This window comes from Chinchilla lanigera, unplaced genomic scaffold, assembly GCF_000276665.1.
Source record: "Chinchilla lanigera isolate Chin_1 unplaced genomic scaffold, ChiLan1.0 scaffold00009, whole genome shotgun sequence".
Lineage (NCBI taxonomy): Eukaryota > Metazoa > Chordata > Mammalia > Rodentia > Chinchillidae > Chinchilla > Chinchilla lanigera.
Genome location: NW_004955410.1, coordinates 1132728 through 1204816, shown reverse-complemented (window position 1 = coordinate 1204816; position 72089 = coordinate 1132728). Strand labels below are relative to the sequence as shown.

At 40.6% G+C, this 72089-nt stretch overlaps 1 long non-coding RNA gene across 3 annotated transcripts; it reads left to right on the top strand.

The window, feature by feature from the left end:
* Window positions 1–41853: 41853 nt before the first annotated feature.
* On the top strand, window positions 41854–70767 carry LOC106147799. Of its 3 annotated transcripts, XR_001232766.1 has the most exons (6): window positions 41854–42035; window positions 61368–61476; window positions 62331–62502; window positions 63908–64010; window positions 64334–64393; window positions 65563–70767. It is a non-coding gene; the product is annotated as an uncharacterized LOC106147799 (long non-coding RNA). The 3 variants fall into 3 exon arrangements; XR_001232765.1 differs by having other exon boundaries at window positions 61368–62502; XR_001232767.1 differs by lacking the exon at window positions 63908–64010 and having other exon boundaries at window positions 61368–62502.
* Window positions 70768–72089: the final 1322 nt, after the last annotated feature.

The following is a 72089-nucleotide window of genomic DNA, read 5'->3' as shown; positions in this document are numbered from 1 at the left end:
AGACCTGCCCTTCCTTCTGTGCCAGCTGCTGGACAGGTGTGTCTCCATCACAGCCGCTGCTCCTCGGGCCACCACCCAGGTTCCTGGGGTGACAGGAGTCCCCTGGAGTATTTCCTAGCGTGGTGTAAGTCATCAGAAATAATAAGAAGAAATGGTAGTCACGCTTGTTGTGAAAATTTCAGATTTTAACCTTGAGATCGAAGCCCTTTTGTAATCTAAGTATGTATATATCCTTCAAATAAAATACTAGAATAACGAGGAGTACTTAAAAATAATTGGCCTGAGGTAAGGGACTGAGGTGTAGGCTTCAGTCTAATGGTAAAAACACCTTCTGCAACCAGGTAGGTGGTCACGTCCCTGAACTAAACAAATGGATGGATGCTAAGACTTTCACCTCCAAAACCTCATAATCCATGAAATAAGCTCCAGCATATCTCCTTAAAGGAATGAAAATAGAGGAAAGCAAATAAACAGTACACTTTGGAGACTAATATTTCAAACTGAACTCTATGAACAGCAAAGAATTTCAAACTAATGGAGAAAGAAACTCATATTACCCTATTTCACTGTCAACTTAGGTTGTAGCAGTCAACTTAGGTTGTTAGAAAATGGAAACTTATATTTAAAAATACAATTATAGGACTACTGTAATGTATGTGTGTGTTTCTCTTGGCTGTATCACCTATGATGTATCCATCGTCTCTGTTTCTTGGGTGTGTCACTCTGGCTTTCAGGGATTAGGAAGGTAAAATACCAGCTCTACTGGGGAAGATTTAAGGACCTTCTCATGCGTGCAGTGTGGGTGCCCAAACTGGCATAATCTTCAGCAGTTTGGCTATATTTATTCATAACACTGGCTATTAGTAGTCTTCAAGTAGAAATGAAAATTCTACTTATAGAAAATTTCACAGAGGGGGCCGGGGACATAGCTCAGTGGCACAAGCACCTGCTTTGCAAGCTCAAGGTCCTGAGTTCTATTCCTGGTACCAAAAAAAAAGAGAAAATTTCACAGAATTATATCCTAGGACAGGGTTAATAATCAGAAATAGTGTATGCTTTTAAAGGAGCCAAGGCAGACAGATGACACCCAGGGTTTCTTGGGGCAGGAATCTTGGTGGTGTTAGACAGTTGCCCTAGGCTCTCTGTCATGTAGGGTTCACTGGCTTGCAATTTCCTGATCCAAGCGCTTGGAAGTTACAGTGTGGGTGACAGTGCCGACAGTGTCTGAGCAGGACCACAGGCTCCCAGGGCACTGCGCCTCCGAGGGCTCCTGCGCCTGGCGCGGGCCGGGCTGCGGCCACGGCTGGGGCAGCTCTGATGCGTCAGGGCCTGGCGTTCCGACCCTCAGACATTTTGAATTCAATGTTTGCCTGCGGATGCGGTAAGTCCCCAATTCAGTTCTAGTGACGCAAACGGTCGCATTTCAAGCGGCCTGTGCCTCGTGATTCCCATAACCAGACTTGAAAGGTGGAGAAGCGGGCACACGGGGTGCAGAGGGACAGTCAACCTCAAGGGCGTTGGGTGAGTTGATGGTGCGTCCCTGGGGCACCCGTGGCAAATTTCGCTTAATGCGATGGCTGCAAAGATGCAGTGGCTGCACAGCATTCCGGCTTCATTCTGGCCCCTCCCGCTGTCCCGCAGGATGGACTCTGCGTCCGCCCTTAGGCAAGGCCGGGCCTTAGCGACCCCTGGCTGGCACAGCACAGGGACACTGGCGCTGGCGCGGCGACAGTATGTGCCCTACGTGCTTGCCCGGGAAACTGTTTCCCTTTGTCCCTCCCTCCGGCCTTCCGGGCCTCATTCCTTCCTTTGTTTTCCTGTTTCGCTTTGTTTTGTCTTTGATTTGTCTTTGATTTTTGCAGTGCAAGGATATAAACTCAGGTCTTCTCATGTGCTACTAAGTGCTCTCCCCTGAGCTGCCCTCCAAGGCGGGGCACTCACTTCTTCGCGCCCAGCACGCGGTGAGGAAGCCCACACTGGCAGAGTCTGACGCCCGTGTAAGGAACATGTGACGACCCGTTTAGCTCGAGAAGTTAGCTGGTGTCCACGTGCCGAGCATGTGCATTGTCCATCACCCAACAAGAGCCTTTACGGATTTGGTGGTACCGGGGATTGGACTCAGGCCTCTGCGCTAAGCTACACTCACAGGGTGCTTTTACTTCTTTTATTTTGAGACAGGGCCCCACTAAGTTGCCTGAGCTGGGCTCAACCTTGTGATCTACCTCAGCCAGCCAGAGGCCTGGGAAATAAGATCTCTTGCACCTCAGAGCCCAGCAAGTGAGGACACAGGAAGGGGTGACGACTGCACAACCACGGACACACGCAGTGCATGGGACGCGCTTGCTGTCAGCCACACATTCTACTGCGCTCCACACAGGACAGCGGTGCTGGTCCAGGGCCTCGCTTGGCTCAATAAAAACAATCAGGAATATGCTGCTACATCAGAAAATGCAGCAGATTATCCAGCCAAACCAAATAAGTACAAATGTGACTGTCTGAAAGTAGAAAAATCCTATTCTGTAGAAAAACCTTATTCTACTTATGAGCAAAGGGCACATGAAAAACAGTCTCTCCATTGCTATAATCCTTGGCTGTTTATTTGCACACAAAAGAGCTGTAAGTGCTAGCATAGTTGTCTGACGTTTAATCTCGAGCACTTCCAAAGCCTTCATGGCATCTTTCTCTTTGAGAGTCATAACTTTCTTTTCCCAAAACAGATAAAATATTTTGTAGGCCAATTCATACTCTAAAGTTATATTTCCTGCAAGCATCTGAGAACCGCAGCAGAAAATGAGAGTCACATTCCCAGAACTTTATGAAGCTGAGGGCTTATCAGGCTGCGAATCATAAAACGTACTTGTCAAGGAAATCACTGCTGTGTCAACATCGTTCACATCTGAGTCCGCGTGAGCCGTGCAAGCACGCCGTGACCTCTGGTGACGGCCAAAGCCTTCCTCCTGCTGCAGGGACTGTCTGGCAGCATTGTTATCCTGTCCCCCTGAGCCAGGAGAGTGGGTAATTAGGGGGGCAGACACTGAGTCAGACTCACTGGCTGGAACCCTGTCCTGACATCCACGTGATCTCTGACGCCTCACTTCCTGTCTTCCTGCTGCAGTTCCTTTATCAGTAATGTGAAAATTAGAGCTGGGTTTAACAAACCCAGAGGATGTTGGGTGGTTGATGGGATTAAACACGTAGGTAGAAGCCGGCATGGTGGCACACACCAGTAATCCCAGCACTTGGGAGGCTGAGGCAGGAGGATGGCTGTGAGTTCGAGACCAGCCTGGGATGCAAAGTGAGCTCAAGGCCAGCCTGAACTACATAGTGAGACCCTGTCTCCAAATACATATATAGATAGATAGGTAGATAGATATGATTAGACACACCTAGAACTGAACTACACGCATGGAACTTCAGTGAGCAGAGATTCCCAACCCCTTCTCCATAAGCTGATTTTACTGTGAATCTTGGCAATCCAAACATTCGTCCTGAGGCTTTGCTACATTTAGGGGTGTCCACTAGGCTACAGGATGCTGCAGGAAGTCACTTTCCTAGTTACTGGGCTGGCTGGGTCTCTACTGAGGCTTTCTCTTCCCTCTCATCAATCTGCAAGCTGCCCCCTAGTGAACGCTGCAGCAGGAGTAGGCTGAGACAGTGCCACAATCCTCAGCCCTAACAGCAGAAAGGCACTGAGCCGACCACAGCAAAAACTTCCGAGTTAAAAGAACCAAGTCATGATTTGTCAGACACGTGGCCAGTTTGTCCCCGCACACATACTGGTGGAACAGCTGTAGGAACAGTATTTGTTTCTGAAATATTTGAAGTTGAAGTATTTTAATGGCAGACATGTGTACATGCTTTCCACCAAATTCTTAGACCTATTAAAATGGGTTTTGCTGTATCATTTCAAATGTGAGAAGCAGAGGGGTTAAGGACATTGCACAAAAGACTGAAGTTGTGCAGTTATTAACTTGGGAAATAGATATCAAAGCTAAATGTGCCTGATTTTACCAAGCTCTTGGCAATTATAGTATTCAGCTGTGCTATAAACCTGGGCTTGATGGAGGTTTTGAGAAAGAGGACATCTGAAATGACTTTTTAAGCTTAAATAGAAAAGTGCTCAGCAATTAAGGGAAGAAGAGACATTTTAGTTGAATTATTTTGTAGGTATCTATGTTGATCAAATTGATTGCCATTTGCTCAACTTTTAATTTCTCTTTGTCCAGAGTAAAACAGGGTGGGGGCTTATTTAACTTCTCAGTTGTACATTCAGTCATTGTGGGAGAAGCTGACGGTCTGCATCTCAAGGCTCTCTCTGCTGCATTTGTGAGTGGGTTAGTGGTTGGAACCCACTTCCTCCTCTGTGTCCACCCACCACTGTTGTGACAGCCGAGTGTCACGCCGAGGTCGGGCAGCCTAGGAGGAGACACTGCGCTCCCAGCTTGGCTTTTATGCTTTCAGTAAAAATAGATTTAGATTGATTCCATAGTAACAGATCCTATTTCCATCATTGTTCTTGTCAACCATGCTACTTTGTTGTTCGAATGTGGCCACGGGGAGCATACCTTTCAGAGAATAAAACCTTTCTAGAAGTGGTCTGAAACTTGAAGAGATCTGTAAACATTTATGCAGGAATCATGACCACAACCCAGCATAAACAAACATAGGAAGCCAAGGGGTGACTGTTGAAGTTTAAAACAATAATAAATATGATCGTTTTGCTACCAGGAGATAAAGTAATAACAACACTGACTGCACAACTAAATATGATGTTGTCTCCACATGGCAATTTCTCCCCGGAAACACACTTAACCCCTTTGTTGTTGAGATGTCGGAACATTTTTGAAGCTAAAAGGAAAGGACATTGTGAAAGTGAAAATGATATTAAATATAAACATCAGACCCAGTGATCCTGGGCAATATAGGTGATTTAATGACCTTCACCAATACAGTAATTTTCCTTTCAAAGATTTAAGACTTGATGCAGTCCAAATATACAGAGGAAAATAAAAGTGCAAAAAATAACATATTTCTGCTTACTTTGTGTGTTTTCCATATTTCTTTTACACTTCATTCCAAAGTACTTCCATGAGCCCTTCTCTTACAGTGAGAGTGTGGAACTGCAAAGGTACAATCAGAATTCATACTTTCTAGTAGACAATTTGCAAGCTGTGAAAAATGAAGTATAACAATTAGGAAATGTGATCTATGGTAATGTGCTATTAAATATCCTAAAATAATACAAATGACAGCTGCAAGGCTTCAATAAATGAAGAGTTCCATGAGAGAGAGGAAGGAGAGAATGGTGGATGATGCAGAGAGGAGTAATAATTCAAGGTAGGATTGAATTCTGCCTTATTTTTAGGAAGATGGACACTTCCAGTTTGGGAGACCAACTTCTGAGCACCTCCAGTTCTTCTGTCTGCTCTGTGGTCCCCAGTCTGGGTCAGCATCTGTGTTAGAAGATTGATTCTCGTAGGCCTGGGCTGCCCCTGTGAAAGGTCTGCTTGCAGGTTCACCCAGCTGGGAATTGGCCTTAAAAAGCTGGACTCAATGATGCTGAGTTGCTGAGACGCTGAAGTGGTCACTGAATGTTCACTTTCCTCCTTGGAGATGGGACTTCATTCACTCTTGTTGATCCTTTGTGCCTGCCTGGCCTTCCTCCAGAAACACCTTGAGCATGGGTCTGGGCTCTGTCTCTGCGGGCAGGGCAGGGCAGGGGCATTGCTTCTTCACATGTTCTTCATTCTCTGCTCACCGCTGAGCTTGGCATGACCTCTCCTTCAGGAGAGCACAGGTGGACTGCTGTGACCTTGTGTCTTCCCCCTCTGGGATCCTTCTGTGTGTGGCTACTCCAGGTGGCTACTCCGAGCATTCTTGTGATCTCCCTGAGACTTCAGATCACTTTCAGCTTCATTTTTTCACAGGTTCTGCTTCCTAGAATGGATCTGCAGCCAAGTCATTTCACCATGACCCATGTACCCATCTGAAATGAGATCAAGGGTTATGTCCATGTCCTACTTAAAATGACACTTTCCACACTCTGACTCTAGCAGTACCTTCCAGGTGCCATACATACATCTGTCCATTCTATCATATGCCGTAGGCACACTCATCACTTCCTAGTTTCCCAAAAACAAGTTCATTTTTTAAATTGGAGTTTGTTTATGCAATTAATTCTGAAAATTTATTTAAAGACTCCTTTTCTCCAACTCTCCACCATACCAATATCTAAATGTGTGGAACATTTTTATCCCTGAAGTCTTAGTATAAATTTAATCTTATGGAAGAGTGCCTGTTGTTTTATTGTTTGTTTGTTTATTAGTTTGCTTCTTTTTGGCTACCTGACGTTCTACAGCATGTTCTTCTCACTTCTATTTCTTTTTATCACACTCTGTTGATTTTTCTTGTTATTTATCTGGCAGTAATTACATGCAAGTGTATTATATTTCCCTTTTTGGTTTGTCTTTGAAATCAGTTTGTAAGTTCCATAAGACAGGGGCCAGCAAAACACAGGGACAGAGACAAAATCACTTAAATAACAGAAGTAGCAAATGCTGGAACTGGACATACAAAACCAAAAATTACTAAAGGCAAGGCACCATCCTACTAAGGAAACCCATAGAACCACACACTCTCCTCTCTCCTTATCTCTCTAGTCCCCAACTGGAAGTATCCCCAATATGGGAGAAGAAGAGAGAGGGGGCCTCATATAATTTAGAGAGAGAGAGAGAGAGAGAGAGAGAGAGAAGGAGCTTCAAGTAAGAAAATGGGCAAACAAGGAAATTGAAGATGTCAGAACCCCTTTCCTTCTCCTTCAAGGAACAGCAAGGCGTCACTGAGGGAGAAGAAAACAAATACCAGGCATCAGAAATCTATGAAATGTTCTTAGAAGGGATGAAGAAAGGGATTTAAAGAGGAAGTGAATCAAAAGTTTATGGCAATGACACTCAATATTCCCATGGTGAAATTGAAGGAAAAAGGTAAAAAACACTGGAGGAGCTAACCAAAACAGGTCAAGACTTGAACAACAAATTCAACAAGGGTATGGAATCCTCTAAAAGGTGCCAGATGAAAATATCTGAAATGAAAGCCAGCATAGAATTCATGCATTCTAGAAATGACCAGTGTGATGACAGAATATATGATACTGAGTACAAATTAGTGGATTACAATAAAAAGCTTGAGAAGCTAAAAATAAAATAAAAGAACAAGAGAAGACTGTGCAGCAGCTACTAGACAACAGTAAAAAAAAGTAACCTAAGGTTACTCAGAGTTAAAGAAAAGCTAGAAGACTGCACAGATGGGTTCATCAATATACAGAAATTATCAAAGAAAAATTCCCAAGTATTACAAAAGATTTTGAAGTGTAAGTTAACATTCTCTATAGAACACCAGATAATTATAATGGAAGAAGTTCACCAACATATACCCACATTAACTTTGCAGATATTCAGAAAAAGAAACCCAGAATTTTAAAGACAGAGAACAGAAAGTCACATGTAAAGACAAACTGATGAAAATCACAATAGACCTCTCAGCACAAACCCTGAAGGCCAGAAGATCTTGGAGTAAAGTATTTCAAACCCTAAGAGCAAACAACTTCCAACCCAGATTAATTTGTTCAGCAAAGCTACACTTCAACACAGAGGGAGAAATAAGGCATTTCCATGAAAAAGACCAGCTCAGAAGATATAAGTGCTAAACCTGCTGTAGAGACAATACTCCAGAACATTCCTGACAAAAACAACAACTGGACATACCTAAAAACAGAGGAAACTAGTGAAGTCAATGGATAAACATAACAGAAAACATCAGGAAAATTTAAACAAACAATAAACCAACAGATAAAAAAGACAATGATAATAAATAACCAACATATCTCCATGGTATCTCCCAATGTTAAAGGCCTCTATTCTTCAATCAAAAGATACAGACTGGCAGACTAGATCAAGAAACAGAATCCAACAATCAGTTGCCTTCAAGAAACCCATCTAATTCCAAAAGATGTGCATAGACTTCAAATTAAAGGATAGAAAACAATATTTCATGCAAAAACAAGCCAGAGTAGCAACTCTAATATCAAACATGGTAAACTTCAAATTAGAACTGATTAGAAGGGACAAAGAAGGTCACTATATATTAGTTAAGGGAAAAATCCAACAAGAAGAGATAACATTGATAAGCATAAATGTAACAAATACTGGAGTACTTACCTACATAAAAAGACTGCTGCAGTTAAAATATCAAATAAACACCATCACAATTATAGTAGGAGATTTCAACACTCCACTTTCACAAAGAGACAGATCAACTAAAGAAAAAGCCAATAAACAAATTTCAGAGCTGAACCACACCTGTGAACAGAAAGACTTTAGAAAATATTCACCCCTCTACAATACAGCACACATTCTTTTAGGTAATACATGGTACTTTTTCCAATATAGATCACATACTAGTCCACAAAGCCTGCTTAAGTAAATATAAAATAATTGAAATTACCCATTCATATTATCCAACCTCTGTGCAATGAAAATAGAAATCAATGACAGAAGAAAACTTGGAAAAAGCAAAAGCTCCTGGAAAATTAGCAACATACTGCTGAACAACAAATGAGTCGCAGAAGAAAACAAAGAAGAAATTAAAATTTTTTTGAAGTTAATGACAATGAGTGCATACTCGATGAAAGTTTTGGGACACTTTGAAAGCAATTCTAAGAGGAAAATTTATTGTAATCAACGCTCATACTGGGAAAACAGAGCAAACCTATGCCACATAAATAACCTTATGAAAAATCTTAAGATACTTGAGAAACTACAGCAAATCAGCCCCAAAGTGCAACTAAGGAGGGAAAGTATAAAGATGAAAGTGAAATTAATGGAATGAGACTAAAAAGCCTGTAAAACAAATCAACAAAGCAAAGAGTTGGTTCTTCAAAAGAATAAATAAAATAGGCAAGCTCTTATCAATACTAAGAGAAAGAGAGAAAAGACTCCCATAAATGCAATTAGAAATCACAAAGGTTAAATCACAACAGACACTGATGCAACCCAGAAGATATCTGGTAACTACTTTGAAAAATAATATTCCAAAAAATGAGCAAATTTTGAAGAAATTGACAGATTCCAAGGCATTTGAAAATTACACAACTAACAAAGGAAGACATAAACACACATAGCAACACAATCACAAGCAAGGAAATTGAGTCACTAATAAAGAATCTACCAACTAAAAAAAGCCCAGGACCTGATGAAGTCACAGCTAAATTCTACAAAACCTTTAAGGATGTTATAACACCAATAGTCTTCAAGCTGTTCGAAGAAACTGAACGAGATGGAATGCTCTCAAATCAACTTACGGAAGCTAGTATCACTCTGATCCCAATACCAGCTAAAGACTGTCCTAACAAAGAGAACTATAGGCCAATCTCTTTAATGAACATAAAAGCAAAATCCTGAAAAAGATACTAGCAAACAGAGTTCAGTACATTATCAAAAAGCTGATACACTACGGTCAAGTAGATTTAAGGATACAAGGGTGATTTCCCATCTGTCCAGAGACACAAGGGTGATTTGACATAGGTATGTCTATATATGTAACATACCACATAAAAAGGAGCAAGGTAAAAATCCACACGGTCATGTCACTACATGCAGAAAAGGCTTTAGACAAAAACAAACACCTCTTCATGATAGAAAGCATGAAGAAAACAGGTCTGGGAGGATCATACTTGAATATGATAAAGGCTGTCTATGATAAACCAGCATTCTAAATGGGGAAAACTAAAAGCATTCCCCCCAAAAGTGGGAACAAGACAAGAACATCCACTATCACTTCTGCTATTAAACATAATACTTGAAATATTAGCCCAACAATAAGGCAAGAGGAAAAAATTAAAGGGAAACACAGGAAAGGAAGAACTCAACTTATCAGTTTTTAGATGAAATGATACTTTACATGGAAGGCTCAAAGAACTCTACCAAAAAGCTCTTAGAATTCATAACCAAATTCAGCAAAACAGCAGGGTGCAAGATCAACACACAAAAATCATTAACATTTGCATATACCAAAAATAGGATGAGAAGGAAATTATGAAAATAATACCATTCCCTGTTGCTTCAAGAAAAATTAACATTTGGCAATTAGCCTAACCAAAGAAATGAAAGACCTCTACATAAAAACTTCAGTACCTGGAAGAAGAAAATTAATCTCTTGCTCCTGAATAGGGAGAACCAGTATTGTCAAAATGGGTATAATATCAAGTTGTTATACAGATTCCATGTATTCCAATCAAAATACCAACAACATACTTTATAAATTTAAAGAAAAAAATCCTAAAATTCATGTGGAAGCAGAAGAGAACATGAATAGTAAAAGTAATTTGGGGCAATAAGAGAAGAGCAGGTAGCATAGCAATACATGACTTCAAACTATTCTATAAAGGAGTAGGGTTAAAAATGACATTGTACTGGAACAAAAACAAACCCATGGATCATTGGAACGGAGCTGAGGATACAGAAACATCCCAGACACAGTCAGCTATTTGATCTTTGACAAAAGTTCTAAAAGCATATGTTGGAGGAAAGATCGCCTATTCAATAAGTGATGATGAGAAAATTGCTTGTCCATTTGTAAAAAAATGAAATTGGACTCTTATTTCTCACCATATATTAAATTAAAATCAAAATGGCTCAAGGATCTAAACATTAACACAGAAACTTTAAAACTTTCTGAGAGAAAAAATAGGTAAAATACTTGAAGACATAGGAGTAGGAAAGATTTTCTAAACTGAACCTCAGTTGCACAGAAAATAGCAGCAGGAATCAACAAATGGTATTATATCAGACTAAAATACTTCTGTGCAGTAAAAGATTCAGTTAACAGAATGAAGACATAACCTACAGAATGGGAAAAAAATTGGCAGCTATTCCTCAGAGGACTAATATTTGTAATACACAAAGAATCAAAAAAATTAAACAACCTAAGATTAAAGACCAAGTCAGGAAATGGGCTAGAGACATAAACAGATGCTTCACAGAAGAAGAAATACAAATGGCCAACAAACACATGAAAATCTGCCCAACATCTCTGGCCATTAGAGAATGAAAATTAAAACAACACGAAGATTCCATCTTACTCCTAAAGAATGGCCATCATTAGGAAACCGAACAATTACAAATGCTGGTGTGGCTGTGGGGAAAGAGGAACCCTCCTGCACTGTTGGTGGGAATGCAAGCTAGCACAGCCATCATGGAAATTAGTATGGAGACTTCTCAAAGAGCTGAAATGAGAAATTCCATTTGACACACCAATCGATCCCCTACTAGGTATCTTCCCCAAAGAGCTTGGGACATCGTACGACAGCAATACATTCGTACCGATGTTTGTAGCAGCACAACTCATAATAGCTGAATCCTGGTAGCAGCCTGTAAACCCATCAACAGATGCTTGGATACAGAAAATGTGGTACCCATATATAACAGGATGCTACTCAGCTACAAAGAGTGACGAACTTCAGGCATTTGTGGGAAAATGGATGCACCTGGAAAGCACCATGTTGAGTGAATGAATCAGACATATAAGAGCTGTATCATTTGAACGAGGCAAATTACAAACAAAGGAAACAGTAAAAGATGGACAGAAAGGGGAGAGGGGACAGATTCTGCCCTATAGGGAAAGGGTCTGAGGGAAGAAGGAGGGGTGGGGGGAGATGAGAGAATAACAATGTGCCGTACCCAGGACCCTAATAACCCCCATCTGTGTAAACTATATAAGCCGCAACATGTGCTAAGCAAACAGTGTCCACAGGTGTGGAAGAGGTGGAGGAGGAAGCAGAGGAGGAGGTGAGCAGGAGGGGAGCAGGATTAAAAGAGAAAAAGCAAGCTGTGATAGGCACATGTGGCCACTCCCTTAGACAGCTGTGAGCTGCATGACTTGCAGACATGCATTCAGAAAAAAGAAAAAAGAAAGCAGCAAAGAAAGAAAGGAAGGGGCCAGTTTAATTTGTTAACCAACGTATGTTTATTCCCTTATCCAGTAGCCTAGCATTGAAAAGCCACTTGAGAGGCAATCATTAAAGACGTTCATTGAAATGTAGAAACTAGGGAATATACTCAAAGCATAAGCTTGCAGGAAGGAGAGTACACTGAGCAGAGCTTGAGTTTCAAGACAGTGTGTGAAAATATTTGTTAAATGCTTGTTCTGGCAATTTTGGAATAACATCAGTTTTACTCTCAAATAGAATTTGCAGATCTGTAGGGTATTCTTTTGTTAAATAAATGATACTTTGGGAGTTTTAGTTTTAAAATCCCAAACTACAGGAAATCTCAACGTGAGCTCCAACGGTGTGATGGAACGGTCTTCCCTGCCGCAGTGTGAGAGTACACGCGGGCCGTCCTGGAGCAGCTGTCACTGGCATGCGCAGGTGTGTCTAAGAGACCGGGATTTCACCCACACGCAAATTTCCCTCTGGACTCAGTTTAAATGTCCCTTTCAGGAAATATCTACACAATCTAATTTAAAAAGTACAAGCAAGGATGTGGAGAAAAGGAATCCCCTGCACCCTACTGGTTGGGTTTTAAATTAACATCAGGTACAGGAAACAGTAGGGAAGTTCCCCAAAATAATTACAAATCGAGCTAGGACATGCATGATGCAGGAATCCCTCCACTTGGTGCCCACGCAGGGGAAGGGGCATCGGCTGGTCGAGGGCCAGCTGCGCTTCATGCTCGCTGCAGAGTGGCGCAGAAAGGGACAGTGCTGGTCAGCTGACGGACGGTAGCGAGAGTGCCGTATCTGCACCACAGAAGCCCTGTCGCCGGTGAGCGTGTGGATGTGACCGGAGATTGCTGCTACGTAAAAGTAGCCAAGCGCATAGTGCCTGCACTCCTGCGGGGCCCGAGTGCCGCTCTCCGGAGTGACAGAGGAAGGGCAGGTGCGGAGGCGGGAGAGGGGACTGCAGACACAGGGCGCTGCGTTCTAGCGGGCACTGGGATGGCAGCGGTGGGCGTCCACCCTCAAAAGTTGAAGAAAGAATCCTGAAAGTTTTCACCATAAAGAAAGGAGAAATATTTGAAGAGATAGATACACTGCACTTGATTTAAACACTGTACAATGTATACTACTATGGAAGCAGCATGTGTTACCCATTAATAGGTATAATTTTTATGTACCAGTTAAAAATAAATTCAATTAAAAGTAAATGTTTTATATTTTATGACAAAACAAACAAATAAAAAAAAAAACAAAACAAAACAAGAATTGACTCATTTATCATATCCCAGAAAAACTTGAAAATCAGTTGATATTTGTTTATGGACTTATGCAAACCTCTACCTAACGCTATGTGTTTCACTTTTAACTGTTGGTCCCGAGTTGTGTATGAGCAACTTTATCTGCAAGTCATTCCCCACAAAAACAAATTTCAGAAACGCTTATGTCTGTAGAAAATTTGAATCTGGGAAACATTTTGAATTTTAAAAACTTCAATATTTATATAAAGTTATAATAAAGTTTTGAAAAGAATTTTTGAGTTTGTTTTATTTTGATAGCAACTGTTACCAAAATATTTCTAAATATATATAATCCACCCATGTACATTTTTCTAAAATATATTCAATGACCAACATTATAAGGCCCCAAAGTTCAGGTATTATGAACAGTCAAATTTAGCAACCTTGATTCACTTTGCTGGTTTTTAGCCAAGGAAAAATAAGGAACTACATCAAGCCAATATCCAGAAAACTTTGTTTAAATATTTTGTTTAAAACAGTTGGTTTTGTGAGGCATACCAGCTTTATCAGAAGATCTGCCTTGAAAAATACTTTTAAGGAGTTGGAAGCAAGTTGTATCCTTGCTTTGAAAAGAATAATATTTATAAAGTATGTGCCATATATATATTATATGATTCACTAGACACAAAGTAGGCAATCAAATACTTGCTGATCATTTAACTTATTTAACAAGACTAAAAATATATTTAGGAGGATGAATTATTCCCTTTTTAAGGGAATGGAAAGTTGCTACTTTTGTGTTTGATGTTAAAAAAAAAATCAGATCAGAATTCCAAGATATTTTATGTTTATGCTGAGAAATTTATTCTGTTATCTTCATGATAATGCCTTCTGATGAATTCCATGTCAGTTATTTATTTAAGTGAAACTATCACTTCTATTCATTGTAAACTAATTGTACATTCAGTTGAAGAAAAGTGCGTGAGACAGATTGTTGTTTCCCCCTTATTTCAAAGGAAACAAGAGGGAACCCAGAGCCAGGGAGTCACAAGTTGATTTCTCTGTGTAGGCTCAGCAGGGAGGCCTGCATCTGAGCCGTGGCCGCCAGTCTGAGCAATCTTCCAGCTAGAATTCAGGTGCCTGCCTGGGGCACGGAGTTCAGGGCCGAGCTCCTAGTTTCTTCTTCTGCCCCTTTGGAAAATTCCACATGCGTCAAAATCCTTTCCTGAGAACTAAACCAGGCAGAACGGGTGACCGCCTGGTAATGAGCACAGAATTGGGCAGTAGACAAAAGTCAGCTCCTGTCTCTCAGTTCAACGTAAGTCACTGAGTTAGGGAGATTGCACAAGCTCAACCTTGACTGTGAAATGAGCACCACTGGCCAGAGCTCAGCTCCATCTACTTCCTTTCTTTGCATTTTTTGTTTCTTCCTTTTAATAAAAATGATTACAGTATCAATTTCAAACGAGGAGGGGATGACATGTTCTCCCTACCATGAGGGCAACTCTGTGAGGTGATGCTGGTATCGATTTGCGTGTATTTAGCAATGTTGATTATATAGGAAAACGTCATGCTGTGCAAGAAAAGATATGGAAGTGTGTCTCCCAATTTAAAATGAGATAGTAAAGTAAGAAATTAACAGTAAACATATACCATATATATGTATATATGTAGTTTAAATATATACATATGGTCTAAATTTGGTATTAAACACATATTGAAACAGTGAGCGCTAGGCTCATTTCTCTTCACCACAGCATCTGGTGTCCACCTCCTCCATTGCTCCACATGGATGTCTACAGGGCAGGTCTGTCATGGTTTAGACCCGAAAGCCTCACGTGTCTGGAAGGTGATTTCGCAGTGGGGCACTTCCCGACTCCCCGCCCTCCTGCCCTTCCACCACACCCTTTCCATCTGGAGACCTGCTGACCACGACTGAAGCGTCTGAAACTCAGAACCTAAGTGAAGTTCTCTCCTCAAAGCTGCAGGTACTTCAGCAACAAAGACAGTGACTAAATCAAGCTAAATCGGAACCTTCTAACGTGGTTTCTCCTATGGCCATCTCAGTAAAGGGTATCATCCTCTACATATTTGCTGAAGCTAAAATATACGAATCATTCTTGTCTTTTATCTTTTCTTAGCCTCAACATCAAAATAAGAAACCTCAGATGTCTTCAAAGTACAACTCAAACCTGTCTACATTGCCTCAGCTCCCTTGACAGTTCAGCCGCTCACTAAGATTCCTCATCTTTTCTTCCCAGTTTCGTTATTACAGCGCTGTCATCTCATCATCATTTGATCATCATTGCTTCCTAGTTTCCCAAAGAAACCTATCTGATCTCCTTCCTGTGGGCGCTTCTCTCCAGGCAAGTCTGAGTGAGACTTTGAAAGTGCTCCTATCTGCTCGTGCCTACTCCTGTGGCTTGCCCAGTGTGGAACGATAGCCCAAATATTTACATGTATGGAACCCCATCAGACCTGCCCCATCTACCGGATCTCAACTCAGATCACTGGAACACTGGTCATCTAAGTGCTCCTCAGCCAGGTCACATGGCCTTGGACATTCAGGCTTTGCAACGTACCTTGCTGTACCTCGGGTGCTATTTTCCTTACCTTGGTCTTGATCTTGTTTCCCTCCTGGCATTCAAATGGAGCTTAGATGATGCCTCCTTAGTAGAGCTTTGTTTGTCCAGCTAGGGAAAGGAAGTTAGCCTCAAACTGTTGATCTCATCTCCAGTTGTGCATGGTTAGCATTTGCTTTTTCAGTAATCTGTGGTCTATTCTTCCCCTACTTTCCCACTAGTACAAGCTGCATGCACAGTAGTAAATAATGTATCAATGCATATTCAGTGAATGAGTGCAGGAAGAAATGAATGAATTCTAAGTCCTTTGAAGCTAAAAATTTTGTACCTATTTGAATAATTGGCTATGAATGAATATTTTTGATGGAGGTTGAGTGTTCCACTTCTTTTATATTTCCTGAGAAAGAATTTCAGTGAAGTGCACATTTCTTGCAGTGTGTAGCAGGTGGGTAGCTATGAACTTTACCATGTGTGCTGCCAGATCAGGGGTAGGTTTGCTATTTCAGTCATTCCTGTGATTGCATATTTAGGAATAAAACAAATACAAAAGGATGAATATTTTATAGTAATGTAACAGTTTTATGATAAATGAGATGTACATGTATCTACAGTGATCTGGACATCATGAGTCATTTCACTGTGCTCTGAAGGAAATCCAGCAGCTTCCAGACGCTACCTAAGGCTAATTATGAAATACAGAGGAAGCGAGGAGTGTTTGTTGGCAAACAGTCAAAAAGTTTTAGAACTGGAATGGAAAATAGAGGTCTTTAAGGTCCATGATTTGTTTCTTATATCAAGAAATTAAAAGTGGAAAATGATACTGGCCCACAGTTTCTCACATGTTTAATGAGCTCTTACCAATCCTGATAGTTACGCTTCTAAAAAACTGTGGTTCTCTTCTTGACTAGAAAAATAAATAGTTCATTAAAGGAGAGAGCTGGACAAATGTAATAAAACTATTCAATTCACAACAGTTTACACTGTCTGAAATGTTTGAAAGTTAATCAGATTCTTGGTGCAAAAGTGTCAGCAACTAGTTACTGAGTATCAAGCAGCACCTGCTTCGCTTGTTCACAAACTGGATCTCAAGACCTTCTGGGCAGATTCCAGGGCAAGCTCGCAAGTAGGAGGTGGCTCTCGAAGTTGGCAAAGCAGGTCTGATTGGCTTGACAGGGATTTACTTTTGCATTTGTTCATGCTTCAGGTGTTTGTTTTCTCCTGATCTGAACAAATTACATATGTGAAATATTGACACATACAAAAATCAATATACAAAATACTAGCATATATGATGTTGATCTATTGTTTTTGACAGCTGAACTGCCGTATATAAGAGGGCATCCTCACTCCCTCTCTCCTTCTCTCCCTCTCTCCCTCTTTCTTTGCCTCTGTCTCTCTCTCTCTCTCTCTCTCTGTCTGTCTGTATTCCTCTTTTTCTGCCTTTCTGGTGTTGGAGATAAAACCCAGAGCACTCACACTGAGCTACATCCTTGGTCCTTTTTCAATTTCTTATTTTAATATGGAGTCTCACTAACCTGATATGTTGTACAGGGTGGGCTCACACTTGTGATCTTCCTGCCTCAGCCTCCCAGAGTACAGGAATGGGTGATCATGGTCTTCTCTCTGAGCTCAAAAATTTATTAAAAAGTCAAAGGAGCAAAAGTTGTCATTGTGTTTCATCAGTAGGGGAAGTAAAGAAAACAACTGTTAGAAGAACATATATCTTAGCATCTTGGCAAACAGTTATGAAATTGAGTTTTCTCAAAACTTATACTGTAAAGAAATGACAATTTGTGAACAAGTACTGTAATGAATTGACAACTCACAGTCAACTCATAACCCCCAGCTGAACTGAACCAGCGTGGTGCTGGGTGTGGGAGGCTCACCTGAGGATTGTTGCCAGCAGAATAACAGGCAGAACAGGAGAGGAAGAAGTTTAGAACCTGTTGGGAAACTGGCAGGGAGTTGCTGCTTAACTTGGGTTATTCTGCTAGAAGACATTGTCATGATGGCTTTCCTGAAGAACCTGTCTGTCCTCCACAGAGGAGGAACTCAGGACATCATTGGCACTGAGAATGGTTACAGTTCATTTTGGGGGAGCTCTGCTCCTCACTTTGAGCATCACTTCCTGGCTGCAGTTCAGATCCCTCGGCCTGCTAGCACAGCTACTTCATCCCACTGACATAGACTTTCTAGCCTCCACCACTGACCTTTGGGCCTTCCCAGTGCAGATCCATGAAACAGACCTGTATGAGACATTACCATGGGCTGTAGGCCTCCAGTTGGATTCGTGGGAGTCATTGTTATGGGCTCTAGGTCTTCAGCTGAACTCATGCAGGACATTACCAGGGGATCCAGGCCCTCAGCTGGACTCTTTGGTCTTTAGTGTGTGGACAGATTTCCTGCACTCTCTTTTTGCATACATTCTTTGGGTGACTATTATAAGATTATTATAAATAATCTTATAAAATATGTGTCCTATGTTGTATGGTTCCCCTTGCAAAACCCCAAACTACAACAAGTAGGTTATGACACATCTTTCTAAGGAAACGCAATCCAGGTTGCTCCGTATACTGTGCTCTTGCATTCTGGCCCATCAAATGCTTACAGTGGGTACTGGATTCTTAGTTTGGAGGAGAGGAACTTGGTCCTTGTTTCCCTCCTCCCTTGCTGCTTTTTGGTCTAAAAGACTGGACTAAAAGATTTGCCAAAACATCTACTAATGTAGAGTATTGATTAACTTCAGGAGAACTTTCTTGGAGCCTGGTGAAATAAAGCAGTTCTGTAGTTGTATCCTATGTAAGTCAACTTGAGAAGGTTGGAAAGGAAACAGAGTAACATGAAAAAGTCAGGTGGCATGTAGGTGATCTTTGAAAAGCACGTCAGGAAATGGAACTGCACTACTGAGAAGATGAACCACAGCTTGTGCCCCCGGTGACTGAGGACTGAGTGTTCAGCCGCTGCCACCCCCACCTCCTGGGCCGCTGCTGCCCCCCACTGGTGTTACCCTGGAGCACACAGTCCCGGGGTCTGCGTGTGTTTCCACCACCGTGGAGTCAGTGCGGTCAGCGTGCAGGAATCACTGAAATATGGACAATGGGACTGTGCTAAAAAGAGGCTGCCTATGACTTCAAAAAGGCTACCTAATTACAGAGACTGTGTCAGAACTTTTGCTGTGCCTTATGAATTACCAACATGGATTTAAGATACTCATTGTTGTGTTGTCTGAGTGAAAAAGATTCAGGACTTTATCTCCAAAACAGTCTAATCTTGTCTTCTTTGTGGTGCTGCTTACCTTGTAAGCTTGAATTTTTTTAGGATTTTCATTTAAAAAGTAAAACCCTCTTTTTCAAGATTGCTGGAAATTGTTGCTTTGTGCCACAAACTGAAGGCCACTGTCAAGGCGTTTATGTGCATAACATGTGTGTATTTTATACAATATGATGATGTTTACCTAACATCATCGCACTTACCCGGGGAAACCACACTTCTATGTCTCGGCTTCATATGGTTTACTGTAGTGTAAGGTCACTCACACACACACCTGCATGCATACGCACACTGACACGTTCCCATACACCGCTTCTCAGTCTCTGAATGAAGAGCTAAATCCACTCCATTTGCACCCAAGGCAGCAGGTGACAGGGTTTGCTGAGCCTGGGGGCCGTGGAGTGGTGGTGAGTCCCCGTAACAGCTGTACTTACAGGGATCGGAGAACACAGCACTCTGCGTGTGCCCTTTGGAAAACAATAGCATCATCATCTTCATGATTTTGAACTACCATAAATTATAAGGTCAAAGTAAATCTGTAATGAATTCAGAGAAAATTGTCCTTAGATGGAATAGGTTTTAAGAATACCCAAAGAAAAATAAACGCTGAAGTAAAATTGCTTAGGTTGAAAAATGGTTTCAAAATGAAATGATTTGTGTTGAAATAGTTTCTTCTCTGTGTCAGTGGTTACATCCAACATTCTTGTTGCAAACTTATGGACGCACTTCTCAGCTATCACTTACCTGAGTTCAACACATGTTCTCATGTTACGAGCTTGTTGGCAAGCAACTTCTGAGAAACTAGTAGATTGCAGTCTATTCCCAGTTGTGTGCAAAGGAAATCGAGTAAAATCTCCTACAGTTATAGGCCAGTGCTGGAGGAGGATTGGATTTAAATACAAATTAAGGCAACACATCTATTAGAAGAAAGCATAATATATCTTCTGGTTATCAAGTTTTTATGCCTGAATCATAAGTTATGTTTGTAATAATATTTCTTTGATGACATTTTTAGGGAACAGTGGCTTCTCTCTTTAAGAAGAAAAAAACATTAAGAGCAAGAAGATGTCAAACCAAAGAGCCAGGGCTACAATAAATAAAATCTTTTTCCACATTGATAACATCCTGATTATGCAAATTCTACAATTTCAAGGAAATCCCACTTTCAGAATATTACCCTGATCACGTTTTACCAAGGTTACTCTCATCACTTTACTAAAAATGATCAAAAGTTTTACATTCATACAATAAAGTTATTAAAAGTTACTTTAATAAAAGATAAACAATCTTAATATAACAACATTTTCATTAAAAGGAAGTCACAATCCCATGTGGATGTTGACAGGCATTGTGCTCCTTGGGGCCTTCCTGTCCCTTTGCTGCTGCTACAGCAGGCTGCGTGACACCTGTGAGCAGGCACCAGTGCCCTGGAGGAGGCAGTTTTCTAGATTCTGCACTGGGGCTCTGTGTCACGTAGTTCTCTATCATGTGACCGCAAAGCCATGTTTGAAACCTGGTTTCAGTAAGTCCTGGGAACTGTGTGGGGTAATATGTTCTGGTTTTCTCTTTAGCCTTATTTTGGCCTACTATTTATTAATAGTTTGTTCTACTTTACTATTTTGTATATTCCTCCAAACCTTAAAAATCACTCTGTGTTTAAGGTGTATAAATTACATTTCTCATACACTCCATCTTTAGTACTCACTTTTTGTGTTTCTTTATCTGTAAACTTTACCTGTTTGCCAAAAGTTACAGCATGTTTCATCCCTCAGCAATATTCATGCTCCTGCAGTTGTCTGTGAGCATGTGCAGAGAGGTGAGGACCCTGGGTGTCTCCCAGCAAAGGATTCCTGATGACATCAAGCAGGGTGACACTCAGACTCGGTGTCACCCTCCCCACAGACAAGAGTCCCGGGTGCAGGGTGCACAGGGCTGTGTCTCCCTGGCCTCGCTGTGGCATGACCATCAGCAGTGCTGCCTGCTGCACTGTGTGGCAAGTCCATGGTGACGCTGGCGCTGCTCAGGGGCAGGACACGGGCTGATCTCTGAGCTCAGGTGTGGCAGGCTGCTGGCTTTGCGTCAATGACCGTGAAATGGCAGTGGAGTATGTGGGCTGGTGAATAACCATCCCTGACCCCTGGACTCAGAGGTTTACAATCTTCCTGTTGATTCAGGGTCGTTTTGGTTTTCACTGTTGCTATTGCCTAAGCTGCTTCTGGTTGCAGTGGTGATCTTCCTATTTGGGCCAATGGAAGTTAGAGGAGAGTTGAAAGAAAAATCTTAAAAATGGCTTTGTTTCATTTCTCCAGCATCAGATCCCAAGAGTGAGCCCAGTTCACATCCAGCGAGAGCACCCAGGAGGGGGCTGAGTTTCTTCTTCCACGGAAACGCACATTCTGAGCGCCACTGCGACCATTCCATTTGTTTCCTATTTTCATCAACACACTGTAACTACCCTGAGGAATCATGTCTTTAATTACTGTGCTTTGTACCCGGGAGAGACTTCAAGGAAGTAGACACCATCAGCACAAAGCAAATGGGGGAAGAATGTCTTTGAATTCGAGTTTCAATCGCATCATTGTTTTGATCCTGAGATTAAAGTTGTGGACAAATAAGACCTAGCATGGGGCTGCAGACAGCGAGAAAGGGTGCTGTGCAGATGTCTGAAAGTTCCTGGGAATCATCTGGGGAAAACCAAGAAACTGCGCCTATGATCTGCATGTGAATGCCTCCGAAGCAGCCTGGCCCAGACATGTGGAACAGGTTTTTCTCTTCTCAAAAAGAAGTTAAAATTTAAGGAAAGGAAGCAGAACAAGCAGGCAGAGAATTAATTTATTACCTGGCTGCTGTGGACCGCATTGCAAAAACCCCATGCAAAGTGGATTTTATTGCCTAACTCATTTTATGTTGCCAAGGGTTGAACTCTCAGAAATGCAATGGAGATGGCTTCAGTTGGTCCAAAGGGATTTACGATAGCTTTGAACAAACTTCTCACAGGCAAACAGCGTTAAGAGTCCCTACCATATCTACTAGAGTTCAGACTAAATTGTAGGTCCTAAGTCAACAGAGACTACAAATATACTGTAATTTTTATATCACCTAGTGGTTGAGGGTAATTCTGTGTTTGTTTCAAAGATCAGAAGTTGAGGGTGAAAAAGGCTTTTCATTGGAGTGTCTTTGTTTCTAAACAGAAAGCCCAAACCCACAGATCAATTTTTTCTCTTGAAGACTCAATAGCAACATACCTATACCATGTCTAATAAACATCAGTTTATTTTAAAAAGGAATAAGTAGAATATAAACAAAAGTATGGTGTACTTCTTCATGATCAAAGAAAGGTAAGCAGTAGCATTCAGTCTCCAAAATGAAGCCTGGAATTTACCCGTGTCTCAGTTATAGGATCCACATGTAGTCACCCTTCGTTACTGCCTTCAAAATATGCCTTCCTGGCAAACTTTCTTATCAGCTGTAGGAGACTGACCAGACACTTCAAGAAGTTTCCAAGCAGGTCAGAGGAGAATGCATTTGAAGTCAAGTTTCACACTGCTGTTGTAATCATGGAATTAAAGATGCGCCAGTTAAGTGCTGCAGTGTGCCTTGGAGATGGGAGAGAGGGGTGCTGAACGGTGTCTAAAAGCTTGTGGGGTACCCTGAGGAACGGGGGCTGCCCCTCAAGGACACAGACATAGCACAGGAAACTTATGTATTCATTATACATGACTTTTGCTGAAGTGGCATAAAGACAATTTTAATGTGTTATGTTCAGTAGTGATGTGATTTTCATTTTCTCAAAAGAAGAAAACTCCCCCGTGGGGAGAAGAGCTGAGCACACCGTCTAAAGGTGCAACTGCTGCCCTGCCGTGGCCTGGAGGAGGAAGCTGGGTCTGCACTCATGAGACTCACCTGTGGATGTTCCTCCGCCTGCAGCCGCCTCGGGGAGTCAGGAGGGGAGAGAGACGCAGTGCTGAGCGTGGCTGTCCCTTCCGTGTCAGGCAAACAACCAAGCCATCGCCCCCGGGTTCTGCCTGGAAAATGCAAAGCACCGAGTGGTTTGAGCTCTCACCATTTTAAAAGTCCTTAAATAAGGACTTCTGCTTTGCCTGAGGCGTTAATGAACATAGCTGCTGTTTACTTTCTCTTTTTTCAGGCAATAATGACATAAGAAGTCGCAGGAGTGCCATGGGAAATAAAGGAGATAAAAGGCCAATTGTATACATAAAACAAATTATACAATTGCCGCTTATTAACTAATATGGAGTAAGCCCAGCAGAGCCCCCTGGAAATTGCCTGATGACATGCACCTAGGATTTCCATAGAAGATGGGTGACAGAAGTATTCAGTGATTCATTCTTTACTTTCAGATGTGAGGGATGCATTCTTTTGGGTTAAAAATGAGCTTAAACTATCGGGTATAACCCTTAGTTATTGCAGGTTGATCAGGCAAATGAGTGGATGGTGAAGGCTTAAATAAATGAGATAATTGAAATGATTTTAGGGCTCCATGAGGGTCCAACTCTATTACTAAATTCAAGATTCTCTGGGTTAAGACTCTGAGTTAAGACCCTGACTTCCCTGGGTGGCATGTATATATTAGGTTTTCAAACAAAGGAACTGAAGAAGATGCAGGATTGGGGCAGGACTTGGGAATCCCTTTAAGGACTACTCCAAGTAATACTTTATGTTAATTTAGGAGAACTATGTTATCTCAGGAAGGCTTTCACTGCAGAAGTGAGATGCCTGCAGCTACAGTCTCCTTTCAGATAATTGGAGTTGAAGCCAAAAGTCCTCAGCTGTGGCCTTGTCTTGTCCTTTGAGGCCTCATGGCTTCATCCACCATTACAGGCCTCAGTACAGACCAGTGACTCCCAAGTAAACATGCAAAGCCAGTTGGTTAACATAAGTCCTGCTCAGAGCTGCTTTGTAGTGGTCTCCATCAACAGGGTATTTCACAACATTATGATCGGAAATCAGGAAGAAATGTGCTTATGTGGGCAAACTTCCTGTAATAACAGGAGAAAAGTCGATACTGAACACACAAAGGATAAAGGAGAGAAGTCCTTTATGACAGGGATCCGGGGTTGGGGAACTCTTTGAGAAGGGCAGAGAGCAGAATCTTCTTGGGCTACTCTTGTCTCTGCCATTGCAGTGTGAAAAGAGTCGGCCAGAAGTGTTAAGAAACGACTGGGGCCACTTTTCAATAAAACCTTGCTCGCACAATGCAACATCTGTGTGGTTACAGCGGGCGCAGTTCCCACACCTGGCATAGAGCAGACGGGCAGTGGCCTTGTACCTGATTACCCGACAGCAGACCCATGGAGGGCGGTCCTCAAGGCTGTGTGGGCTGACGTAATCCGGAATTCTCTTGGAAACTAGGTGCTTGCTGAATGACTTAGATGGCATTTTCTGACTGCTGCTCAGTGGCAAACAAGGTGCTGTCACCTCGAGGAGTGGACTCAGAATGCTGCTCTGCTCTCAGAGAAGCAAGCTTGGTTCCTGGAGGCTGGTACTGAAGGAGAGCTGTGAGGGAACCCGAAAAGGCTATAAGGTCCCAATTAAAATGATCAAAGGATCGGAAAGATTCCTTCATGAAGATACACTTAAGTAATTAGGACCCTATCGTCTGGAAAGAATAGCTACGAAATGATGTGTCTGAATTTATTAGAAATAATTTAATAGATGCTAATGGGTTGCATGTGCTTATTTATGCAGTCAAGACATTCTGGGGAGTCTGTCCCGTTCAGTGTCTGTGAATGCTAAGAAAGGATGTAAACAATAACAGCAGGAACAGACGTGAGAAATCTAAGAAAAAGAGGACTCCTGACATCCAGCAATGCACATTGTTTCCATATCTTCCAGAGACTTTACACACATACATACTTGTTGCACTGCTTTTATCCTACATGAGACGTAAGCCTTGTTCTCATGTAAGATTGTGACATGTATTTCCCAGTGTCCGTCATCATCCTGATCCCATGCAGCTGCATTACTTCTGCTGCCTTGGAGTTTTGTGGTACAGTGCGTGACCCCTTTGCTGTTTTCCTAATCGATCTGCACGTGCCCCCACTCCGTGTGTCCGAGGATGGACCCCAGCAGCCTGCCCAGGGCCGGCCTCAAGCCTTCCCTCCTTACCGTTGCAAATGGTGAGAGCTCAAACCAAGCCTCAGGAAATGACACCCACTTACTTCAGATTCTTTCTTTCCTCTTTCCTAATTCCCCAAACAACTGTGTACTAAATCCTGTCACTTGTTCCCCTTAGGACCCACACCTTGGTCTACTGCAGGGTGACCTTGCGAGGTTCCCGCCCCACCCCTCACACTCCTGCCTCAGTGGCCGCTAGAACTGTCCCTCTGCACCCGCCTCCCCACACCATTCCTCCTAAGTTCCTCGCTGATTTGCAGCAGTAACCCCGAGCCTTCCAACCGCAACGCCAGAACCTTACCCGGAGCTGGCCGGGCAGTAACCGAGAACGAGGGCTCCACCTGTTTAGAAGGGAGGGCGTCACATGCCTGAGAAGATTCCTGGCTTGAAGGATGCTATGAGGTCTTCTCTCTCTGGTCCTCTGTCCTGCGACATAGCTCTCTACCACGCTCTGTCTCCATCTGTCTGTCTTTCCCTGTGTTTAATCCTTTAAAAACTTGAGTTTTTCAGCTAACTAATCAAATATTCAGAAAACAAATTCTAGGAAAACTCTGCATGGCCAGCTTTCCCCCCAGCCCCAGGGCTTGCTTGTCCTCCCGGGGTTTCAGGACACTGAAAGCAAGTCAGTGAATGAGCGCCCCAAAGCTGAGATGTTTATGTGTTTAGATAAATGAACATTTTAAAAGCCGAGTGTGCACCTAAGTGTCACGGAACACATGTGTTAAAATCAATTTTTCCTTTTTTTATGGTGCTGGACATGGAACCCAGGGCTTCATGCATACTAGTTAGGTGCTGTACCAGTGAGCTACATTTCATGTATTTAATGTTACAGAGGAGGTCTAAATTGAACGTCAGTCATGTCATCAGACAAAAAAAAGTGATGTTGATTATTTTGAGCCATAGTTTGTATTAATTATTGTGCATAATTTATTTCACCATTTGAGTTAATCTAGCTTATTTTGATTGATCTGAATTTTTGTTAAACTAGCTAACCTGAATCACAGCTCCCTTCAGTTGTATCCTAATGCATGGGTGTCATCAACAACACATAAAAGGTGACCTGAATATTAAAACAGTAACATTCAGACTGAAATCTACATATGTACACACACACACACAAGCAGTTCACACTTCAGTCTTATTATTTCCTACATGTCATGCACTATTGTTAATTTTATGATTTCTAAATTAATATTCTTAAAAGCAGTAGACTTCTGAGTGGTAATTACTATGGGCATTCAATACATTAGCAATAAGGAAAACAACAGTTTTTAATTATAAGCTTTGGTTCCCAAATGTTGTTTGCTAACGTTTTGTACCACACACTGAGTTCTGCAGGAGTCTCCCCCTTACGCTGCAAGCTACACATCACCATGGAAACCAGTGGAAGGAGGGGGCCAAGCTCCAGCCCTGGAGCCCTCCTTGGGGAAGTGCGGGCAGTGTCACTCAGGGTCGCACAGCGATGCTTCGGGCTGGAGCTTGAGGCTTCTGTGAGGCACCAGGTGCATGGTGTGGGGCCCTGGGCAGCACAGGAAGGTGGCGGGGCCCAGGCCTCTGCTGCCATCTTGCCTGGCCGCCAGACAGGGCGGGATGGATGTCCAGAGGCTGCGTCAGTTCCCACGGTGTCTGCCTATTTGCGGATGGGACACTTTTTTCTCTTCCTCCTGAATCTTGAAACATTTAAGTCCAGACCGTACCAATTGTCAGTTGCAGCTGTCTGAAATTCAGGATTCCTTAATATTTTTAAGGCTTTCTTTTCAACTGCCATATGTGTATATAGATGCTCAAAGATGACACAATAGAATTCTTCCATGTAAAATTAATATGAATGACCCCTCGAATTGTCTACCTCTTCATATGTAATATATGTACATATATTTTTATATTACTTTTTAAGTGACAGTATACAAGGTAATGAACATAACTTACTTATTCTGCCCCATATAATATATATATATATATATTTTTGTTTGTTTGTTTCCCCGGTACCAGGAATGGAACTCACGACCTTGCACTTGCCAGGCAGGCACTGTGCCACTGAGCTAAATCCCCCTCCCCTTATATTATTTTTTAGTATCTTTTTCTCACTCATTTTTATTGCTTATACAGATTAATAAATTTTATTCAGCAGATTTGTACACACACATACATACTTCAATCATTTCCCCCCCATCACCCTGTTGTGCTGCCCTCTCCCCCAGGGTCACCTTTTGTGGAGAAATTTCACTGTGTATGTTTTGATCATGTCCACCCCCTATGACCCATCCTGACATCCCCTCCCTCTTATCCCCTTCCTACATATTAGTGAGATCACTTGCCTTTCTGAGTCTACTTTATTTCACTCAACATGATGGTCTCCAGATCCATCTATTTTCCTGAAATGATAGAATTTCTTTCTTCCTTACGGCTGAATAATACTCCACATAATACATTTTCTTTATCCAGTCCTCTCTGATGGGCACCCCTGCTAGTTTCACAGCTTGGGAAGTGTGGAGTGGGTCATGATAAACAGTATGCAGGCATCTATAGAATGCTGGCTTTTGTTGCTTTGGGTAAGCACCAAAGGATGGTATAAGTGGGTCAAAGATGAACACTTTGTTAGTTATCTGAGGAACTTGCATACTGATTTCTACAGTGATTATACCGATTTACATTCCTAGCAGCAGTGCAGAAGAATTCCTCTCCCCCACCCTGTCATGAACATTTATTTGTTCTTTTGATTTTTGAGGTTAGCCATCCTGAATGGAGTATGATGGAATTTCAATGCAATTTTGATTTTAATTTCTCTCATAGCCAAAGGTGTTGAACTTTTTTTCAGTAATACAAGTGTTGGAGAGTGCTACGTCTTTAGAAAGGTATGGTTCAATTCATTTGCTGTGTTTTGATTGGCCTATTTGATTCTTTGGTGTTGTTTTCATTTTTAGTTCTTTATATTTTCCAGATATTAATCCCCTCTGAGAAAGGTATCTGGCAGATATTGTTCTTCCACTCTGTCGCTGTCTTTTCACTCGGATAGATTTTTCCCTTGCTGCCCAGAGGCTTTTAGTCTGATGCAGTTCCACTTGTTGATTCTTGCTCTCATTTCCTGTGCTAATGGCACCCTGCTCAGGAAGTCGTGAGTATGGCTTCAAGTGTTTGCCATATGTTCCCTTTTAGCAGTTGCAAAGTTTTGGATTTTATACAGAAGTCTTTCTTCCGTTTTGAATTGATTTTTGTATAAGGGATCTGGTTTCAATCTTCTATAGGTGACTATCCAGTTTTCTCAGCATCATTCACTGAAGAGACTATCTTTCCTTTAACGTATACATTTGGCTTTTTTGTTCAGAATTAGATGGATGTGGTGTGTCCCCTCTTCTGTGCCATTGTTGTATGTGTCTATCTTCAGAGCAGTGCTGTGCTGTTTTTGTTACTATGGCTTTGTAGTGTAATTTGAAATAAGGCACTGTGAAGCTGCCAGCCTTGCTCTTTTGGCGCTGCTTTGTCTGTTCTGGGTCCTTTGTGTTTCTATATGAATGTTTGGATTGTGTTTTCTATTTCAGTGAGGAATGTGACTGCTATACTGATGGAGAATGCACTGAATCAGCACACCTTTGTTGTGAACCTGCCCCAGGAGCCTCACATGTTTGGCAGCTGACTGGCTCATGTGGATGCTACACCTGACTCTCCAGGAGGAGCACGGGTGAGATGGATCCTGCGCCTGCGACCCAGAAGCTGTTTCCTCATGCCCGGCTCCTCCTTTCTCTCTCTGCTTCCTGGACACCCTGCCTGGAGCAGCTTTGCAGTGTCTGCCATTCCCCCCTTCTTTTCTGATTTGCCCTTGCCCCCCGTGAAGTGAAATTTGTGAAACTTAAACTTCTCCTTCTTTAAAGCTGGTGCATCCTCTAGGCTTTCACAGTAATAAGGAAAGTGGCCACAACAATCGCTTTTGTTAACATGGGCATTTTAACAATATTCACTGCCAATTTGTGAGCAGGGGACTCTGCCTATCTTTTGGGGATCCTCTTTAATTTCTTTCCTCAGTGATCTGAAATTTTTATCATAGAAGTTATTCATTGATTATTTAGGCTTTATTTTATTTGAAGTTATTGTGACTGGAATTATTTTCTTGACTTCTTTCTCAGATAGTGCATTATTGCTATAGAGTAAAACTAATGTCATTTCCAGATTTTTATTTCCTCTTGGTTCAGTTTTGGTATCGTACGTTTGCAGAAATTTATTCATTTTTTTCTAGATTCTCTATTAGAATGTAAGTTCCCAAAGTCATCCCTCTGGATTTCAGTGGAGTCTGTTCTAAGATCTCCTCTTTCATCTCTAATTATATTGATTTATGTCTCTCACTCTCTTTCTGTGTGTCTCTCTCTCATCAGTTTAGCTAAGAATTCATTAATCTTATTTATCTTTTCAAAGAAATATGTCTTTATTTTATGGATACTGAATTCCATTATTTTAGTACCTATCTTATGAATTTCAACTCTGATCTTTATCGTTTTCTCCTTTTGTTGGGTTTGGTTTGAGTTTGCATTTTTTGAAGACCTTAAGATTCATCATTGTTATTTACTTGAGATGTCTCTGGTTGCTGTAGCTGCTTAAGATTATTATCTTCCTCTTAGAACTGCCTTTGGTACATCCCAGAAGTCCTGGTATGTCCTAATTCCATTTTCATTAGATTCTAGGAATTAAAAAAAAAAAAGTCTTCCTTAATTTCTTCAATGACTCAAAGATGTTTCAAAAGTGAATTTCTCAATTTTCATATGTTTGTATCATTTCTGTGGTTTCTCTCTCTGATGACTTCTAGTTTCATTTCACTATGATCTGATAAGGTGCAATAAATTGTTTCAGTTTTTTCTGTATTTGTTAAGCTTGCTCTGTGGCCTAAAATACGATCTGTTTCAGAGAAGTCCCATGAGCTGTTGAGGAGAATGTGTATTCTGTACTCTTTGGATGGAGTGTTCTGCCGACCTTGGTTAAGTCTGCTTGATCTGCACTGTAATTCAATTCTGATGTTTGGTTTTTGATTTTAGGATGGATAACTTGTCTGTGGGTGAGAACAGAGTATTGAAATCCACCATTATTCTTGTACTGAGTCTGTGGACCCTTTTATCTTGTGTTTCTTTTAAGAAATTTGTATACTAACTTTCAGTGCATATATATTTACAGTTCTTATGTATTTATAGTGGCTTCTTCTCTTCCAACATGTAACAGCCTTCTTTACCTCCTCTGGTTAACTTTTTCTTGGCCCCTTTTCTGTCAGATGTGAAAAATCCCTATTCCTGCTTGTTCTCAGTTTCCACCTGCATGGAATGTTGTTTCTCATCCTTGGATTTCATCTAAAGGATGTCCTTTATAGTAATGCTTGTTTCTGGCAAGCAGCAAAGATTTGCGTCTAGTTTTTAAATCCAACCTGCAGGCTTGGATGTTTTAAAGGGAGAATGAAGTCCATTTACTTTCAGAGTTATAGTAGAAAGCTATATCCAAATTCCTGACATTTTGTTGTTTTCCTAATGTTTGATTCTTTCCTAAGTCTCAGTAGTTTATCTACTCCTCTCTTGTGTGTATGAGGCCTTTAATTGTCTTCTCCATCGCTGGCTTACTGGTCATGTGTTTCTATCCCTTATGTGTCTCCTTTATTGCTTTCAGTTTTGAAGGCCAGTAATCTCACTTGGCAACCTTCTTCTTTCAGGATTTGGAGTACATCTTTCCATGCCCACTTGGCCTTTAGGGTTCCTACTGAAAAGTCTGCAGTTGCTCTCACAGGTTTGCCTCTACACCTGATTTCAAGCTCTTCCATTGCACCTTCAATATTCTTTACTCCTTTTGTAAAATTGTCATTTTAACCATAAGGATTTATAGGTTTGCCTGTTTGAGGTTCTAAATACCTTCTATACCTGGTTGTTTACATCTCCCCAAGATTTGGGATATATTTTTTGTTGTTATTTGATTATATTTTCTTTATCAGTAGTCTGTACTTCCACACTCTCATTTATGCCAAAAATATTGTAAGTTTGGTCTTTTGATCATGTCCCAAAGTTCTTGAATATTTTGTTCATTGTATCTTATTTTTTATGTTTTAACTTCTGCATGGGCTCATCCCTCAACCTTACCCTCAAGCTCTGAAATTCTTCTTTCTGCATGGTCTTGTCTCCTGAGGATGCCCGCAGACCACTCACTGCAAAGGTGTGACCTCAGAGACCCTCAGGTGTGGTTTTCTCTGACTGGTCATTCTCAGGGTAGCTCAGTCCTTAACAGTAAACTCCCAGTGGCTCCTGAGTGCATCACTGCTACGCACGGCAGATGCTGCTGGGGGTGTCCTCTCTAACACGAGGCTGCAGGCAGAAGGAGTCTCTTCCAGAGCCAAACCCCACACTGCGTTTGCAGGTGATGATGCTGCGGGCTTCTCCTGGACGAGCACTGCTAGTCACTGGTCCGTCATTCCTGTCAGGTCTTGCTACATTCCCAGAGCTTTTCTCCTGCTTTAGCAGTTCTTTTCTTAGAATGTAAATGCCAGGTCCCAGAAAAGCTGAAATTTTCTGAAAATCTTTGTTTTTCTGATATCAATATTTTGACAAGGAAGGACATAGTCTGCTCTTAAAACTTAACTGACCTAACCTCTCTTTTTAAAAATGATCAATTTGAAGTAGGTTTTAGACTGAGCCACGAAGCAGGAATTACTGCTTCATAAAGAGTTTACTTCATTGGGCACTATAAGTATGTACCTTTGATTACTATATTCAGCATTTAGTTTGTTAACTACAAAACTGAGTGATGATAAGGGATCAAATTTACTTGATGTCAGTGTCATATATTTGACTAGTCAAGTTTGCTTTTAATACTATGACATGGGGACACCATTGTAGAAAGAATATACTATTTGCTAAATTTAGGAGTAGCATACTAAACTGGGCCATAATATCATGTGATCACATGATGACTGTTTTAGTCACTTTCTCATCACTGGGGTACAATACCCACCACCACAGTTTCAAGGAAGAGAGGTTGATTGTGGTTCATGGTTTTAGGAGGGTCAGTCCACAGTCTCCTGGCTCTGAGGCAGGAAGGCATGGTGGGAAGGTCTGGTGGAGGAGAGCTGCCCAGGTCATGGAATACCGGACACCAGGAGAAGGGAGGAATCAGGCAGGGAGATCCGCCCTCAAGCTCACCTGGCTGGTGACCTGTCATACTGGCCAGGCTCGCCTTCCTAACGGCACAGCAAGCATAATCCACTGATGAGCACAGCACTCCTATGCTCCAGTCACGGATGAACACCTGAGGCTTTGCGGGAACATTTTAGATTTAAGCTGCAGCAATCCCTTGACACCGAATTAGTCAACTGAGAAGAATGACTGCTTTTGGGAGGTTGCTGCTGGAAACCCGGCTCACATGTGCTCTACTCCCACTGTTCCCTCGGGCTCTGTCTTAGGTACTTTCTTGTCATCAGGACAAAGTCCCTGACACTCGCTCACAGTTTAGAGAAGTAGAGGTTTATCAGGGCTCATGGTTTAGCTATGTCAGCTGTCTCCCAGGCAGAAATGCCATGCTAGAGGGGCACAGAAAGCTGTTTGCACCTTGTGGCCAGGAGACGGGGAGAGAAAGAAGCCAGGAGGAAGACACCCTCCCAGGTCTGGGTCTGAATGACCTGTCCCTCCTGCGCTCACACCTAACAGAGACCCAGCCATGAGCTCCTCAGCAGACTAAGACCTCAGCACCCGTGAGCCAGTCACCTGCCACACGCAGGCAGCCTGCAGGGACATCGGCTAGAGCCAAGCCACCACAGCCTGACTAAAGTTATTTCCACAACACACACACCCTAAGAAATCATGGAGGAAATGAGGTAGGTCTGAAACACTGACTCTGCACTTGAGAAATGAAACATTAATAATGACATTTCATACCAACTCAATAATGATATCAAACCCAGCACCATATTAGTAAAGCATACTCTTTTTAAAATAACTTACCACAGAACTGAAATTCCCAGGAGCATTTTGCTATTTTGAAGACTAGCTGTGAGTTTTATTAAATTATATATACACATATATATAGTACTTAAAATGTATTGGAAACAAAATTAATAATTCGATTAGAATACAGTAGAACATACTAGATTTACTTTTGCTCTGATGTCAATTGGTCAAATTTCTTTTACTCATTTTGTCCAATTTAAATTTTTAAAACTACTTTGAAGTGTATTTCCTGTAATGTGTCAGGCATCTTCACTTAAACTTGCATCTGGACACAGGTACCCACATGATGTAACGTGATGCTGAGCGCACACATACACGTTCTACTCAATGCCCACCCTCAGTCACATGCTGGGAGCACACACTCACCAAGGGATGGTGGTTTCTCAGCAGGAAGTAAATACATCCTGCATTACATTGTGATAAATTTGCATTACAGTTAAGATTTCTGTTGAGGTCTCCTTAACACAGAAATTCTAAATTTGGTGTATATCTTATTTTAATATTCTTAACACGTGAGTGAAATTATTTGAATTTTTACAGAGAAAATGTTTCACTTTAGTCTCTTTACCAACTTAACTCTACCTGAGATGGCAATGTGAAAAGATCGCAAATAAGATCCACTTACTGAGCTTGAAGTGTTATGGCACAGCCTGGCATGGTGGCACAGGCCTGTAACCCTAGTACTTGGGAGGCTGAGGCAGGTGGTTCCTGAGGTAAGAGATGGTCGGGGCTACGTAGAGAGTTCAAAGCCAGACTGACCACAGAACGATACCCTGTCTCACCAAATTAAACGAGGAAGAGCTACATGGAATACTGCTCCATACAGGAAAAGTTATTAGAGTTGCTCTACATAAGGAACCCTGTGGGAGGAAAATTTAATTTTCTTTTTGTTCTATTGTACAGCATTATATTCCCTTTAACAATGTGCTTATTGTTCAGATTTTTCCCATGTGCCATCTGTAACACATTCATTGTATAGCAAAATATAGGGAAGGCGGTAATTAGGGATTTTTTAAATCTCATTTGCAAATACTTCTTGTGGGAATCCCAAGTTCTTCACTCTGTGAAGCAGTGTAAAATAAATTTGACCCAGAATCATAAAAATTATTGCCAATAAACTTGTAATATGAAGGCAGTACATATTTCCAATTCAGGAAATGTATTTATAAGAATGTATTTTAACACAGAAAGTACCAACTTACAAATGTTCAAGTTGTCAGCTTTCACAGATAGGAGTGGAACTCACATTATAAACATCCATAGATGCAAATCAATTGCAGAAGTGGCTCAGGTGTCTACCTGACCATTCTAAGGTAAAAATCATTTTTGTGCATGTATGCGTGCTTGTGTGTTTGGATTTGTGTGTGAGTGTCTGAATTTTTATGCTTTACATCGTTTATTTATGTCAAAGGTACATAAGGCTCACTTTGTCACACTTACAAATGAATCCATCTGAGGAAGTCTCTCCTGGAACAGAACTCTTGAGAGAGGGATGTACTGTAATGTTTTCCTATATTTTATCTAGGAGGAGCAGCTTACTATTTTTACCCTATCATTGTAAGGTATGACTTTATACATTTTAATTTGTGTGAGATTTTCATTTTCCTAAGAATTATGTGCATTTTAGAGGAAAGAGGCTCAAATCAGAGAATTTGAGGCTCTTACTACACCAGAAAGCTTCTAACCAAGAGAACCGTGGCTGGATCCAACTGCTTTCTTGCTATTTCCAGGGTGGTTGGATCTGCAAATGAAAAATAACACAGATTTGAAAGTATAAGGCAAGCACATACCACAGCTTGTAACATTTTCTATACATAAAATTGAGAGTTCAAATCCTGCCAGAGGAAAGGAGGCTGCAGTTAACGGCGGCTGGAGAGACCGCCCAGAGCTCTGAGCATCAGTATTCATATCCAGGTGCCTTTCCTCAGTGCCGCTGACCCAGTGGCTGGGCTCCGTGGGGCTCAGCCCACATCCTACAACCCTTTCTGCTGCCCCAGTTCCTCTAGGATCAAATCCTTCACTGCCCTGGGGAATACTACCACTTGAAACATAGTATGCGCTCATTAATAGGTATCTGCTGGACAATTTCCTCTCTCTTGTCAGCTACTCCAACACTGGTCTATAAGCCACACTTTAAAAATCAGTTTTGAGCTGGGCATGGTGCTTCATGCCTGTGATCCCAGAGCTTGGGAAGCTGAGGCAGGAGAATAGCCACAAGTTCAAGGGCGGCCTGGACTACACAGTGAGACGCTGTTGCAAAACAAACAATACCAAAGAAAAACTTTTTGAGAAAGTAATATCAAATAGAGTTTACGAAGGATTTCAGAACTGACCAGAAATCAAAGAGTCATTCTTATATTTTCAAAGTGTTTGGTCCTGGGGCAGCCTCCAAATTGCTCTGTTTATCTGAGAAATAAATAAAAGTGGAAGATTCACTTAGGATGTGTATTCTTAATAAGAACAACAGCTTTGCTTTGCAAAATCTGAGATTTGTGGTGATTCTAAGGCTTGAGTATCTCTGCTGGAGATTTTAGTGTGTGTGTGTGTGTGTGTGTGTGTGTGTGTGTGTGTATGCACAAATGCATGTATGTTTATATGTATACATTTGTGCAAAATGAGAAGCAGGGTTCATACAAAGCTAGTGCAAGTCGTATAACTCACTCTCGACTTTTCAAATTTACCACTTAGTAACTTGGATTTTGAAATTTTTGCCTCACCCACTAATTCCCTTCTGTTGCCTTGCCTATTGGTGCCATGATTATTTTGGCTGGCGTATCTCATCTCAATTCATTATTATCACACTATCCTGGGCAGTGCTGAAGTATAAATTTAGTTTTACTGGTGATGGGAGGAGACGGAAGGGGACAGGTTTTGGCCAATAAACACAAAGTTACACTGAGACCGGAGAACCCAGTTCCGGTGCTCCACTGTACAGCCGTGACTCAGCTAACGGTAACATTGTTAAGCTGATTTTTATGTTCTTATCACAATGGAAATGTACCTGTTGGAAGTTATGCATATGGTAATGGCTCTAAGTTGTTTGATTGGGGATTTTTTTTGGTTATATGGAAATTTATTATTTTCTCTTCTTTTCTATTGCTTCTTATTTCAAATTTTACTTTCTATTAGTGCGTGTCTGAAGTACACGAGGATTACTCTCACTGTGGGGAGCTGGTCAGTGGCTCCAGAATTATGCAGTGGATACAACTCATGAAACATCTCTGTGCACTGCGTGAACAAGTGCATCTATCATGGGTCAATTAGAATAAAACACAGTTTAGTTTTGAGGTCTAGGAACAACTTCATTACTGCACTTAAAAATTAGGCAACTTATTTCATTTTAAGGAACTTCATTTCCATTATCAAAAATTTGAGAGAACTAATAAAGAAAAGCTTCAGGATTGTGGCTATGAAATGACTGCATGATTCTCTTCTGAAGGTGATTTTGCTTGTCAGGTTGACTAATTCTGCAGATGTACCATTCAGTGTTGTAGTACTGGCTATTTTTTTTCAGGTCCTCTAGGAAAGTCAGTGTACACGGAGGAAGCTGATAGGTGATGTTTTGTTAAATTAGGTGGGAAACACTGTGGGACTCTGGGGGCTTTGCCTTTATGTCCTGGAGAAGACTTCATGTTCAATATGAAGGTTGCTTACTGCCAGCTCTTCAGTTTAAGATCTTGTGGATGTTTTCATAGCAGGGCGATATCTTATCCTTGCTGTCTAGTGTGAGAAAGTTTCCATCTATGTTTCTGCTAACTGATAGATGGATTAAAGTCATCTAAGGTCACTTTCCATTTTTGTCCATTCTTTGGAGCAGTGTAATCAGGTCAAGAACTGAAGTTGTTTGTTTGTTTGTTTTCTCACATACGCTGTGGTTTGAGATGTTTATGAACAGCACCACTCTGACCCTTATGCACCAGGACACTAACGCAAACACCCCCACGGGACGTGTTTCCTCGCACCTGCCGGCTCCATCCAGTCAGCCTCAGGATTCCCCAGTCCCTGTCTTCATGGGTCCTTGCTGCCCCAAGCCCCTCTTCTCCCAAGGAGTTTTCTCATCCTTTCTTTCTCCTGTGAAACCTGGTCCTGCAATTCTGTATTTCCCTGCTGCGTTTTCCCTGTGCCTTATATTTGATTTCACAAACGCTGATTGAGTTGATAGTGTAAGCTATGCAAATACTCAATAATGACATATGCAGCTCCTCTACTTTAGGGGAGTTTGATGAGGCAGAAAATATGCAAATATTTGTAATGAAGAATTAGTAAAATGTGTGTAGAGATTTAACAAAAAGATAAAGTTTGGCTACAGTGCTTCTTGTTAGCTTATTTTACTTGAATTTATTTATTTTTGGTTTTTTGAAACAGGGCTTTGCTATGTAGTTCAAACTGGCCTTGAACTCACCCCATAGTCCAGGCTGGCCTTGAACTCACAGTGCTCCTCCTGCCTCAGACCCCCAAATTCTGGGATTATGCACAACCTTGTTAGCTGATTGTAGTCAATGACTATTTTAGGTGTGGAAGACCTGAAATGGATTAGCACAGATTTTAACAGTAGATTTGTGCATTTCACATTGCCTTCCCCAAAGGTTATGCCTCTAAATCATGTATTTTTTGGTTTGATACAATGAAAGTGGGAAAAGGGCCAGGTGGTAAAGCACGCTTTCACATTAGTGCCTTAAATTACACTAAGTTGGCAAGAGTCACGCGTATCTACATATGAAGTCAGCACTTGATAAGAGATAAATGATAGGACTGCTTTATGTCAATTCTAGCAAACTTATAAAACACTTATGGCCCTGTCCTTGAATTCTTGGTGCAATCCTCAGAACACTCTCTGGAGTAGAGACTATCAAAAGAATGTTCCATACAGAGAAGCGAAGTGGGTCTGCTTGCTAGGGGTGACCATGGGAGCACATGCGACTCAAGCCAGGTTCTTAGTCTCTGCCTGTGTCTCCTCCTGTGTGCCTGGAGCAGGAAGACTGCTTGGGAAGCCAGTGCTGGGTAGTCACAGGCTTCTGGGCCAGGCTGCTCCTGATACTTTGTATGAACCACTCAGATTTTGATGCTTCCAAATATGCATGCCATCTACTCTGTAATGCACACATAACTCTTCTTTTAGTGAGGACAATTATAGGGCGCTCCTCATCTTTTTTTTTTTTTTTTTTTTTTCCTCTGGTACCGGGAACCGAACTCATGACCTTGCGCTTGCCAGGCAAGCGCTTTTGCCGCTGAGCTAAATTCCCAGCCCCGGTGCTCCTCATCTTGAAGCAAGCACCAAGAACCACATTCATGAACTTCTATCTTCTAACTTGCATGTGTCCTGTGGTATCTTTTCAGTGTGTGCAAGCTGGGTCTATCACATTGGAGATAAATGCATACCACAACAGCTGAGACAGGGTTAGCAAAATAGTTGTCTTGAAAGTTTGTCCCGCCTCTTACCATCATCTAACCATCAGAAATAGCCAGCAAGATAACCATATCAGAACAGCTACGTTATTTTAAAGTATTTGGATGTCTAAACAACTCCCCACTATTACTCCCTATTTAGATTTGCTGTTTTTATCCACTTGTGCAAATGAATTATTGCTTGGACATGAAATGGAGCAGGAGAAAATAAGAAAGACATATCTTTGAAAAGATATATTTCCAGACCCAATAGTCACGGGTGCAAGAGATTTTCCAACTGGATCCAGTTTATTCATATTTTTAAAATTAATTTGCTACCAGGAAGCCAGAGTTGAGAAAGTCCAGAATGGTTTATGACAATTTCCTGCTGTGCTTCTGATATAATTTAACTCTTGGTCAACAACAATTTTGTATCATGTGGTTTGACAATATTAAGTGACTATTTCCCTTTAGAATTTGAATCACTGACAAAAAAGACAACACTTTTTGATGTTTCCAACGTCAAAAGTTAATTAGCAGGAGTAGTTTCTCAACCAGGTAGTAGTTGTGTTCTGGGAAAAAAGTCCGTCTTAGAAAACACTCTCACCTATTTGATAAAACACATTCCCCTTGCTTATTCTAACGCTCAGTGTCCCAGGTGAGAAAGAAATAGATCTACTGGGTAGTGGCCAGAGTGTTACAATAACCAAGGTCAAATCTGTTTGCTCAATAATCTGCTTTGAATTCTAGTTATTCAGCTGTATTTACTGCAAGCAGATAAACAAGCAGACTTAGAGACACAGTCCAAACTGCTTCCAAAACACTGGTCCAAATTGTGAAATCCGTTCACAAGACATCTCCCTTGTCAAGCAGAAGGCCGGTAAGAAGAGCAGATGCTGTTAGTCTCAATTTGTGATAGCTTCACTGCACATTATAAACTTTTCAGGTACATCCTAGAAGGTTATATTACCAAAGAATGAAAATCAGTGCGAATTCACTTCATAAGCACATATCGTACAGAGATTTTAAATGAAAAATACGAAGGAGAAGGGAGTGGACAATGCCTTGGATTTTAAAGCCAAAAGATCTAGAGTTGCTGACCTGCACTTCCAACGGCTCAGTTTCCCTGGTCAGAGAAATGGGCTTCATGCTTTAGAGTTTCCAAGATTCTCTTTGAGAATCCACTCAGCCATATCTGCAACTTAATTACCAAGTAGTCTGGATCTAGTAAAAAGAAGAGGGAATTTAACATGCTATAATAAACTCAAGTCATTGACTGAACTATGTTTTATGCTTTATATATCCTTTACCGCTGAAAATCACCTATAAGAAAGCACAGAAATGATTATTATTTCCTCAGCCTGAGTATTTTTAAAATGAGCATTAATTTGCAAACTAAAAATGTGAAAATATATTTTAAAGAATTTGCCAAAAGGGTTTCATTATGGTTCTTTACATGGTGATATCTTCCAGGGAACAAACTCTGTACAGAAATGTTTTGACTTTGACAGTAAACTGAGAGCTTCAGGAGGGTGCCAGAAAACTGTAATCTCATAAAAAAAAAAAAAAGAAAGTCCATCGGACATGGGATGGGAGAAAGAAATGAACAATATGAAAAAGAAGTAAATTGAATTGTTCTGAGAGCAAGTATTGATTGCTTGAATTGTGCATTAGATGAATTGTTAGAATTGAATGAAAATGGTCTCATTGGTACAGTTTTGGAACGGTTTCTTTTAATAATTTTACTGAAATTGCCTCCTAGGGAATATTTACCATCGTGCTATTGCAGGGGAAGTGGTGATTCTGATTCTCTGCTCAGGTGTTCTTCCCATTCGCTTAGCCCCAGGGCATTTTTGGTCAACGAGGGTCTGAGGGTGCAATGTCTCGGCTCTGTCCTTGCTATGGACGGATCCCTCACGTGCACAGGTCCTTACCGCTGTGTGGAGTGGATTATGGACCACACAGCAGTAACCTGCTGCACAGGTTTGTGCCCTGGTGTGCCCCAGGCTGAGCCACCTCGGTGTGTGGTGTTTCCAGGTGCACACTGTACCATTCCTGCCCCAGAGAATCTCCTGACGATTCATTTCTCAGGGCCACCCCTGTTATTAGGAGATACATGGCTATTATACCACTTCCCTTAACCATTTCAGAAGGAGCAGCTGTCCTGGAAGAGAAAATTTGTCTGTAGAGGTCAATTGGGAGTCACTAATTGTAAATACACGTTAGGGTTGTTATTTCTCATGCCCTGTCTATTTAATTAATAATGCTGTGTATTTTCAAAGGTGAAGTTCCTCCCCTCCTACAAATACTGTACTCTGTTTATGCACAGGAAGAGAATCTAAATGAATTTTTCTAAAAATATTTGGAGATATAGTTTGAAATGCTAGTCATTGTTAAATTACCAAAATACTTTAAGAATGAACTTCTGAAATTTTTATATGGTAAGAGAAAGAAACTTTTTAAAAAAAAAAAGCTTAAAAAATTTTCTGAGTAGTTGATTCTATATGGGTAAAAATGAGATTGATTCAGCATAATGGTATTAAAATAACATTTTCCACTTCAACAGTAAGTAATCATTGTTAAAAATTTATTTCCATAGTGATATATACTAGCAGAGAATTTTCAGTGATTCTACTTTTTCTAAACAAAGATAAATTTAAAGTAATATACTTTTGTAAATCTTAATCTGCATAATGGTGTTCTTCTTCATAATGGTGTCAAAAATGCCTTACACTTAATTTAAGCTAAAAGAAGTACAAGAAATTAGAACAAGAGGGAAGGAAATATGGATCAATAACCCTTAATATGTAGTCAAGACCATGACTGAAATTTTTGAAAATCTGATGTCATTTTACACAACTGACATGTCACTAGAATCAGCATCAAATATTGTTGAAATGTTGACATTAAAAGAACTATAACTACCAGGCTATAATTACAAATGTCAGGGTATACCAATCATATTTCCCTTATTTAAAAAAAATTAGCATTTATAAACATAACATCAAGATTTTCCATTTTGGTCTTCCTTTCAAGTTCTTCCATTTGCATGGGATTGAGAATGTTTTTTCAACCATATACACTCGCAGTTTGACGCAAGGTGAACTTCTAACTCTTGGCTAATCCTAAGCACTGGTACTGTGCTATTTGCGTAGTGTTTCTGAAAGTGCCATCCTGTCAATCCTTTTTCTTTGTGGATTTGCCTAGTTACACAGAATAGCTAACTACTTTTAAAAAGGTGTCTCCTGTTTGTTGTGGCTACTTTTCATGTGAAATATGCAGGGTCACATTACAGTCTTCTAAGTGCAGTCAGCTAAACTTCAACAGAAGCAACAGTGGAACTCCGAGGTGCTCCTGTGGAGTGGGAGGCAGTCGCCCTGCTTGGTCCCAATAATGCGCTCGGCACTTAGTGCTCATAATAAACAGCTCTCTTCCTGTGCTCTCGGGGAATCTGATCTTTCACTGAGGTGAGTTCTGCCCCAAGGGTCTGGAGGGGATGGAAAGAATTTAGAAACCTTGAAGGTGGCTTCCGTGAACACCTGGTCAGTTATTTGAGACAATAAGCAGGAAGCAAGGCAAGTTTTAAAATGCTTATTTTCAGACTTGTCGTGCTGCTTCCTGACCCAGGATGAATCTCTGGAAGGTGATCGTGCAGAGCCTGAAGTGATTCTCTAGTTCCACACTAGAAGGAATGGGATTAGTTACCATCCTAAGACCTAAAACCTGGAAATCTACCGGGCCATTATGACTGGAAAGCAAAGCACATGGCATGTTTGGAAGAATTTTCAGACTTTACTCTTTGATCCTAGCTTTTAGATTTTAGTCATGTATGTGATTTTCAGTGTTAATTCGTACATATATTTCTGGTGTTACAGTTTATGTTCATTGACAAATGCTTCTCCCACTGTTTTCAGAGAAACACTAATGATCACAATGGTACAAATAATGGCTATAAAATGCACTATTAGGTGACATTTGTGACTTTCTACCAAATCATACTGATTTTATGATCATGATGATGGTTTCCCTGATTCAAAATTTTAAGCTAGCACGAGTTAAACAACTAGTTACCAAGAGTCACCCAATTTTCCAGTGACAAAACTAGAGGTCAAAGCAGGCGTGAGCTCTTCCTGAGTTACCAGATGCACGGGGAGAGCCAACCCGTAACTGTGCTTGTCACTGTGGAAGCCAGGACTGAAAGTGGGTCTGACGGGAGAAGCCCCTCTACCACATGTTCTCTTCTATGTGACAAAGTTAACTTCTGAAGGAAACAAAACTCACTTCTGAAGAATGCTTTGCATTTACAGATACTTGCAAATCTTATGCCCTTCCCATTAAGAAGTGGTGAGTGGCTCTTAGTTCATTTCCAATACTTAGGAGACTGAATGCAAGGGGGCCCTTACCCACAGGAATAAGTCACCTTCTTCCAGACTGACAGATCTCTCACACCACACAACACACCCAGGTTCGTACCCCGTTAACCGCCCACTGACTTACATAAGCTCTGATGTATCTTGATGTGGTAGACATGGAAAGGTCCCCAGTGGGGACAGAGTTGGCTGGGAAGGAAATGCACTTTAGGGTCTTTAGCAATCCTTCCTCCACCCTATCGCAGAAATTTGGAAAAAGATCCTCCCTTACAAAGAAAACCTGTGATGAAAGGGAAATTGAAATATATTCTTTTTAAGTTTTAAATGATATTGGAACCTAGAAAATAATAATCTTTCAATGATCCTGTTACAGAATCTTAAAATATGAGCTGTATGTCCCTGTAAAAGTCAAAGCCAGTCCTCTCACATTTCAGATCAAGTACTTGTTGCCATGTTGAGATCTCTGTGTGGAAGGTGATTGGATCTGGGGTGCTGTACGCATCAGGGGGTGGGTTCACTGATGAGCTCCCTGATGAGAACGTGCTGTGCTGGGGGGCCGGGTCAGAACTGGGGGCCATCGAGTCGGACTGGGGAGGGTGCCTGCTGCCTGGCTCTCTGGCCCCATCCTGCTCTGCTTCCTGGCTGGAAAGGGGTGAGCATCTCTCCTGCCATGCCTTACGGCATGCCATGGTAGAGTCCTCTGAAAATCATGTTCTGAAGTTAACCATTCCTCCTTTCAATTTTGGATATGTTTTGTATTTTGTTCTAACGATGGGCAAGTGATTAATACATTTATTTAAAACACAGTTCAACCTCCCAAATACCTTTGCTTGTATTCAGTCAGAAAATATACATACAATGTTGCTCTCATAATTTCTGTTTTGTCCTGCCTTTGTTGTAAAGAAAGATCCTACCCATGCTCCTTCTGCAGGAACATAGGAAAGTGGCCACCAAGGTCATCTTCTTTCCTTGTGTGCCCTGACTTTGCTGTGTGTCTGCATCTCTTCCCACCATGTAGCTCCTCAAGCAAGATTGAGTCTATTCCAGACCTGGACTCTTGGCTGATCCACATGACTTGCTCTGAGCAAGTTAGGAGGTCTGATGCTAGCAGAGACTTGAAAACCCTGGGCACTGGGTCTTGCTGTCTTGTGAGTCTTTGGAGCCCTGACTCTATTACATCCTGCTCCAAGCCTGGAGACCAAGAAGCCTTCTGGAATGAAGACTCCACAGCCCAATCCCCTGTGGGAGCCAGCATGTGGGAGAGATCAGTCTAGACTGCCATGCCTTGATCAAACCTGCCTCAACGGAGCAACCCTGTGTATGATCCAAAGATGGCAGAAGTGAAAGTGTGCACAGCTTCAAGGGCCAAAGTTTCAGGGGTAGTTTGTTACACAGCAACAAACAGTTGATACATTTTCTACGCTGCCTTTGTTGCTGTTGTGAATGGAAATCTTTCGGAAAACACGGCTAGCATTTCCCAGCGTAAACAGAGCATCGAGGAATGTGGAAACATAAGCACTCACACTATGCGGCAACAGTAGGAAGATGGGCTGGTTGTGTTAAGAAACAGAATGAACGCCACGTTCAGCTCACACAGCCCGACGCCCTGTGTGAGGAAGACGCAAAGCAAGGCGGTGTTTATGCTGAATTCTTCATGGCAAAGTTAACTTTGTGATTTGTTTATACTTTTCCCCATTTCCTTGGTTCCGCCACACTGTCTGGGTTTTAACAGGCTTCAGTTTTCCCTCGTTTGCTGAGACAACGTCTGAGTTAAGGATTAACATTTGTACAGTGAAACGTAAATGCTTGTGGGATGTATATAATATTTTAGGGAAAGCTTATGCAGCTTTACCCCTTTCACAGAGTTTTGGTTTCACGAGGAGCCTTCTGATATTTCCTTACAAGTCCACTTTGATACATGCTGCAGAGGCAGAAAGAAAAGTAGAACATTTTTTATTCTGGGGCTCATAGTTATAGTAGGTAGTTGGTTTAGACAGTGAGTTATAGAGAATAACTCTCAAACTGTACTTCGCTTTTTCTATTTTCTATTATGTCATATTTCAACTACCTGTCTTAATAGATTAATCTGAATTTCTTAAGTTACATTGAAGTAAATGTATAATATGATCAGATTGAGTAAGAGTAATACTTCTTAGTACAATAAAATGTCCACGTTATAATACATTTCTATAGTTTGTATGGAGTGTGTTTTTGAAATCATTTGGTTTCCCTATTTTTGCCTTTCTTTGAGACTCTTGAAATCAGCTGCCCGTGTCCCACAACATCCAATTGTCTAAATTATCTAAATATCCTAGAGCTGGAAGAAAATTGAAAGAACTCTGGAGTTTGTAATGTATATTCTACACTTGTTCAGAGTAAAATATGCCTTTGTAAATGTCCTGTGTTGTGGCTTCTATCTACATGTCTCTGCAAAGCCTCATCCACTCATAGGCAGGGCTTCTGGGGACAACTGGTTGCGTGATACTGGATCATGCCTGTGTATACTGGATCATGCCTGTGTATACTGGATCATGGTGTGTAGTACTGGATCATGGTGTGTAGTACTGGGTCAGCCCATCAGTTAGTTTAGCCTGGCTCTGGCTGTGGATGATAGATTTACTAAAGAGGGAAGAACCACTCTGGAGGTGGAAGCACCAACAATAGGCTTGTAGCCTGGGTGGAATAAAAAGAGAAAGAAGAAGAAAAGCTACGGCTTCCTGCATGCCCTGCCCTGCCTGTTTCTCCTCGACAGTGCCACCCCCCCTTGGAGCTGGCCAACTGTGGACTGACTGAAACCCCTGCAAACCAGGAGTCAGAATAAACTTCCCTCCCTTAACTCGTGGGTACTGGGTATTTTCTCCCAGTGATGAAAAAGTAAGTACGATATACATTTAATATTGATACAATGCTTTTATTTATTTGTAGAATTCAACATATGATGCTACTCTCAATCCATTTTATGGCGAATTTAGGACTGGAAGGTGTAGGTTAAACTTCAAATGTTTAAAAAAGCACTTGGAAAGAATTGAGATGATGACTTTTGATTACATCAAGGATATATTCCTTAGGTAAAGTGTGCAAAATAAGGTAAAGTTGGACATGTCTAACTGTATAATGCTTTTTAGAAATCCAAGTTAAATTATTCCGTATATAGTGGCACACACAAAAAGCAAGCTACAATCACAGAAAGTTATCTGTCATACATACAACTTGCAAAGCATTACCATCAGAATGTATAGACATCTCTTTAAAATAAGCAAAGATCCGTAAACAAACACTACAGATAAATGAGTGCACAGGAGTGGCCAACCCATCCATGAAACGATACCTGCGAGCAGAATGCTTCAACCATTTCACAGCAGACGGAAGCCCTGTCTTTCCACCCTCTGGAGCCTTGCAAAACTCCTGATGGAGAAGCTCCCTGTGGGATTCTGAAGTGTGCTGTGGTTGGGAAACATTTTCCTCCATTTGTACAAATCCTTGTCCAGAGGGATCAACCCTCACATCCTAAAGTTGTAACTTCCAAACAGTCCACTGTGCACCTCCTCCTGATTGCCTCTGCGGGGTGGGTGCAGAGATGCACACCAGTGAGTGCAGAGCACCGGTCTTAAAAGCCAGGGGCTATGCACTACGCTGGACAGTACAGGCCAAGGCCGCGGGCCAGAGATGCCCCCAACCCTCCGGAGGTGCAGAAGAGGTGACGGCAAAGCCCTGTCCAGGTAGTCTCTTCTGCCCCCTCGTACTGCAGCTGTGTGCCCACTCGGAGAGCTGCACCGCTCTCTCCCTCCCCATCGCTGCTAATTGACAAGGGCAAGCGAGCACTGCTGCTTCTGGGGAAGAGCAGGGAAGGGCTCAGGGGCAGGGCCTGGGGGATGCAGCTCTTCTGAGGATCCCAAACAGCTGATTAGTTGCTCTCGCACAGGCCGGGGAGCGCGTGTTCTCGCAGCAGTGACCTCTGCGTCACCTGCAGGGAACAACAAAGAACTTGTACAGTGCCCCACACGATGACGTGTCAGCTAATCTCTCTCCTCTGTAAAAAGTGCTAAGTATGAACAATTAAAAGGTAAAAAGCATGTAGACAAATGGGCAAGGCATGGGTAGAATTTACAGAAAATGTATGCCTACAAAACATGAAAATACGGACTATTCAGTTTCTAGCGGCATGCGAACTCAGACTACTCTGAGATCACCATTTCTTGCTTGTCACACCCTGGAAACCTCGCGGGGCTGACGATATTCTCTCGCTGAGGAGTAGAGAGGATGCCGGAGCCCTCATGGACCGCACAAAGGCCAACAGCTACCGGGAGAAATTTGGTAACAGATTGTGAGGCTGACTGCTTTGTGGGTGACGATTTTCATGTCCCTGCCTTGGGGTTCTTTTTCCCTTTTGCAATGATTTAGTGATCAGCTGGGTGATAATTTATGACCAAGCAAAGACCCTCTTCCTAGCAACCTTTAATCCGATGATTCAGCATCTGGCCATGGTCATTGGCTAAATCAGTTCTCATCTTGGGAGCTACAAATTGGTCAGATGCTTAATTTTATACAATGGCAGCATTTCTTCTGTAGCTACTATTTGGCATTCTTCTCTAAAAAGAGGCTCTTCATATTATTTTTTTATGATTTTAAACTCATTTAATTTCAGGGATTATAGTCTAAATCTATCATTATTCCATTAGATTCTCAAATTAGCGCAACTAGTGGGATTGCGTTAGGTAGGTGCTCCCTCCCCTTTATTTCCATGATGGTTTTCAAGTTTCAGTGCTTTTTTTCTCTGACATAAAACATATTTTAATCAGTAATTGTTTTTGGAAAACAATATCTGAGCACTGGGAATTACAAAGGAAGGGAAATGTCTTTTGATATTTTAATCAAGAGTTCAAGTTAGTATTTATAGTAAACTTTTAAACTCAATGTAGGTTTTCTTTTTTACTTTACATTAATACTTCTTTCTTCTGTCAGTGAAAAACTTTTCTTTTAACAAATATCGATATACTTGTTTATTTTACTATATACTTAAAATGAAATCAGAAAAATTCTGCTGCTACTGCAATGGCAAACAGAAACACTGAAACAACACCCAGGATTTGGAGGCAGATTTGCTTACGTCAGTAGGCACTGATCAGGATCATTCCCAGAACATCAGGCCTGATCCCTGGTGGTCTAGGGTTTTTATATGGTGCACAAGCAGGAGGTGCAAAGGCAAGACAGAACAGCCTGGCAGTTCTTCTGATTAGCTAGCAGGGTGAGATCATCGGTTATAGGGCTAGATTAATGACAGTTACAAATACAATCAAGTATCTTGCATGTTTGGTTATACTCTCATGGTTACAGGGGTCAAGAAAGTAATTAGAAAGCCATGAAGCAGTTACAGAGCTAGACATTTTCAAAGGAACAAAGTTTTAAAAAGAACAATTTCTCTTGTACAGTTTTTCCCTTTTACTATTACTACTAATTAATAACTTTACCCAGTAAGGGTCTTCAAATGTTTTTATTTTTATTTAGATTTTTAAAACTATATTAAAATTTTTACTTAAGAATATCTTGTTCCCATAATAACTGGCTTTACTCTCGCCATCCCATCCACTAAAAATAATCATTTCTATTAGTTTCTTGTTCATTTTTCCCCTGGTTCTTTTTTGGGGAAAAAATATATACCCTTTTTACACAAATGACAAATTATAGTCTACTAAATGCACTTTTTGATCTTGCTTCACTCTTTAAAATATATTCTAGAAATTATTTTCATGTTAAAGTATGTTCTATAAATTATTCTGTCTAATGTCTAGGTTTTATTTTGTATTTACACTAGGCTTTTATTTAGCCAGTTTCTTATAGATGGACTTTTAGGTTTTCCAATTTTGCATTACAAAATAATATCACAACTTTTACATGTGTAGTTTGTAATGGGGAAGGCTTGTCTTCAGGGAAGTCTTAAAAACTGGATTGTTGTAAGTAGAAGGGTAAGCAGCTAAGCAGCCAGAAATCATAATGGAGGTGTGATCAAAATATAGAGTGAATATTTAAATGAAACATTTACTACAGTAAAAGATGCAATGGCAGTAATCCTTCTCCAAATATTTCTACACTTATCCCACCATTCTTGCCACTTTCTGAAGCAGTTCTGGAAGTCCTCTCTCATGAGTGTCTTTATGAGATGTGATGATAAAAAATACAGGGACTACTGCTGCTGAGTGTCTTCCAGTAGGAAAATGGGCTCTTAAAAACAGGACGCTGTGTCCTTGTCCACTTTAGTCATCAGATCTGGCACCATGAGACTTTGCTCTTCCTCAAAGTCAAAAGGAGCATGAAAGGTAAACCTTTTCAATCAGCTCAGGACATCAGGCAGGCACAACCAGGCCACTGAAGACACACACGGAAGTGGACTTTCAGAACTGCCTCAGAAAGTGCGAAGAGCAATGGGATGAATGCGTTCCCAAGGAGCTGGAGTAATCTGAGCAAGATTAATGAGGACGTGATTTTTCCTGTAATAATATTTTTAAGGACTTAATAATCTGCCGTATTTATAACTCATACCTCTTATGTACTTTCAGAATATGATATCCATGTGACATGTTTGCTAAAGGTATTTTACCCGAATTAAAAAAAAAAAGACAGACAAAAGCCAACCTAAAAAGTGAAGTGTTCTACAGGAAACATGGCCTGGAAATGTCAAAACAAAGTCTGAACAAACAACAAAATGCAATGAAAAATACGACAAAGTAACACTAAAGGGGTGTGTGGAAGGGACTGAAATAGACAAAATAGAACAACTAAGTACATGGAGAAACCAGATTGAATTGCATGTAAAACTGTCACAAAAAGCCTTCTGGGACAACTGGAGGCAATAATGTTAGAATGCACACTCAATGCTATTATGAGATTATGGCTAATATTTTAGGTCTGGGGTACAGTATTGTGGGTATGCAGTACAGTGCCTTTATTTTTGTAAGTGTACAGTGACCTACTAATGACGTTTCATGATGCCTAGAATCTCCTTGTAAAGCAGGTATTCATGTAGAAAGAGTGAAGAGCCATGATCTAGGATGAATCATATGACCACTTGAATCCAGGTGAGTGCTTTACAGCCATTCACCATGTGCTGTCAGTTCTCCACAAACAGTGTATCCCTAAAACACAAAGTTGGGAGGAGGAACTCTTCCTGTCATTTATATCATTTGCTCCTCATATTTTCCAAGTAATAGTTCTGCTCTCCCCAAAGTGCAGCAAGACTCTCCCATTGAGAAATCAGTTCACAGCCACAGGAGCAGCATGTCCTGAAGAACGGTCGTGCTGTGTACCTGCCACTCACTAAAGTGAGTGAAGAGAAAATGTCTCTGTGCGGAAGAGAACAGTGACCCCATGAGCACCACTCACATTCACGCTCGGCAGCTGATTGCAGGTCAGGTGACTTAAGGATTACCGTTGCCACTGTTTTTGCTAATTTACATGATTTTCCCACAGAAAACAGATTCTTTGGCACTACTGGGATTTAAACCTTCCAGTTTCATGACAACTCAGTTTTCTAAAATCCTTAATTGACTCCTATATCTAAACAAACTCAATTACATGGGTTGTGGGGTGTCTTCAAAAGTTAAATATGTATTTATTGAAATAGTCATCAATCTTGTAATTTCTCATGTAATGTCAGCCTTCCCCTTTAGATTAGGAGTATATGACCTTAAAGTTCAACCATTGCTTAGTACATGTGTGCTGAATAAATCCGAAATTTGAGGATCAACTGTAATAAGTGATAGACAAATCTCTGAGTATAAATGAGATCTCCAAAATGGACGAATAGAATAAAGAGAAGTCAAAAAGGTCAAAGAGGAAACACACACTGAAAAGAACAGGGAAACGAGAGAAAGAGTGGAAGCAAACAGGGCCCTTCCAGCTGGTAACACTGAAAGTGACATGGCCTCCATCTTCTTGAACATTCTCTAAGTCACATCTCTAAAGTGTGCCCACCACCCGGCAGCTTGGAGCCCTGTCCTTACCAGTGTGTGGGAACCCCACGACTACAGGACATTTTCCAGGACATTGTTGGTGCAGGAAGCATCAGGGAAAGGTGCCAAGAAATAAAACTTAAAGACCCAAGTTCTACAAATGAGAAAAGTGGGTAAAAGGGCGATGAAAAATAAACAGTGAACAAAGCTATCTAAGGATGTGTGATAACAAGGCAAGCTGCGAAAGCAATGTAAACTAAAGGTTTACCAGTTGTCAGGCTCCCCAAACAATTTTACTTGCTTCTTTAAAGAAATAACTTTGGATGGTTTTCAGAAGTCTGCCACGAAAGGAGCTCATTCACTTGATATCCGTGAATTTGAAAGACCTGAAAAATATTTACGCTCCTGATTTTAAGTTGGACTGGCATAGTAGATTTGGTTTCTGTAGACTCTTACCTCAGTATTTCCAAGAGTTGGCGTAGTGAATAATTCCTGTTTTAAAGTCAAACACACTGTAAGGGATCCTAGAACAGGACCCTCTAACACTGTGTATGCTGCAGAGAAAACAATCATTGCTGTAGTGAATGCTTCAGAAACCAAAGTCAAGGCAATTCAAAGACAGGATGGAAAGAGAGGGGGAGGCAAGTCCAGAAGTAACAATTAAGGAAATGTCTTAAACACCAACTCTATTTTGGTTTCCTTGAGCCTTTCCACTCTTCCCACTGGTGTTAGTCACCATGCCACAGTTTCCTTTCATGTCACTGGGAGCCAGTTAACTCAGAAAATAAAGAATCATCTGTCTCCACGCCTGCCCTGCCCTAAAAACAACTTGCCTGCCCACTGCTGTGGTGTGGAAGTCTAGTCAGGCTTTTTTTTTCAAGTACCTTCCCCTGTCTGCTCAGAATAAACACGATTGGAAAAATTTACTGTAGTAATCCTATGTGAGTTGTTTCCCCTGTCTGAACTCAAAACATTCCTTCTCGGTGCAAGACGGGCAAAGCCAATCATTACGCTGGACAGGATTTCACTGACTCCTCTGACAGTTCAGATAAACTACTAAATGAGTGTTTACTAGAAGCACCCATAGAACTGTACATTATAGGGAGGAAACTACTTAAGGCAGTTATTCCACCTATAAACAGAGTGTGCCTGGGAAAACTTTTTTTCTTTCTAGAAAAATGCCATAGCAGAGATGGGAAGTAAAAGCTGTGTCTTCTAATGCTGCTTGGCTGATGCTGCACCTCATGTGAGCAGAAAGGTCTAGTCTCATGTTGCTTGAATTGGACCAAGGAAATTTTGACAAGAGACAAAATATCCACTGTTCCCAAGCATCACAACCTAAGACCAATGCATACCATTGCCACAGGGCTGTAGGATGCAGGGGAAGCTGGGGAAATCCATAATTAAATAGGTAACTGGACAGGTAGGTAGGTGGACAAACAGATGGGTGGATGGATGGATAGATGGGGGGGTGGATGGATGGGGGGTGGATGGATGGGGGGTGGATGGATGGATGGATTGATGGATGGATGGATGGATGGATGGGTGGATGGATGGATGAATGGATGGATGGTTGCGTGGGTGGATGGATGGGTGGATGGATGGATAGATGGATGATGGATGGATGGATGGGTGCATGGATGGGTGGGTGGGTGCTTGGGTGCATGGGTAGTAAGTAGGTGGGTAGATAAAAATATAGCTGCAGTAGTCCTAAGGATTTCTATGAATGCTTTGCTTCTCTTTAACAGATTTTAAAATCTATTTTGTTATTGTTGTAAAACCAGTGAACATCTAGAACTTGCCATAATTTCAATAATGGTTTTAACATAAATTTCAACACACAATATCAACACATATATATTTTGAGTCCTTTGAGATTTATTACTTTTTTGTTAGCAGAGTTCTAATCAATAGAACAGCCAAAGCTGACATATTAGAATCTGATGAATTCAAAATCTTGCTTATACTTGCCTGAGAAATAGCATAGCTAAGGAGGAAATCATGGCTATATAATCACAAGAAATGAATAAAAGTTAAACTCATCCAATACTGTATGATAGTATAGTATTCAGATAATTCCAGGAGTGACCTATGTCTTCCTCTGTAGCATGATGCCAGTGGAATGCGTGTGTAATACAGTAAACACGGAAGTGTGCTTCAGAAGCACATTCTGATGATGACTATCGTATAACCATGTCACTTCTTTGTGTGAGACTGATTAAAATTGTAACTGAAAAAGAGGAAAAGACATAAAGGGGAGATGAATGGGGAGGAGGAATAGAGTAAGGGGGAGAAGACATCTAGTGACACTGTAACAGAGAATGGACCCCAGCCAGTACACTTCAGCTTGTCCGCTGCCCAGGTAATAAATAGTTTCTGTTACAGTTCTGGTCGCTCCTCTCTCTTAGAAACTGCTGGTCACTCTGTTGCACATGGCGTAAACCAATCCCCAATTAACAAGCAATTCTACCTCTGTACTTCCTGCTGGTTTATCCCATAGGCCCTGATATTCTGGGACTGACCCTGATTAGTGCCCATTGATGTAAGTAAATCTGCGCTCAATTCCCGGGTGTCGTTTAGGTGTTTCTGCTTGCTGTTGCAGCACAATGCTAGTGCACTGTTTACTGAGGTGTTGCTATTATAATCGCCAGCCTGATTATTTGCTGTATATTGGGTATTGCCATGAGCACGCCATGTGTCGGGTGTGTAGGCAGCGAAACGCCTGGCCTCCCATGTAAGGTCTCGAGCAGTCCGCTCCTCTCTTGAGCACAGGGCCGGGTACGGTGCTCAGACAGAGGCCAAGTTCAGAGGGTGCATCATACCAGTCTCAAGCACCCTGACACTCATCAGGGCAGGGAAACACTCAGCTGCCCACCTAAAATTCTAAATTATTTAATTTTAGTGCTTCTTTTGTTAAACTTATCTAATTCTCTAGAAAATGCAAAAGCGATAAATTTTAAAGGTAATATAATGTTTTTAGGTCAAAGTCTTACTCTATATCAATCTTCAAAAGAAAAATCAAAGCGACTTATGTCACTAGAATGTTCTTTAAAACACCCACTCACAGCTGTTCCCCAAGTCACAGTAGACTTCTGATCACATGTAGTGGAAAACAGCCGTCAAATACCTTCATTGTCTTGATTTTTATTTCCTCTCCTTTGGGAAGGTTTATGACCTTAGCCTGTTGGAGAAATTATGTTTCTTCTTTTCTTATTCTTTTTTTTTTTAATACTGGGGACTGAACTCCAGGACTTCTCACTGATTTGCATTCCCAGCCCTTTTATAATTTTTTTGTAAATTTTGAATTAGGATTTGAGACACTAAGTTGCCCAGGCAGGCTCCAATTTTTGGTCTTACTGCCTCAGCCTCCCAGGAAGCTGGGATCATAGCTATGTACCATCACCCCTGGCAAGTGATAAGGAGAGGTATAAGTGTTTACACTGGTTTACTTTCATTCTGTGAAGAAATTTTAAAACACATAAAAGCTGTACATGCTAGTTTCCAAAACTGAGTCACATATTTATAGTACAAATAGCTTGCAAGAAATTGAAAGTAATAAAGAATAAAAACCATCAATGTTAAATTGCTTTTTATCTAGCTCAACTCTCAAACTCACAGCATCAAATGGATGCACTCATCCTGCCCAACATGAACATCTGCATGGACACACACACCACCAACTGGAAGGCAATGCTCACAGACAGCTTCCTACAGTTCAGTTTTGCTAACCGGTATGAAAATAGCGAGAGAATTAGTGAGTAGAGGCTCATGAAAGGGAGTCAGGTTCAGTGATACAAACAACCGTCTTGTCTGACTCCAGCCTCCACCAAGCAGCCGTCTCCCAGTCACGTCCGCACCACACTCGCTCTGCAGTGCGGTGGCCACACGAGCGCCTTTACCAGGCATTCCCTTTTTTTTTTTTTGCTCATTCTCTGCATTGCACAGAGAACGAAGAATACCAGCTCATACCAGTCACAAGGGGAACGCCCGGCATTCGCTGGTAATCAGTACCACATGCACACTCGGGTAAAAGTCAATCTGTGAATATTGTCAAGATTTGCATACAGCAATTCTGCAGATGACTTCAAGAGAGGAATTAAGATGCAGAGCCAGTAAATTTAGCAACGTCGAGCTTCATATCCTTGAACTCAGCTTGCTTAACATCAATGCATTAATTAAATCCATAGCAAAAACATTAACCATTAAATGGGGATGTTATTTATTATTATCTCTTAAAAAACACAGAAACAATACTACACAAACAATAAATATTTGCTGCTTTGAGTTGATGAAGTAAAAAGTTTTAGTCAACTCCGTTTAAATTGAAAGGCCCCATGTTGTGAAGGGTTATATGTTTGTTTATTTTTTTTCCAGCTGAGAGGCATCCATGACAGCTAAATGGGCCACCCTGTCACAAGGGGACCGTGTACTAGCAGAATCCTTAGATCAAGGCTAGTCTACGCCTTTCCTAAAAGCTGCAGCTGGAAACTCCTCGCTGTCCACACCCACCCAGCATGTGCTGTTCAGGTTGGAAGGGAGAATATGAAAGTGGGCCCATGACTGATAGCTTTCCTCAGAATTGTGGTCAGGAAATTGGAAGCTACCTTTGTGAAGCAAAAAGCCTCAAGGTAATTGCCATGTGCTATAGCTCCCACTTGGAAAACAGAAATAAACAGTGCATTTTCCTTATGAGCCTACTGTATTTACCAATCTTGTTCGTGGGGTATATTTTCCTAGTTGACGTTACTTAGTAAAGTTATTATTACAGGGTCAACACCTGCACCATAAATATAGAATAGAGAAGTTATATTATATTTGTGCTTGGCAAAATGGAGTGTTACCCAAACTTTGATGTGGTCGGGACCTTTTGTGCTCTCTGTATTTATGTGAACTACATACCACTTAACATATACCAAATTTGGTAAGCAAACAAACTTGACTCGAAGTTCAACTCTACATGATCTCTGTGACCGGAGATTGGGTCATTCAGTTTTTAATGTATAGTTTCAACTAAGTTAGAATTCTAAATATGTTGTAGAGGTTTGAACTATATTTTTAAATTAAGCTTCTTACTGAATAGCTACAAATTGAATAAAAGGCAAAGTTGGACAGCAGATTAGTAGACTTTTCTCTTATTAACACAGGAAATCACCAAAAGCTGCTTGAAGTGAGATATTACTTAAGAAGATGTAATTAGGAGCCTTATTGTTTGCTAAAGCAACATGATGTAATGGTGAAAGAGACCAGACCCGGAGGTCTGCGCTTGTGCTCCTGCTACTGGTGCAGCTGGGTTTTCATATAGAACTCGCTTCGCCCCTTGCCTCCTCATTCCCTCATTTAAAGATTAACTGTACTGTGAAAGATTGGGTTAAGGCACGTAGGAGGCCACAGGCCTTGGTATTGGAAATATTAATATACTGTTTCTGTGATTGCTGTTAACACCATTACTCTTGTATTTTAGTGAAATATTTTGTAATGTAATTATTCTGATACTGTGACTATTTCCTACCTGTCTTATTGTGATGCCTGGAGTTCAACTGTCATCATGACAATCGACAGCAGAGACACTGTTAATGTCCATGGTGCCCGCTGGTAGTTAGGTATGGTGGCCGCACGAGACAGATGTTAACTCACAACTTGAACTGAGCTATGGATATATACATGTACGTATACACATGTACGCATGCACTAGATGGAATGTCCATGCTGTTATGCTAAGTTTCAAAGCAGAAGACAGACCAACCTAGATTCTTCTAAGGAAAGCAGAGGCCACAGGTCTCTTGTCCTTAGATTAGGACACAGTGCTTCAGAAGAATCTAGAATGCATTTTCTATGGTGGAAACTGAAGTCTATTGGTTGCAAGATAAGACAGCATAACCCCCTCTTGGGAACGCACCCTGCAGTGAGAAATGCCTGCAGGTTGCTCATTTCTCCAGGGGGGTTCAGTGCTCTTTTTTTCCTCCTTCCTTCACATGGAGCAGAATGTGCTGTTACGGAACATCCTACCATGAACTCTTTTGTGTGTGCACCTTGGCCCCCTCCCCTCATGTGTCTAGATTATGATCCTGGAAAATGGAATAAAGGAAGCTGTGCAAAGCATTTTAAATGTTGATGGAGACTATAAGATTGTTTTCTGGGGGGCTGGGGATTTAGCTCAGTGGCACAGTGACTGCCCGGCAAGTGCAAGGTTGTGAGTTCAATCCCTTGTACCAGAAAAAACAAAACAAAACAAAACAAAACAAAAAGATTGTTTCCTGTTGGATTTTTTTCTCATTTACATGGATACTAATTGAGTATCTTCCTTGATCAGTAGATTTGGGAAATGGTTCGTCATGCTGCTATGTGATGAAATTTTCCATAACAATGTTGTAATTGAGACAGTTGTACATAAATTAATGTGAGAGATATCAAGACATGCTTAAGACAAAGTTTAGAAAAAAATGTATCTTTGTTGTTGTCCTGGTACTTAGTGTATTCATTTCATTTTTTGATTGGGGCAAAAAAAAAAAAATCACATAACAAAGTTTACCCTTACAGCAATTTTCAAGTGTGCACTTCAAGAGTGTCAAATATGTCTGCATTGTTGTGGGACAGATCTGCAAACCTTCCTGCAGATCTGAAAAGTTCTGACTGTTAAACAAATGTTCTTTCTCTACCTTATCCCAGGCACTGGTAATGACAGTTCTACTTTCTGTTTCTACGAGTTTAATTACTGCAGATAGCTCGTGTAAATGGAATTGGATAGAATCTGGGTTCTCTTGTCATCCTCTTATTTCAGTTAATGCAGTCCTCAGTTTCTTACATGGTATTGCAAGTGGTAGAGTTTCCTTCCCCTTGAAACTAAATAATATTCCATCATACATATATACTATATTTTGTTTACCCATTCATACATCAGTGGAATTTAGGCTGCCTGATCTCATTATTTTAAATGGATATGTATGAGATATTAATGGGTGCACGCATTTATAACTTGATATTTACATTGCACATTTTCATGTACAATATATATTAACATGTCATCAAAAACAACTTTACAAGTAGAGCAAAATATATCTTAACTCAATAAAAGAATGTTATTCTTCCTAATATAACTATTAAGGTTCAATATGTATCTCAATAATATTTCACATAAACTTACACGTGTATATGAAGATATCACAAGAGAACTCTATTTATAATATGATATCAGTTACTCTACTCTTGCCATTTAAACACAACTCTGTTAGAGTACATTTGTGTCAGTAAATAGAATTCTATCTTATTCACTTAAACTGTTTGTTAAACATATGAGATTGCTTCTGCTTTCACCTTATTTTTCAACTACTTTTGAGGTTTAAGTTTATTCAGAAAAGTACTTACACAATGCCCTTCTGTCTTTGCAAACTAGGTTTACCTGGACCCCAAAAGAGGTGACTAATAGCACGAGGATGCTGGTGCCACCCTCCCAGGGCAACCTCCACCTGGATTTCTAACTGTATCTGGATTACTTCCTTACTTTCTCCTTTTTTGTACTTTCTGTAGGTTTAACTTCACCCTGTGTCTGCTTTCTTCAATTCAACATATTCGTGATTTTTATCCATAGTATTGCAAATAGTGATAGTTTGTTCACAGTTGCTGGTGTATGTGCCATGGTATGAAAATGACAGCTTGCTTATTCATTCTACTTTTGATAAATGCTTAGATGTTTTTGAATTCTTGGTCACTGACATTGAGCTGCCATGAGCAATGTTATCCACTACCTCTCATGTGCAAAGATGCACACATACACACTGTTCTGGTGGCTCCACATCTGGGAGTGAAACTGCTGTGAGAGGACATAGGTTTAGCTTAGGCGGACGCTGACAAACCATTTCCGAAACCCTCTGCACAGAGCATGATTCACATTCCAGCCAGCAGGGCGTACATCTTTAGTGTCTTCATGCTTTGGTCATCTTTAATGTTGTGCATTACTTGTTATTATAGTCACTCTGCTAAGTACGCAGCAGTACTGCATTATAACAGGCCCACAGGTGCCACATATGCAGGAACCATCTGTGGACATACCCGTGAGACTCCAGCGATCACCTCTGGCCGGGAAACAGAGATTCAAGTGTCAGGAATATAGTGAGAAATACTTCCCATTATATATTTCTGGTAATGACATTTTTTCCACGTGGAACATTTTAATGCTTCAATTTGTTTTTCATTATTAGGAAAAAATCACGTAGACTTATTCTCTTAGTCTACAAAGCTGAGTCCACAGCCCCTGGACACCGGACTCTCAGGCCCTGCATACAAGTGTAAAGCACAGTTTTTTCTAGCCCTTCAATTACTGTGGACAAAGCAAAGAGATAGAAACGAGAGCAGGAAATAGGATGAAAACCTTGGAAAAATGTCAAGAGCGAAATACCACTTCTCCTTTCTGAGTATAGGGAGTGTCAGACACAAGTGTGTCTGCATTTCACATACACACGCCCTCGCTAACATGTGTGTGAACATCTCCATTGGTCGGGTCCGGCCCATGGTGTAGAACAAGGGCCTCTGCTCCCCATCCTGGCTCCCGCTCATCGTGACCTGAGGTAAAAGCCAAGAAAAAATCATTCTCCTGGTAGATGGGCCATTGCCAGAACCCAGCACGGCTGAGACACAGGAAATTCAAGGACGATTCATTGCTTAACAAGAGGGACATGCCAGGACTTCATTTTTGATTGCTGTCCAGTAGAATTATGTTGAATGACTCGTGACAGGTGTCGTAAGTTTTAAGAGAGTTGTATCGCTAGGGAAGTGCACGTGTGCAGCCCACCCACCTGTGCTTCCTCAGGACAGACAGCGCCAGGGTGAGAGGTGCCCTGGGCAGAGCTACACGCACCAGGCCCTGTGCGCCCTGGGGCCCATGAGTGTGACAGTGGACAGCAATGGACAGGGAGGTGATGCAGAGAAGGATGAGTTTACAACTAATTCTTTAGTTCTTAAAATTGGGATAGGACTGCTGTGTTTGTTTCCCCTAACATTGTCTGTGGGGTAGGATGGGCATGGTTACATCTATAATTAGAATTCTCCCTTGGTGCTGTAAAGACATCTGGATTTAAGAAACAAGCACGTTAGCCAGAGGCACTGGCTGCAGAACAGCATGACCTAATGCTGTGTGCAAGGTTGCGCCCAGAGGACAGGATGAGTGCATTTCTGTTGTAAGTGAAATAACGCACTGTAATTGTTAGGCGAGGTTATTTACTGAATCATGCGCAGTGTGTGACCAGGCGGCTAGGACTAGTGATGAAGAGACATGGTTTTCCTCGTCTCCCTACACGTCCTACATTAACGGCCCACTCCTCCTCTTCCTGGAGATCCGAGTCTCCAGTGACTGTGGTGACTGCAGGGCCAGTGTCCTGCTCATGCCCCCGCTTTTGCCTCCCTAGACCCAACTTATTCTGTTACTCCTCCCTTTGACCACAGTCACTGGGCCATGAATTGGATTTAAGGGTTTGACACTCATATCACAACATGGAGACAGCAGATTCCTGAGTTCATGGAGGTGCAGGCCCTTGTGTGGAAGTATTGTTCGTGCTCCTCACACGGAGAAAGCTTACCAACAATAAAACCAAGGAACACCCAGTGAGGGAGAGGCAGAGCAGACACACTGGGGACAGCCTGAGGATCTGCATGTGTCTCAGAGGTACTGGGCTCACGCAGTCCGAAGCAGCCTCCTCATCAGAACTTGCTGTGGCCGCACAGCAAGGGAGAACTAATTAAATGCAGAGTTCAAGGATTCGAGCAAGACAGCTAAGGGAGGGAAGCCTGAGTCAACTTGAGCTGCATGCATTGTGACAGGTTGCCATTGGTATTTCAAAAGTTATGGTCAGATGGAATTGGAATTTTTACATAAAGAAAAAATGTTTCTGCTTGTCAGACTGTAGGGTCCATGTTACTGTTGTCTGAAGGTGAGCATTTATTGAAGTAGATACATAACTTTGTAAATAGCTTGATATGTGGTTTTCTACACAGTTTGGCTTGGACCTAAGAATCAACCATAATTGAAAAGGTTATGAAATTACTGAATGATTAATACCTATTAAATTAATATGAAATAATATACTAAATAGCTTGCATTATAATGGAAGATAGGTGCTTACACTAAGTGAACATAAATTCCATGTCACGCGTGTTCTGTGATTAAGATTCCCACAGCAGTTAACAGTAGCACACTTATAGGGAACAGGGCCCCAGCAGGAAAAGGAAATTTATGTTGTGCTAAAGTAACAGCATAACTTTGTGCTTTATTTAATGGAGTCATGTGCGACATGAGAAACTATTCTGACTGGTAGCCAGCGAACCGAAGTCCTGCTGTAAGTCACAGAGGGAAGTACAAAGAGCCCGTGCGTTAAAGGCACCACCGTGCTGAACGGTGCCTGAAGGAAGCAGATACTGCGCTGCATAATGGTGTGTGATGTAGAGAATGTTAAGTGTATTACACCTTCATTGATTCCTTTTCCCATTTTCTCAGCTGAAATGGCAAAATGAGTCTTCTGGGTCCTTATCTGGAGCGAGTCCAACTGCAGAAGCAGACAGCGCTTGGAGCAGGCAGCTGCAGGAAGACGGAGTCTGACTCACTGGTACCTGAGCCTCAATACCGTCTGGGCCTCTCCTCCCACCAGTTTTGTGTCATAAAGCTGTACCCTCTTATTAAACTGTGTTCCTAGCTGCTTAATTGCACTGACTTGAGGCTGGTAGAAAGGGAAGAATATGCACTGATTATTTTTGGTACCCTGCTAATGGGAGGAAAGAGCGTACTTTCTCAAGCCTATAATTTGTAGGTTTTAGGGTTATTTGCTAAATAATAAATCCCCATGGAGTTCAGAAATGGTAAGCCCATTAAGTGACTTAATATGATGAGATTATTTTAATACAGTATGCATATGTTCAATGCTTGATTCACAAACCCCTTGAGGCTATTACCTAATACCTCATCAAATCCTCTGTGGTGATGGGTGAGTTGAATGTCAGGTAGAACTTGACTTCGTATAAGTGGATAGTCTATGGGAAATCTGAAATTAGTTGTCCTTTATCCGTTCTTCCTGATAATCACTGACTAAATCATTGACTCTAAATTACTCATACATAGTAAAAATGCACATTAACCAAAAGAGGGCCTTACGAATTTTTAGGGTGCTATTTCCATACTTTTATGAAGAATCTAAGTCTCTCCCGGCTTATGATCTTGAAGGACACGTCGCTTTTGCTGTTGGTATAGTAAAGACCAAAGATTCCGTGACTCAGTTCTGGTTAGCACCGTCTTAACTCACTAGGGAGAGGCCGAAATGCATGGCTAAGAGTATCTTGAGAGTTTAGCAGAATAAGGTACTGAAGGTTTTGTTTGTTTACTTACTGAAAAATTGTACAATGTAATGGCACAAGGTGTCGTGGAATATTCTTGCATGTGAACCTGTGGAGGTGTTTGCCTCTCCAGGCGTTCCAGTAAAACTACTGGAAGAGAGGTTAGAGAAGCTTCGGAGGACTTCCCGAGCCTGTGATTTGGAGATGTGAGCAACGGACACTATGGATCTGGAGTGGATGTGTTTCAGCCAAGTCCTTCGATGAGCCAAGCTAGTCATCTGGTTTTAATGAGCCCCTTCTGAAATGTAAAAGTTTTAATGTTTTGCTCGGGGGTACTTGAGTTTTAATTACTTATATTTGACATGTGTTGAGCAGCAGCTGAACACTAGTGATTTCCCAATTAAATGTTTGGCTGATTGTAGTTCAATGTAAGCTGAAGTGTAAAATAATGGCATTTTTCAGGTAGGAAAAGGGTAAAGAATTACAGACAGGCCATTGGATTTCCCGTGAAGCTCAGAACAGTTCAGAATTGTCTCAGGTTAGCATGACTTACTGTCCTTTTCAGTTCTCTGAAAAACTTTAAAACAGCATCATGTAACTTTAATAAGATTATGAAAACTTAATCACAATCAGATGTTTAGGAACTCCTGACAAAAGGCAAAAAGAGAAATAGATTAGATTGCATCTGTGAAGGCAATGAATTTACTGAAATGGAGTAAATTAGTACCTAAACTTTTTCAAGTTCAAGGACCTGGTTTATAATATAAAAATTCTTTACAGATACTGTTTTAGTAAACACTGATGAGAAAAACACATAGTAATCAGAACTGCTTCAAAGGCAATGACATTTTAAATAAATTTCTCTTTAAAGTTGTAGTACTGTTGACCAGCATTTGAAAATAAGACAATTTGATTAGGAGAAGTACAATTTATTGAATCTATAAAAGTATACATCATGAAATTTAGGTTCTTTTATTTCTCTAAGAATTCCTTGGTGCATTTTTAGTTAAAATCAAATTATTACAAATTAATGCTTGTTATTTCAGTGAAGAAGTTAGCTTTCATAGTATTTTAGGAACACAGAACTAACTACTAACTGAATGAACAAAAGTGAATATACTACAAAATATCGTGGGTACATTTTATATGTGGTAGAAATTGTTTATTTTTGTCTTTGACAACCTAGTGTGTGTAATGCTACCAAATTAGAAGACAGAGACTCTGTTATGTCAAATGGAAATAGTTTTAAAAATTTATTTCTAGATATGAACATTTTCTTCACAATTTTTAGTAGGTGTGAAGTATGTTTTCAATTTAATTTCATTTTTGCCATTGTATAGTACTAGTCAGACATTTTAGATTAGCTAAGCGCTGCTAAGAAGTGAATCTCCAGTCCCCTTCTTTTGTATACATGTGCTTTGAGGTAAGGATGATATTTAAGTATATAAACCATATTTCTTACTCTCTGAACTGATTAGCAGGATGAATGGAGTTACCACATGTAACTCTGTCACTGCAATTATAAAAATAAGATGCTTTGTGAAAGTAATGTTCTAATATTACCATGTAAAGCAAGAAGGAATGTAGCCTCAGAAGTGTAATCCTTAAAAGCAAGAAGAACATGTTACAATTTTTTTATTCTGTAAACTCCAGTTGATCAGTATTCAGATCATTCTACCCCAGGTCTAGCAGGATTCTAAATTCCCACAGGTGGACACAAGAGAGAAAATGGAGTGGCTGTGAGTGACGATTGAACTCATACAAGTCTATGGCTGGAGATGGTGGTTTTAGTTTTGCTTACTCCATGTAACAAGTAAGGAACAATTTTGCTACGTTATTTCATCAGTGTTGAGACCTTTACATATTTGACTGTGTTATCATCTCGAACAAGATTATATTTCTACACATCACTTTACATAATATGATCAAAATACAGTGAATGCTCAAATTCTTAAAGCATATTTTGAAGCCACATTGCTATCAGCCTCTTTTAGAATGCACCCTGCCCTTCAAACACACACCTCTGTCTTGCCTTGTGCTGAAGCCTCTCTGGAAGTCCTCTTTCGTGAGTGTCTGTAGCTGTGCCATCGTGGCTTTCTCAACGTCCTGAATAGATTCCAAACGTTTATCTTCCAGGGTCACTCTGACTTTAAGGAAGAAGCCAAAAGTCACCCAGTACCTGATCCGGAGGAGAAGGTGGGTGAGGAAACACCCGCCTTCCGCTGGGTGGCGCTGTCAGCAGCAACCACCGTCCTCACATCCGGGGTTCTTGGACTTTGAGCGCAGACTCACTACTGAGCCTGTGGCTCTATTTCTCAGCCCTTCCTCTATTCCACTGTTCTGCGGGTATTTTTCCTGAGGACACAGCCTGTTTGGCTATATTTCTGCAGAACTAGTGAGATCTGTAGGGTGATGCTTCCAGTTTTGTCTTTTTGGCTCAAGATTGCTTTTGTTCTTTGAGTGCTTCTGTGATTCTATATGAACTTTAGGACTTTTTTCTATTTCTTTGAAAAATGCCACTGTAATTTGATAGGAATTGCATTGGGTTTCCTGGGGCTGTATGGACATTTTAGTGAAACCAGTTATTCCACTCTGTGAACACAGGGCGTGCTTATAGGTGAGGCCTTCCATAGCTTTCATCAACCTTTTACGGTTTCAGTGCACACATCTCCGGCTTCCTCAGGCACACATATTCCTAAATATCTTATGACACTGTCGTGGGTGGGGTGTCCTTCATTTGTTTTCTAGTTTGTTGTTGCTGTGTAGAAATCTGCTGATTTTTATATGTTGATATGTACCCTGTGGTTTTACTAAGTGTATTAATTCTAATAGCTTTTTATTCAATTACCTTTTATTATCCTTTGTTTCTCAGGGTGGCACTCAATCCAGGAATAAAACAAAGAGGCCTCAAACTCCCAGGTCACACACCTGTCCGTAATGGATCCTAAATTATTTATTGCTATGCTCCTGGGGGTTTTGAATCTGCCTTATTGTTATCACTTAAATGATGTAGAGCCTTGACATTTTACAAAGTTTCTTTGAATACTACATAAATATAAAATAACAAATTAGTAGAAACAGTTAATATATAGAACTGTAAATTGCTGCCAAATATTTATGCCATTTTATTGATCCTATTGAATGCATTTGTTTTACTTAACATAATTTAATAGAATTCTAGCTATATTTTTTAATTGACTAATTAGATGATTCTCCCTTTAAACGTGCTATATTATTTTGAATGCTCTTTATAAAATAAGCTAGATGGCTTCTGTCACAGTGCCCGTATTTTATTAAGTAATGATGTAAATTCATTATTGCCATTTACGTGTAATCTAAGCACTAACTAAGTTCACGTTTTCCAGGAAAAATCTACTTTGGTGCCGGAAGTCATAGCCTTCCTTTCCCGGGAGGTAGCAGCAGCGGGGCTGTGGGTCCTCTGTCTTCCACTTGTCCACTTTGCCAGGCACTCTCTCCTCTCCCCCTGCCTGCCTCACACCACGCAGGCTGGAGGGCGGCCACCACCTCCTGGATACGAAATCGCTGAATATGGACAAAGGTTTTCACTGCTTGAGTCATGCGGGACTCCTCGCTGTGGTCAGCACCTGTGTGGAAAAAGAATGAAGAAGAGTATTTTTGTTGATAAAAGTTCTTGAAATATAGCCTGCTCCAAAGAGTTTGCAACCGCAGGGCTGGTTCCCGTCAGACACCCCCGTGCTCCCATGAGTCAGAGGGACCTATCATACTGTGGTCGGGGAATCCCTCAGCGGGCACCCCGCTTTCTGCAGACAGCGGCTCTTAGGCATGGCTCTGGTGGCCGCGTTTTATTTAGTTTGCTGACTTTTTAATTTCACTCAGTCGCTTCCTTGACCACTGTGCGTGAGTCATGCAACTCTGTTTCATTGTAGATTCAAAGCAAAACCGAGCAGTGTGTTCATGATGAGGTAGCTCAGGTGTATCCCACAAGTTTAAGAAAATTTGTATAAAAATAGCTCAGCCACTAGACAGATTATAGTTAGCATCATCAAAGAATGTTTTAGGGCTTGGGAGGAAAAAAGGAATCAGATCTGTTTAGAAATATCATGAAAACTTCACAGAGATGCCCAAATTGATTCCATGCTTTGTGAAATTGCAGGGTTTCAATGCTTCAAGAGACAATGATATTTTAGGGAGAAGTATCTTCAGCCCTTGTTTTAGGAAAAGGGTTGACCACCTGGAGTTAGGGTTCATTCTTGAAAAACATGTTGAGTTCTGATTTTGGATGCTAGCTTGAGTCATTTGTACTAAATTTGGTAAGCTGTTTTTGCACAATATTATCTAAATGACACAGATTAATCTGAAGCCCTGAGTAGAACCAGTAGTGATGGGAATGACTAAAGAAATAAGATCTGTGTGGAAATGAGAGACAAAGAGATGACACAGGTACAGAAAACATAAAAGGAAAAGAACCAAGGAGCATCTTGACCGAGCAGAAATTATACAGCCTGGCTGATAAAGACAGACATTGGACTGGGAGAACTGCGCTTGTCTACTATTTTGAACTTGGTCTGCGACCGTGCAGACACATATCACAGGCTGGGGAAGAGCGACTTGTAGTGACAAATTTCTCCAAGTGTTTACCTAGTAGGCAATAGAAAAATAGAGATGAGAGGACTTGAACTTAATCAGTCAATGTTGTATGGTATTCAATGTGTGTGTGACTAACTTTGCACGACAGTTATTTTCCATAACTGATCTTGATTTAGCTTCATTCATTGATGCTAGCAGACAAATATTAAACTTCTTTGAGGAGGAGGTTGTTCTTGTTCACTGATGTCTTTTTTTAAAACATTTTTCTTATTTTTTGGTACTGGGAATTGAACTCAGGACCTTGTGCTTGCTAGGCAGGCACTGTACCACTGAGTTATATCCCTGATCCTTTGTCTTTTTTTATTTTTGGAATCAAGATTCAAATTGCCTGTTATGTTGGTTGACTTGTGGTACAGGGTGCACTGAGATCAAGAGTAACTGGAAATGTATTCACCTAGAAATATGAGCAGCATTTGCAAGTGTGTAAGAGAAGAATGAGATAGGAATCTTTGTTTATGAGAAATAAGAATCATGATTTTGCAAAGTGGTTTTTTTGTGAAAAGTTACCTTCTTCTCCAGTTTGGCCTAACAAACAGTATGGAGGATATTATTGATTTCTAATACAGCTGAAGTCCTCTACTATTACAGATCTTATTTCTGATGCTTGACTTGATTTACCAGTGTCTAAATTTGTTTTAACAGGCCACATCTAGACTTCTAAATTGTTGCATGCAGAGGCTGACTTTGGTATCGTCACCTATTTGTTTGGCCTCTTTCCTTTCCTTTTCTTTTTTCCCCATTCCTCTGTTCTTTACTAATAGAATCAAGATACTAAGAATTTGTGTCTGCTTATGGAACCACCATGTTGTCACTACGGCAGAAATAATATACTTAAACATTCAATTTCATTGAACAGTCTTAGTTAATACCAATTATTGGATAAAATATAAAGATATGCTACCTCTTTACTGTTTAATTGTTCTTACCCAAACATGCCCAGTTCTAACAGAGTATTATCTGTAGTGCAGACCCCTGATTGATTCTGGCAGTGTCACAAGTCATTCATATCCAGGGATGTTCCCTCAAGTTTTAGGATTACTAGGGGCTGGGGGTTTAGCTCAGCGGCACCGCGCCTGCCTGGCAAGTGCAAGGTCGTGAGTTCGATTCCCGGTACCGGAGAAAAACCAAAAAAAAAAGTTTTAGGATTACTAAATGATGATTATCTTGTACATACTCTTTTGATTTTTTGAAGTTAAGAATTCTGTTTTGACTTTTATAATATATGCCTACCTATGTTATTTGTTATTGTTGAAATTTAATTTCTTGTTTAGTAGAAAACTAGTTTAGAACAAAATTAATTAAGGAGAGTACTAGTATAACATTCTTTGAGGCATACAATTTTTAACTGAAAAATAATGGACTAGACATAAAACAATATTAAGTTTCCTTTTAAATTAATCACTTTTACTTTTCTGGAATATCTATGAATTTCTACACAGAAGCCAAAGATTGGTGCTTTAAAAAAAGTAACATTAAGAAATAAAAAATAGAGGATTTGCTTTTCCATGACTTCTGGGATGGTGTAGTCAATGTGCTAATGTTTTCCAATGTCTCCGTGTCTCCCTCCTGGCTCTCTTTAATAAAGTTATTTAGGAATTATTGCTAAATTGAGGTGGTGGTTTTATTAGCTACAGTTATTAAAGGCTCCAAAAGAGTTACATCCCAAATTTCAAACAACAGAGAAAAACTCGCTTGGCTTTTCCTATGTGGAGTAATTCCAAGTAGATTAACAGTGTAAGTTATCTGTAAATTTCTTGGGCTTTATTTTTAAATTAAGCATCTCCAAACATTTTCTGAACAGATAGCATTTTATAAACCCATGCTTTAACTACTTCCTCATGTCAAGATCAAAGTTTTTGAAAACATAATAGTTGCTTTTTTGCTGGATTTACTTTTTTATCCTCTTCTTCCTCCACTTTGCTCACTGGGAATACACTTTTTAATTTTTTTCTTAGCACCTCAAAACAAACAAAAAACACTTTGGAACTTTGAGTTTTCTTATTTAGCCAAAGAAAACATTACATGGGAACATCAAATGCTCTAATACAAATTTCATGACTGTTTATTAAAATCCTTTAATAATCCTTTAAAAGACATTAAAAAGAAATGTCCTTTCTTTTCATTTTATGTTTTAAAATTTTCAATTTAATCTGTAAAAGCTACAGTCACCTGGAAATCAGCATGTTTGCCTTAAAGAAAACTTCTATTTTTATTGACTTATTTTTAAATGGCAAGTAAAATTGCATGTCTTTATAGTGTACAAGTGTACTTGCTATTTCAAAATATTCATAAACCATGTGATGTTTAAATCTGGCTGAGTTGCTTATGCATTGCTTCACATAGTCATAGTTTCTTGATGAAAACATGGAACATCGACTCGTGGCCTTTTTCAAAATGCAATCCATCCTCATTAGCCAGGCACTATGCTGGAAATCAGTCGCTTAACTTATTCTTCCTGCCTAGCTGTTTAGTTCCTTGGCCAGCAAGTCCACACAGCTCTCTGGGCCGCCTCTCCCAACTTCCCAATCTCTGGCCCATGGCAACTTTGTCTAGATTTCATACCTTCAAGGACTCTGGTATTTTTGCACCTGGTGTATTTCACTTTACCATGATGTCCTCCAGCCTCATCCTTCTTGTCAGTGAGAGGATTTCGTTTTTATGGATGCGTATTACTCTATTTTGCATGTATTTCACATTTGCTCCCTTCTTTCATCAGTTGCTTTGGTATCTTGGCTACTAAAATGGCGCTACAGTCGAGGTGGGAGGGCAGAAGCACCTCCTCGACACACAGAGGTCCGTTCCTTTAATATTTGCCCAGTGTTTTTTACATTGTGTGATAGTTCTATTTTAATTTTGTTGGAAGCCTCCGTACTGTTTCCCAATATTTCTAAATTGAATTCACTTTTTTTTTCAGACTTTCAAATTGAGTGCTGATGAATCTCTTACAGGATCACTCCACATGTTAAAGTGTCAAGACTTTTTAAATAAAATAGTAATGGAAGTTTAGATAGAAATTTCAAACATTTACATATAAGAACATATGCAATAGAATAAATATATGGTTGAAAACACTCATATCTTACTAAAATGATGTCTCCATGATAACAGGGAACATTCTTGTATATATTTCCTTAAAGCTTAGCTGTTTCAGTTTGCAAGAGTTGCTATAACCAAGTAACAACACCTAAATCTTCCCTAAAGAGAAACTTGTTTGTAAATCATTCTACCAGCAGAATGTCCCAAGTTCTAACGTGAGCAGTGTTGGCTTCCTGAGGCCTCTGTCTGGGCCTCACCTCACAGGAGGACTTCTCTCCCTCTGCGTCCACGTGGTCTTTCCTCTGGGTGTCTGCACCCGAGCTTCCGTTTCTCTACAGGACATACTGACATAAATTTAAGGCCATGGGATCCTAATGATCTTATCTGAACATCGTTATCTCTTTAAGGACCAATGTAACCGTAATCACATTCTGGTGCTGGGGATTAGGATTGAGCACATAAATTTGGGGGGTAAAAACTTCATCTCATAAGCTTGTAAAATTAAAATACTTCATTTTAAATGTTATATGTTTCCTTTTATAATTAAATATAGGTTAAGAGTTGGAAAATTGTTAATGGCATATAAAACTAGAATGAATAATCTTTTAGACACCAAACCCATCTTTTTTTTAAATGATATGTTTAAGATTTTTGAATGAGAAATCTTCACTCTTCTGGGGTTTAAGCATGAAATAAATTAAATCCACTGGCAGGGCTGGGGCTGCTGATGGTGGATCTGGTATTACTTCTGTCCTGGAAATATCTTCTACTGGTTGTTGGAGAAGGAAACGTGGTGTTTTAAGTAAGAAATGGCTATTTCCTCATAAATATTCCTTGATGTAGAAAATAGTTATGTATATAAACATTTCAATTATTCTGTTTTTCTCATTACAATTGTACTGCAACCATCAAACTGAGGTAATGGTTTAATTATGTAGAAATTAAATATTTATTTATTGAGCAGGTCTATCCTCTATTTTTGTTTCAATTCGTCTGCAATACTTTCATATTTAGTTGGAAGAGGAAGGAAATCTTTTTATGGGACTGGACAGTAACTAAATTAAAAACGATCGTAACTACATTATAAGTGACCCGGTAAAAAACACTTGAAAGAATCAAAAAAATTGCATGGCTCATTTATAATTTTGATACTTCAGTTTTATAGACACTTTTCATCATACTAATGGTAAGGCTGGAGTTAATTCATTTTATTTTCCATTAAAATATTTTATAGTATAAAAGTTGGAATAATGATCTTTAGTAGAGACAGACACCAAAATAAAGATATATATAGATATATATAGATATATATATATATGTACATATAGTTTTTATATGCTTATGTGTTTAGATTTATGCAGTGTCAATAGTTTCCTATATATATAGATATATATATATATGTACATATAGTTTTTATATGCTTATGTGTTTAGATTTATGCAGTGTCAATAGTTTCCTCTACAAAATGATGTATCACTATCATTAAGTTTTCTAGTCTTTTTGAATATATTTACTAACAAAAGAGTTTGCCATCCTGCTTATTTAAACACTTTTTATCAAAGTTATTCATAGAATTTGAATAAAATCCATGTCTTCTGCCTCTTGCAGATTATAAATTGTATTTATATCCATTTTAACAGGATTTCACCTCTAACATGAAGTAAATGTAAAAAGAATGCAGTGCTCAGGGAGGCTAGAAATACAGTTTTCCTTTTATGTTAGCATGCACTGCAACTGCCGCCCTGTGACTGAGTGTTAAACTAAGTAACATCTGACATCGTGTGTTCTGTACTCATCCGTGGAGTGCATTTTAATGTAACTAGTGTGTCAGAATACATTCAGCTGAGTATACCAACCTGGAAGACGTAGTGGAGAAGAAAAGATCAAAGTAGAAAGAAGATTCACCACTTTCTTCATATATTAAAAAAGACTTAAGAGTGGTTTTCCTAGTATATTACTTCTTTAACTCAAGGAACACAAACTTCCCGTAATTTCCTTTTATTCTTGCTGTTAAATGCAGGCAAGCTAAGGGGCTATTTTTTCTCCAGGTTTTGAGGTTCTTTAACTACAATTTCCTCCTCTCTCTCTCTCTCCTGGTTTTTAGGATCAATCATATTAGACATTAAGACCTTCCATTATAAATCACTTTAGATACTGCTTTTCAGTGGCCATGTCAGCATTTGGTTGTTGTGCGTGATTCCCTTTTTCCCTTGGGACTTCTTGTTTG